Consider the following 72,089-nt stretch of genomic DNA (forward strand, 5'->3'; position numbering starts at 1 on the left):
TATACAACAAGTAGGCATCATAATTCACATTCCTATTGACAAATTTCAAGGGTTTGACATGGTTTCGCATGATACTACACATATATGAGTTTACTTCACATAGATATTATAACTAAATCATGAACTAGAGAACCCATTAACATAATAGTCATGAAAACAATCAAACTAAATTATAAAATTCATCAAAAACATTACCTTGAGTTTTTGAAAAGGTTTCTTGGACTCCAAGGGTGGAATAAACCCTTGGATGAACACTTTACATACCCGAGTTCTTGATTCTACGGAGATTGATGGTGGAATTCCCTTGAATTTGGATCCCCAATTGAAAACCCTAACTTGTTCTTGAGAGGATTTTGAAAGAAGTGGATATATTATGGTTGAAATAGGGCTTAATCCCGTGTTTTAAACTTATAGAGTGGTGGCAAATTGACCCTTTTACTTCATAAAGATATGGACATTTAATGACTAAAAACTGGGCATCGACATGACGCGTCGAAGGCATCGATGCAATACTTGATGTGTCGCACCATGATCGTTCCAAACCTAATTCGTTTTACTGGCAGGCCCTGCAACAATGTGAACCAACGCGATAGGCAACGCGGCGCACCAAGATCGCAATGGTCCACTATTTTGGGACACCAAACATGGTATAAATGAGTTTTAAAAAATCTAAAACTTTTATGGAAACACCTATCGACCTCTCTGATCATGATTTAACAAAAGTACGAACCATTAGAGGATATTAAGTTCATGAAATGATATTGCCAACTTCCAAAGGCAAAAACTAAACTATGTCTGGAAACTTAGCTAGAATTTTCTAAGTATGGGACCCCTTGACAACCTTATGTGACTAAATTAAGATTTAGAATTTTATGGGGACTTACAATATCTCCCCCTTAGGAATATTCATCCTCAAATTAGACTAACTAATATGGGAGAAATGATAATCCATGGTACATACTAAACATGAACAACTGAAACATGAGTACACCACAGACATGACTAATTTACTGGAATTCATACTGAGCATGCATACCTGATGCATGATTTTATGACTGAACTAATTCATGAATGCATGACTGAATACACAATGATATTTGATACCAAGTTTATAACGGAGTCTAGAATGTGATGCATGAACTGAATATCGTGATCTAAACTAAGAAACTTGAATACGTGGCTTATGAATGTGGTCGGACTTTAAGGATCAACTTATGAGTATCCCTTTCTCCAAACTGGATTCATTAAGAGAAAAGAGAGTGGTATTCTTAAGTCATGAAAGTTTCGAGAATTATAGTGTATCTCTCTTTTGGGAAACTATGTCCCTTGAAGAATGCTGGACTAACTTTTCTGGGATATTGAGAAAAGCTGTGGCGATGCATGAGGCACTATCTATCTGAAAATTTGAGATCTGAAACTAAGACATGATACATGAACTAGGGTGAACACAGAACTACCTGGTTAGTCTATCTTAGAATGATCACATTTATGAGACTCTGTATAGTGCGATTAGATGGAAAGATGGGAAACCACACCATCTGAACTTGTCTGCTTGGCTACTAAACTGAATTACTGGTTGCTTAACTAACTCATACTAGAAATTTCTACTCGACTGGTGTATTCTTGTGACACTCTTTCTATAGATTTCTAGTGACTGTAGAAAGAAAGAAAATGTTGGCCTAATCTGAGCAGAACATGAAGATATGAAATCACTCCATGGCTGGGATTCTTGTATTAAGAGACACGGCCTATAAAACGTCATCTAAGATAAAGTGACTAAGACTTATGCATTGTAACTGAGACTACTAAAAAGATTTATGTAGGTGTTGAGTACAAATACATAAATATAATAACTTATCAGATCAACTGAACAACTGATAGCTGACTACTGGGTTTGTAAGGATGAACTATACATAGCCTGAAAGGCTGGACTTAGACTATAGAGTATTATACATAAAAGGTAATGACTGACTGGGTAATGTAAGGTAACTGAGCATGAATAAGTGAAAAACTGTATTACCTTAAGAATGCAAGACTAAGAATCCAACATGATTCGAACACATTCTATAAACTGAGGTACTTAATATCAATAACTGAATAACTAGTGGCCATATGATATGGTCAGGTAATCCTAAAAGTGAACTAAGTTTATGATCTGATTGGACTAGGACTGGGATTAAGATTGTAGCTAAGATGGAAATTGAGACTGTAACCATAACTAAGACTGTAACTGGGACTGAATGCTGGTTCCTGATAACTGAGGGTTAGATTGGTACTGAAGTACTGAATTTTGATGGCTAAATAACTGATAACTAAAGGCCATTATTCTGTAGGACTATTTGAGTCCTTTACTTAATACTGATTACTAAATGATTTGTAACTGAGGGTGGAGGGACGAAACATCAACACCATAAATTCACCGAGTCAAAATTATAGATATACCTAACATAGTCTAAATTTTTAGCTGATCATTAGAAGTGTAGCATGAGTCATTTAGGTTGAACATACAGCAAAACATAATGTGAGTGCATGATTCATGAGTTGCATGACCTGTGTTTGGAATTTTTGTATTCATGGGGCATGATTCGTAACACTGAGTGAACTGGTATTTCTCATACTAGGAACTTGAAATACACAAAATTCTTTGGAAAGTGTGAATATAACTTGGGTTTACGAAATTATAATATGATGCATGCGTAAGTATCATGATGGTTGAAGTATAAAACTTCGCATTGGGATACGAATGGGTTAGGAATTATCCTTTACTGAATTTTCTACACATACTGGTATTACTACTAGAATCTTGAAGGCCTGGCATTCTGAGGTACCCTAACCGAACAGTTTTTGTATACCTATCGGGCTATGATAGACTGACCCACTAGGTGGAGACTGAGAAAGGCCCTATTAACATCTAGTCTAACCTTAAAGTTGATTGGTATGTAAAGAGTTATAAAAGAAAAGAAGCTCTTAAATTTGAAGAAGTGCAAATATGTAAATAAGAGATCTGCAACATACCAGTGACTACATCAGGAGAACTTTCCTGATCTTATCGGTACTGAAGAGCATAGAGTCTGTTTGGGTGTTACCCACTGATAGCGCTAGAATTGGCACCCTACTGATTTGGGCAACTGGACTGAGCTGCAGGATGGTCGTTCAGACTTCATGGTGCGGGCTTAGAACAGTCTTGGACCTTGTGACCTGACTTGCCACATCTAAAACACATATTACTGTCAGCTCTACACACTCTTTTATGATACTTACCACATTCATCGTAAAGTAGATGAGTGTGAATAATGCTTGCACTATTTTGGGATTTTGAGCCTAGCACCCCATCCCTACGGTCATTTCTGAACTTTGGTACTGGTGCACTAGCTGAAGAGGGAACTGGGACTAAAAACTTCTAATTATGATAAGAACGGTTACCACCCTGCGACCCTAGTTGAGTAAAACTATAACTACCTATTTTGGCTCTCTTATTCTTTCTTTCCTTATTCTTAAGTTTTTGCTCTTCAATCTGTTGAGCATGGACCATAAGACTAGATATGTCCATCCCCTTAATCAATATCATAGTCTTGCACTCCTTAATTACTCTACCTGAAACCCTAGAAACAAACTTGTTCATTCTAGATCTACTATCTGCTACTACATGGGGAGAATACCTAGATAACTCGGTGAACTTGAGGGAGTATTCTTTCACACTTATGTTACCTTGTCTAAGATTGATGGACTCTTAACACTTAGGCCTCTTTCTGCTCTAGAGAAAAAAATCTATCTAAGAAGGATGTTGCAAACTCCTTCTATTCTATGGGCCATGGGCCCTATATCTATACCTCTGTCTAATTTTCACTGCTTAAACCACACATGGGCTACATCTTCTAGTTGATAGGCAGCTAACTCAGCACTCTCACAGGAAGTCACTCCCATGATATCTGTGAATTTTTTAACCTGGTCGAGGAACTCCTGTGGATCCTCTTTAGACTTAGAACTGGAAAATAGGTGAGGATTTATTTGGATAAAGTCCCAAATCCTAGCTACAGAAGAATTGGCGACTGGGTTCACCGGAACAACAGTTGGTCGTTCATTCTGAGCTGTGACTGAATTGGCTCAAGTAGTAAATGGAGTCCTGAATTCATCATGGGAAACATGTTCATCCGGGGGATCTTCCTGAATGGGCTGAGGTGTTGATTGATTACCGGTTCTCCTTTTAATAACCTTTTTGGGAGGCATATTATGTAAAAGAAAGAAAGAGCGGATTAGACTAGGAGTTAAATTTGAGCTCCTGCTTACTGGCACGCCATGAATACTAAAAGAAGGGAACTGCTCCTAAAACATCTCTTAGCCTCCTATCCATAAATGTGGTGCACAATACACCCATGTATAAGACTATACTAGATGTAGCTTTTCAGACTTTCTAGGACACTGTTGAAACTTAGGCTCTAATAATAAGTTTGTAATGCCCCGAATCTGGTACCTAGAATGTTATATGGTGCTCATGAGGCCAAAGGACGACAAGCTAACCCATGAATGATATCAGTAACTAGCACTGAATAATATACTATGAATATGCAGAATATAAGCTGTAAGGCCATAAAGTTCAAAACTTAACTAATACTGAATATAAAATAATATCTGTAATGGGGTATAAGAATACCCAAAACTAAAATAAACTGTCTAAAACATGTTGTAGTCTGAAAGCCTCTAAATTGTCTAAAATATATAGAGTTGATGGTACATGTCCCCAACTAACTTCGAACTACTGAAATAATAAAGTCATTAAATTATCATGGTATCCTCGAATGATGAGGACTCACTGCTAGTCTGGATGCTGAAGGTCTGATCTACTAAGGATGTTCAGGAGCTCGTGCTTCTAAACATATGGTATAAAACACAATAGTGCAAATACGTCTGTGCGATTGAATGTACTGGTATAAAATTGTGGTAAGCTGAATGCAAGGGTTTATATGCATGAACAATAATAACTGACTAATGACATGAATGTTAATGCGTTAGAAATACATGCATGAATACATAATCTTGAACTAGGGTCGTGACAGAACTAAATACGTATGTACTAACATCTGAGTTTACTAATACTGGGATACTGAATAATTGAGTTTATTGATGATATCAATTATAGAGTTTACAGGTAACCATTATCTTAGGTTATGGCTACTATATTACTGATAACTGATAACTCATAACTGAGTATACTGATACTGAAAAACTATCTAAGTTCTTTACTGGACTAGGTGACTGTATCTGACAGTCCTGAATCTGAAAAACTATTTGAGTTCTAGACTGAGCTGGATGACTGTATATGATAGTTCTAATTTTAAGGGAACCAGCTAAGTTCCATACTGAGCTCAGTAACTGTATCTGACAGTCCTGATATCTATAGAATTGAATTCAGTTTTATTACTGAGACTAAATCTGAAACTGAGACTGTGGGAAGTAATGGTCCAATCGATATGCCCCAAATTTGAACTGATAGGGTCAAAATTGTAACCCTAGATGGAAGGGTATCAGTACCGTGCCACGGGTAAAGACAAGCTATGAGTAAACCCTCTTTAATAGGGAGTTCTTCCATCAACCCCTTTTGTAAAGAAAACTCAAAGGAGATGTATAGAACTTAAGACTCATAGGGGTAATCTCAACCTACACTAGCTAGTAGTTCTGGAATGCAGGGATTGCTACTAAGGATCACACCCTCTATTGACAAACAGGTGAGCCCTCATCCCAGGGTTCACTCGATACTGAATACTACTCCCAACTGAATAGATACTGAGATTACTGACATCACTGAGATTACTGGACTGATACTCAATTTACTAAATTTTCCTAAGATACATGAATGACTAATACTACTAATCATGTCTTGACTGTGAGTATCGTGAAACTAACACTGGCTCTAGGCACACAACTAAATTGTCAGGTACAAGTACCCCAGGACTCAATAGCATAATAAGTAAATCATGGCACAAGCTTAAAATCTCATCAGTGGCTACATGTTTACCATTCATTTATTTAGAAATTTCAACAACCACTGGAGATGCATTGTGTATAAATGAATAGGGAGTACGTATTAGCATACGATAACATGGCATTATTTCATTCTCATAAACAATTTTTCAAACACATGCATGATACAACTTGCATATAACTAGCATGGTATGATTTGTTTCACTTATTAACTTGCATAAGCAATTTATTAACACTTGGTAAGCATAACATATGGACATAACCCTATACAACAAGTAGGCATCATAATTCACATTCCCATTGACCAATTTCAAGGGTTTGATATGGTTTCACATGATACTATACATATATCTCTTTACTTCACATAGATATTGCAATTAAATCATGAACTAGAGAACCCATTAACATAATAGTCATGAACACAATCAAACTAAATTATAAAATTCATCAAAAACATTATTTTGAATTTTTGAAAAGGTTTCTTGGACTCCAAGGGTGGAATAAACCCTTGGATGAACACTTGAAATACCCTAGTTCTTGATTCTACAGAGATTGACGGTGGAATTCTCTTGAATTTGGATCTCCAATAGAAATCCCTAACTTATTCTTTAGAAGATTTTGAAAGAAGTGGCTATATTACGGTTGAAATGGGGCTTAATTCCATGTTTTAGACTTTAAAGGGGTGGGAAATTGACCCTTTTACTCCTCAAAGATGTGGACATTCAATGATTGAAAATTGGCCATCAACGCGATTGGTGATGCAGCGTGTTGATGGTATCGATTCGATACCTGATGCATTGTGCCATGATCATGCCAAGACTCAATAATTTTACTGGCAGGCCCTGCAACAATATGAACCAATGTAATATGAAATACGGCGCACCAAGATAGCATTGGTCCACTATTTTGGGACACCAAACGTGGTCTAAACGAGTTCCAAAAATTCCAAAACTTGTCTGCGAACACCTATCGACCTCTTTGATTATGATTTAACAAAAGTATAGACCATTAGAGGATATTACGTCACAAAATTATATTACCAATTTTTGAAGGCATAAACTAAACTAAGTCTGGAAACTTAGGTAGAATTTCCTAAATATGGGACCCCTTGACAAGCTTATGGGACTGAATTGAGCTTTAGAATTTTATGGGTTCTTATTGGATGCTACGACCACACCTTCTAAACCATAACCTAGGGTATGATTTTTATGATTATCTCATACCATAGGCTTCATCTTGGACCTCCATACTAACCAACATATGACAACAAAGTACTAAGGCATATCCTATCAACCTTGGTCAGAATAATCTAGACCAAACTCAAGGAATTATATGATTTAACAACATACATCTCGTACCCTAAAATACGAGTAGTAAGATGCTTAATCATACATTTGACAAAAACTATTTAGACCATACTAATCAATATACGAATAGGAGTCCCTAAATCATACCCAATCATATGACTAGCACCCTCTAGTTGTATGATGTCTAGAATCACAAACTCAAGAATTTTCTAAGGGACAAAACTAGGGTGTTTTAATTCTCCCATACTTGGATCATTCATCTCCAAATGATGGGTAAAGGTAAGCACAAATGATGAGTGGTGAGTTTACCACTCATTTGCACTAAACATTCATGCACATTACCATGTTTTAAAAGAATAAATAAGCCATAATTATGATTGAATGCTCTAATATCTATATTTTTTAGGCACATTATTGTTGAGATAGAAAGATGCAGATCAGAGACAAAATGATCATAAGAAATCTAGAAAGTGCAATGGAAGACCTAGAGCAAACATGGCCTCAATTATCTCATTCGTGGTCTGAGGACCGCGATTATGGTTATTCAGTAAGTTAAACCTACTGTGGTTGCATGAGTTAATCATGGTCACGGTAGCTGCGGTCACGGCCAAGCCTATGCAATTAGGGTCTTGCGGAAAAATACAGCCCAAGGGCAAAATATAAATACACGTGGTTGAACCCAAATTTTACAAAAGGATGAATCAAACCCTAATCATATCATATTCCATCTTTCCAAATTTTTAAACATTGTTCTAGGGTTGTAGCCTTCATTCTTGGAGAAGACATTATTGTATAAATTTTTAGTAAAGAATATATTGGAGTCACTTCCAAGTAAAGAATCAATGAACTCCCATTGAAGATTTGTTGGATATCGTAGTTTGAATTAACATTCACTTAGATTTTTTAAAATTAAATCAATGGAGATTTTTGGTAAATCTTTACTTATTTATCTTATGAGTAGCTAGTTTTTCCTCTTGGGATTATGCTATAATAGGGTGTAAATATGCATGGAATGTGATTTTTTTGTGCATTTGCTAGTTTGTGATGTTGGAGTATACTTTTGCTTGAATAAATTGGTTGGGATTTATGGGTGAAAGCCCCGAATACCCAAATGGGTTTGATGGATGAAAATCCCAATCTCTTGAAAGATCAAACCTTCCTTTAAATAGGGGTTTGGGAGAACTTTAGGACCCCACATCATCCTCAAAAAGGGGATGTAGGAACCAAGGTAATAATAGATAATTTATGAGCATGGTAGACTAATTTCACTATATTAGACAGAAGGGTGATTGTGAAGTTGACTATACTTAGGGTACCATCCTAGAAATAGGGATGTCTAATTAAAGTATTAGGTGGTTTAATTGAAGCACTCATTAGGTAATCGAAAGGGTCAATGAGTGACACACTGATGTTTTGCTGACAAACTAGCCTAAAGGAATTTTAACCTTGCCTGCCACATTAGCAACACTTAGAATTTACATCAAGTCATCACATGCTCATGCATATGTCGCCCCTAGGAAAGTATGATCCCAATACCCATTCCTAATTGCCCAGATTCTAATTATTCATCAATCTGAATTAATACTATAAAATCCCCATATGTAATATTGGTGTGATATCTTTCAAACCCCTATTTTTTGTACTATTGGTTTGAATTTAGATAGTATCTATCATTTCAAACTAATTTAAGTCTCTACTCAAATTTTTCCTCATGGATTCGACCCCAAAACCAAAGTTGGGTAAATATATTGACGATGACCTTCTTGCACTTAAATTGACGTGTAAGTTAAGCGTTACAAAAAATGGCACCGTTGTTGGGGAACAATTTGGCGTCTTGAGTTAGTTTGGAATTTTAGCTTACTTTCTTGAATTCAAAATTGTAAATATTTATTCATATTTTTTTATTTCTTGTGTTAGGTAGATTTTTTTGTTTTTTTTACTTTTCTCTATGGCATCTTTCGACAAATATGAATTTGGTAGTTAAAATTCCTATCTTGATGATCCATGTACATATTGTGATGAACCCCACTTAAGAAGAGATTGTAAATATGCTCCCCAAAGAGGGATGAAATCACCATCTCGATCCTATTGGGAGTTTATTTGTTCTTTGTATGGTGGTTGAGATTGACATTGGAGTGATTGCCTAAATTCCCCCTCCCCTTATTATGCTATCGAGTTTCTAGTTCTTCTTATGAGTTTGATAGGTCTTATAATGAGACAAAGGAAGAGTAACATACCAGACCCAATAATTTTTAGGAAATGCTTCAAACTATTTTTATTGGGTAACTATAATGGGGAAGAATGTGAAAGACGTACATCAATCCAATGAGACATTCAAAAGAAAAATTGTTTAGATAGAGGAAATGGGCAAGGAATCAAAATTTGCAAATATAAATACCTTGCCCATTTTTCAAGAGGAGGTTAATCAAAAAGTGAAACCAAGCTATGATGATGAGTTTGGTAGTGAAGAATCCTCGATGATATCCAAATCAACCGAATCAAATGATGGTGAAGATGTCAAAATAAAGGAAATGCTACTAGAGTCAAAAGAATAACCAAAGCACATCTCTTTTGACGACTCTAGTTCATTTTAAGGTGAGGGTTCTAATGAGGAAACAATTCCAAATATTAGGGATAGACCTCACTCAGACCATTTTCAACATTATTTTTAGAGGATGTGATGAAGATCCATCCACCTAAGTAAATGATGGATTGTTAGGAGTAGGAATGACATCTCTCTATTTTGGGATTTGACATTCCAAAAGATAACATAGAAACCCCTCAATTAAAGGCCAAGGAACTCAACTACCAATGTACAACTAGTGGCCTATTAAAGTCTTCACCTTTGCCCAAGGAGCCAAACCAGAAATTCAATGTAAAATGGGTAAAAGGTTCAAGTCCACAAAATGGCAAGATAGAAGCTCCCTCTTCAATTCCTCATATCTTCAAAAATTCATCTTAGAAGATCTGAATCTTCTATCCCTCTACCGCTCATTTCATAGTAAAAAAAAATTGGGATTGATATTCAAATCTTCTAAGTGGAAGCATCAAAAAAAATAGAGGAGGCGTCATACCAAGTTGTTAAACTAAGCACTCGATGGAAGGCACCCCATCAAGCCACAAAAAGTGGCCTGTATTTTTTTATTCTATGAATGATAGAGTAGATTTTATTCTTTGCATTTGTTCATGCATGATTTATGAAAATGTAGTGCTATGAGGAATTTTGATTGAATTTGAAAAAGGGAACTGTGAAATTGGCATGTTTGGACTAAAAAAAAGAGTGTAGAAGACCTAATTTTTGGCCTTGGTTACCGCAACTATGACCCGTGCCTCAGTGATCATAGAGGCTGTGTGCCCGCAATTGTAAAACTATAATCATGATCATGATTAAATCAGTTTAACTGACCATCCAACTTCCATTTCACCAAACTCCCATTCTCAATTCCTATCAAATTCTCTCTAAATTTTGGTTGTGTGTTGCATAACCAAGTTTTCATTTCAATCCCCTTTGCATCATCTACTTGTTATGTTGTCCTAAACTCCCTTATTTTTGCTGTAATTGCATACTTAGAACTTGAAGTTTAGGAAAAGACCTAAAATAGTGTTTTTAAAATGAAATCTATGGTTGTTTTTTAGTGTTGTGGTGATAACTATTATAGTTGGTGTAAACACCAGTGGGGAAGTATTGTGTAACCTGATTTGGGCCTAAAATTATTGAAATTATCCCCAAGTAGTTTCATTTTAATTTCTTCAAGTTAGGGGTATAATCATGTATTCTAGATTTAAATTCCTTTATTATGATGTTTATGTGCCTAAGTTGGAACACAAATTTGGGGATAAAATCATGTACTTTGAATGGTGTGTAGAACTGTAGACCATTGTCTCAGGTACCACGATCGCAATTACCACCATGATTGCAATCATTGCTCTGCTAAAGCCACACCTGAGGGCAGTCATCTGCCCAAGCCAAGAATTTCTACTCACCTATTTCTTACAACAGAACCATTTATAACACAAGTATATGAGTTTATCTGATTAATCTAGTATGATTTTGGTATGATAATGCTAAATGGTGGTTTGGATTGTAATGCTTAAAAGTACTAAGACACAAAGATAGAAAACTATAACAACACTAGGTTCATGGCCACCAAATGCCAAAACATCTACTACAATGATTTTTCAAGGACAAAATTACTCTCGAAAAGGGGTATTTTCCCTGATAAAGTAGATGAGAAGATCAAAGAATTCCATGCCTAACTCACTGCTATCGGGTGGGTATGTTTTGGCCTAGACCCCTGCTATGCCAATGAGCATTTGGTACGTGAGTTCTACACAAACTTTAGCATAGGTTCTCTCATAAACCCTAGTGATTATGATTTAGGGTAAGCAAGTGAACTTCAGAGTAGAGCAGACTATAGATATATATGAGATCCCAGATACTGACATTGGGTAGTTCCAAGCAATATCATGTAAGCCAGGGACCTAGATGGAAAACATATTATGTCCAGGAAAAGAAGTTCTCTGTTCCACCATTAAGAGAGATATTTTAATGAATGACTACACAGCTAAGGATAGCCTTTGGCTAAATATTATCTGCAACAGAGTATCATCGTGCATTGACATGACTATTGGCACAAATTTGCGAGCACAGATGGTGGCTTACATTCTCTTTGGCATTATTTTAAATGTGAGAAAAATTGTACTCTTATAGTGGTGGAACTTTAAGAACTAGGGAGTTACACTTCTTCTTTTTCCTGCCCTTATCACTGAGATCTAAAAGAGGGTAGAGGTAGAGGAGTATGTTATAGATACCTGAGTACACCCAGGACCTTGCTTCTTCCCACTATAATTTAGGGGTGAGGGTTCCCCTGGTTAGAGCAAGAAAAGGAATATGGACTTAGGCATGTCAATCGAGGAGGACACAAACACTTGTAGACCTTCATCAACTAACCCCTTCAATGACCTTTTAGTTCAGATATTGGAGGTTAGGTATCTATTTTCCAGACTGCCTCAGGGATTAGGAGATCCCTCAATTGTTCGTCATTCAAATGTACCTTAGTCAGATTATGAGATACACTGGGAGAAGCAGAATAAGCAAGGAGACTTAGTTACCAACTTAGAGAGAGCTTATTCAGCCATGGATATGTCACATATGGACATAAAGCAGTCACACTAAAAGATGGTGAAAAGAGAGAAGAATTGAGATAAATTCTTTAGAAATTTATGGGAAGTGGTAAAGGGAATATTCAAGGTTCTCAAACCTAATAATCGACTACGTTTGCCTAGGGTAGAGAGTGATGATGAGGCCCCTATAGATTTGTCAGCTGATGATGTCAGTGGTAATGGTGTAGAGTTAGTAGGAGAGAGCAACTCCTAATGCAAATTAAGGGAGAACCTTTTTACTCTTGCTTTATTGCACGTGTAGTGAGGACACATCTTTTGTTTTAGTTGGGGGTGCCCCCAAATTTGTATTGTTTTGATATGTTACTGGATATTTTTATGTTGGATAATGTTTTATTTTGTGTTTTGGGGATGTCGTATTTGGGTACTCTGATGGAGCCTATGTTTTCATGGATTATCATGTAGTTTTAGTTTTAGTTTTTATTTTTACTTCAGTTTTAGTTTGATTATGATCATGCGTGATGAGTCTTGCCCTATGATAGATTGTGTGAAGACATTATTAAGGGTAAATCATTGTGTTTGGGGTTTTAAGTTATCGATGAAGGGTAATTATTAATACCCATGGAATATAAGTCAATAATGTAAGGAAAGTTTGAGTGCCAGTGGCATTATAAATTTAGGGTCCCATTGGGCACCATTGGTGAAGTATGAGTAGAGCCATATTGTTGGTTTGTCCATATTAAGCTGAAATTTGAGGCTAAAACTTTCGTTGTAGTCGTAAGTTATCAAATTGAGCAGGGTGTAAATGCAAAACTAACAACCCTTTCCATCCAAAATTTTTTCAAAAATCAAAGGCATGGAAGTGAGAAACCTTGTAACAAAAATATTTCTATTTTGTGACTCCAAAAATGTTTGACTGGTTAATAGTGATAGATACGCTAATTCTATGTCGAACGGGAGGGGAAATTAGGCATTCTTGGCAAATTTTGCATGTCATGTGTGGTTAACTTGTTTCATTCATCTCTTGTATACTTGTGTTATCTATAACTTGACTTATTAGTCTTAAAAACCTAATTTTGATTGTATTTGGTTAGACAAATGATCTAAGTCCATCTTTGTTACATTGGAAAACCACTTTACCCTAAAAATCCTACCCATGCATAAACGGAATCCCTAGTTACTCACTTTGAGACTTTAGACCTTTCTTTGGAAAATACATTACAAGCCGTGAACCATTCTTTATATTGTTCTTTTTAACCATAACCTCCTTGAACTTAAAAATGCAACATGAGGCTAAAACCCTAAGTTTGGGGTGGTGACGATTGATGGAAGTGTTTGGGACATGAAGATTTTAGTCTAATACTATAATACCCCAAGTCTGTACCCCAGATGCTACACGGTGCTCATAGTCCTGAAAGACCACAGGCTAACCCATGATAGTACCTGTTGTGAGCAATGAAAAATAGTAAAACTATATCAACAATATAACTGAGATAAATATGGAAAACTGCCATAAGGTTTAGATCTAAAAATAAACTGAATACGGTATAACAATACCAAAACTAAAATATCTATTTGAAAATACTTTTGTCTGAAAAGCCTCTAAACTATCTAAACTTTGGAGCTAATGGGACAAGTCCACAACTAACTTCGACTACTTAAAATGAACTAAAAGTCTGAAAAACAATTATGTCCTCGAAATATAGGGACTCACTACTCTGTCTGTTGAGAATCTGAATTTACTAAGGGTGCTCGGGAGCCCATGCGTCTAAACCTATGATATAAGACATCATAGTGCAAACAAATAGGCATATGTTAGTACTTTAAATGTACTGGTACACTGAGTGAGGTAGGTTGAAATGCATGGGCTCATATGCATGAACAATAGTAACTGAATAACAAGAGTATGACTGAATAAGAGTATATACATGAATACAAAAACTATAACTGAGATCGTGATAGCACTGAATACTGAATCTAAATATTGATTAACTGATATTTGAGTTTACTAATATGTATTACAGATTATTGAATGACTGTTTTTGATACTCCTAAATCTGTGGAACTGTATTGAGTTTCGTACTGAGCTGAGTGACTGTATCTGGCAGTCCTGAATCTGTAGAATTAAACTAAGTTCTATAAGAAGACTGAATCTGACACTAAGACTGAAACTGTGGGTGGTAATCATCTAACCAACCTTCCCCTTCTCTATCTAATTTGGGGTCCGACCTATAAGCCTAGTTGGAAGGATGTCAATACCGTGCACGAGTAAGGACAAGCTGAGTCGCCCTCATCTGGCAGGTGCTCTAAAAGATAATGGTGGGACCCTCAACTGGCAGGTTAAATCACCTCATCAACCCTCAACTGGAAGTTTGATGTCTCAACCTACGTTGGATACGTATTTTTGGAACTCAAGGACTGCTTCTAAGGATTATACCCTCTACTGGCAGGTGCGTCCCCATCCTTGGGTTCCCTCGGTGCTTAATCCTACTCCTAACTGAGTAAACACTGAACTGATTCCTAGACTGTACTAACCTAGACTAAACTATTACTAATTGTACTATATGACTAAACTGAACTTAGTTCACTGATTTTCGTGGACTGACGGAATACTACTAAATTCTGTTAATAGACTGAGAATCGCTAAGTTCTGAACTAAATACTGTGACTGTCTTATGAATATTACTGAAATTTTCCTAAGTTGTGCAACTTACATAAGCTCTTGGTAACAACTAAGTTTTTCGGTATTGAATACCCTCAGGAATCGATATCTAGAAATGTAAATCATAGCATAAGCTTGTAAAGCATAATCATATGCACTTGTTCAGAACTTATTCAAGGAAATATTTTATCAAACACTTGCATGATACAACTTGCACATAAGATAACCTGACATGTTCTCTTTCCCTTATTAGTTCACATGAGTAATTCATCAAGAATTTGGTGAGCATACATATGTACATAACACTAAACAACAAGTAGACATCATAATTAAAATCCCCATTCATAATTTCAAGGGTTTTACGTGGATCCACATGATATTACATATATATCAATTAACCTAACATGAAATGTATCATAAAACATGGATTAGAATCCCAATTAATCATTATAAACATGAATATAATTAAACCCAACATGGAATTCATGAAATCCATAAACTTGAAGTTTAAAAATAGCTTCTTCGACTCCAAGGGTGGAAGGGACCCTTAGATGAACACTTCACATACCTTGATTACTACTTTCTAGGAGATTGAAGTGAGTTCTTAAGACTTGAATTCTTGAACTTGATGAGGCTAGGGCTATCTATAAGGAGTTTTTGAGTAAAGAATGAGATTTTTACGTTATAGGCTGATAAAATTTGTTATAAGGCTGAATAAGGGTGGGTAAAATGACCCATTTTCGTCCACAACCCGTATTAAAATAATGTTGAATAGGGTTTTACTCACATCGCGATCCCTTCTTTTGTCAAGTAGCCATAGCGATGTGACCCTTACACGGGTTAAGGAGCCATCGCGGCATGACCTATACTTGGGTTGACTGACCCTCGCGCCGCGGAGCTATCGTGACCCCTCACTCTTTTGGTCATCCAAAATCGCCCTTACGCTAGTCCAAAAAATTTGTAACTCTCCTGAGATGACCCTCAAGTCACCCTAATCATGAATCAATTTGAAGATCAATAAATGAAGGACAGAAAGGTCATGAAATAAGATTCCGAATTTACAAAGGCTAAAATGACTCTGAATGAGAATACATAGCTAAAATTTTCTAAATACGGGACCCCTTAACAAGCTTAAAGGATCGAATTAAGATAAAAAATTTACAGGGTCTTTCAATATCTCCCCTTTGGGAACGTTTGCCCTCAAATGAGATTGACTATGATGAGCAAACTAACAAACTGAACTTACCTACTAGACACGCATAACAACAACATGATTTTATAACTGACACTACTGATATACTAAATTATCATACTAAATGTGCATATTTGAGGCATAACTTCGTTACTGATATTACTAATAAGCTGAGTTTGTGTACTAAACATGCATATCTGATGCATGAGTACATGACTGAACTGATCCATGAATACATGACTGAATATGCAATAGTGATGGATACCAAGTTCAGAACTATAACTGGACCTGGAACTACACCAATCTAAGGAAGACTATTATCTTAAATTGAAAATACTGATGAACCTGAGATTATTTACTAAACATGCATGAACGGGCATATGAGAACATAACTGATCCTGAAATATGATATATGAACAGATTGATCCCCTTAATACATGGCTTACGGCTAAGATTGGAACTTGAGAGTCCACCTCTGAGTAACCCCTACTCCAAACTAGATTAATTACATGAAGAGAAGATGAAAGGTTTAGGTCATAAAAGCTCGAAGAATTACAGTGCATCTCCCCCTTGGGACATTATGTCTCCTAAAGAATGCTAACTTGGCTGAGATACTGTAGAAAAATTGAGATGATGCACAGGGAACCTACGAACTAAATCGTGACTGCCTATCGGGAATCTAAAACTGGGCATGACACCTGAATTGAGCTAAACTTGGAACCGCATGGTTGCTCAGTCTTGGAATAGTTGCACTCATGATACTTGGGATAGGACGACTGGACGGAAAGATAGGATACCATACAAACTTATCCGCTTGATTGCGAAACTAAATTACTGACCCTGCTGACTAGCTCATACTAAAAACTTATGCTTGACTAGAGCATTTCTATTACACTCTCTCTATAGAGTTTTAGTGACTTTAGGGAGAAATAAAATCTTGACATGGGCTGAATAAAACATCTGAATAAGAAATTGCACCCTGGCTAAAATTCTGTAATATGGGGCGAGGCCTATGGAAAACCATCTAAGATAGAGTGACTAAGCCTCCTGCACCAAAACCACTAACACATAACCCTAGCCACATCTTCTAACTATTTCCCTCAATTATAGTTTCTACACCTGCACAATATTTTGCATGAGGATACTAAAAATATCTACATTGTCATATAATACGAAATCTAAAATATACTAGTTATTGCTAGTTGACTACTGGGCATGTGTGACTAAAGTGTACTAGGTCTGAATAATTCGACTAAAATTGTAGAGTAGTATACATATGAGTTAAGGACTGACTGAGTAACATGAGATAACGGAGCATGAATTTATAAAAACTACATTATTTGATAATGTAAGACCAAGCATGTAACACGATTCTAAAATAGTCTGTAAACTAAGGAATGAAATACTAATAACTGAATAGTTGATAACTATACGCTAAGGTCAAGAAAACCTAAAACTAAATTAAGTTACTGATTTGATAAATAAAGTGAGACTGCGACTGAGACTATAACTAGGATGGTGACTGAGACTATAATTGAGACTGTACTGGAACTGAATACTGAGTTCTAATAATTTAGTAACTTATAGCTATGATTTAAACTGATATTAAAGTACAAAATTCTGATAGCTGAGTCACTGATAACTTATAGTTATGGTTTTGTAGAACTACCTGAGTTCTTTAATGAATTCTGGGACTGAATACTAAGACTGTAACTGTGGGAGTGTTCACTGACAGATTAAGACATGAGGTCTTGAAGAATGAATGAATACTTTATAAGACTCAGCACTTAACTGAGGCCTGGGAAATAGAATATCAATAGTGTTAATTTACCAAAAGTTCTATACTGAGGATGTACATAGTATAAACTGAATTTTGCCGATCATTAGAGGTATAGCGTGAGTACCTGGAACTGGACATGCTGTAAGGCATGGGTACATGAGTCATAAACTGCATGACTAGAGTTTTTGAAGAACATGATTTCAGGGAACATCATTCGTACTACTGAGTGAACTAGTACTTCTCATACTAGAAGTTGAAAGTGTAAATGGTTTTTCTATAAAGTACATGAATATTAACCATGATGGGGGAGATGACATGTTAGGCATGAGTAGATATCATGATGACTGAAAAACTTTGCACTGAGATAAGAATAGGTTGGGAATTATCCTCCCTCACTGCTTTTCTACACATTCTAGCAGTACTACTGGAATCTGAGAGCCTAACTGGGTTACTTATTCTTCTATCTCCACCTTATCTTTAAACCATTATTCTACGTTTGCGATATAACAATTCTCACAAACACTAAGCTTATTCTAAAGGACTACTCCTACTAATGGAAGTTCCATTGCTAATACTTCCTTTTGATACACAATTTAATAACCTTCTATTGCCCCAACAAGCATTATATAGCAATCTCAACACTGACTAAGTTAGAATTTTAAACTCTTCTTTCTACTAGTTCAATATAGAGATTCAAACATAAATTAAATGAAACTGAGGTACTGCCCCTTCATTCAATGATTGGTTCTTTCGGAAACTAAAATAGGACAATTATATTTCTACAGTCGACTGAGGCATAGCTGGAATGAAGACAATCCATGCTAAGGATGACATCAAAATTGTTCATCTAAAATTAGACTAAGTCTGCTGGAGTGACTTTTTGAGATACCATAATCAAACAGTTCCTGTATACCCACCTAGCTATAATAGATTTACCCACTAGGTAGAGACTGGGAAAGGCTCTGCTAGAATTTCAAGACTGACTCTCAAGTCAACATCTTTGTAAGGAGTAACAAAGGACAAAGAAGCTCTTACATCTAGTAAAGCATAAACACGTAAATGAGAAACTTGTAGCATACCAGTGACCACATTAGGAGAACTTTCCTAATCCCGTCGAGACTAAAGTGCATAGAGTCTATTTGGGTGTTTCCCACTGGTGGCACTGGAAGTGGTACCCTGCTAATTCAGGCAACCAAACAGAGTTGGAGGACAGTTGGACTGACCTATTGGTGCAAATTCTTTCCTCTCTGAGCCATTACTCTATATATCCGCATCTTGTGGCCTGGCTTACCACATCTAAAACATACATCACTGAAAACTCTACACACTTTCTTGTGATTCTTACCATATACCCTGCAAAGTTGATGAGTACGAACACTCTTCTCTCAACCTTATGGATTAGAGCCTGGTGCTACACCTCGACTGTCATTCTTAGGCTTAGGCATTTGTACTGTGACTAATAGAAAATTAGGGCTGAGAATCTCTGATTGAACTGGGAGCAGTTACCACCCCCTGATCTTAGCTTAGAATAATTTGTTCTAGCCCTCTTATTCTTTGTATGACCCCCCACTCTGCTGAGTGTAAGACAAAAGTATAGATAGAAAATAGTCTCCAAATTGTTTAAGCAACTATTAAATAAGCTAAGGTGGTGAAAGAAGCTCTAAATTCACCATGAGAGACATGCTCATTTGGGGGATCTGCCTGAATGGTCGGAGAAGCAGACGGATTTTTTATCCTTCCTCCATTAGCTTTTTTGGGAGGCATGTTCTAGAAGCATAAGAAAGAGATGAATAATACTGAGAGTTTAACTAGGAATTATGCTCACTCGCACGATATGAATATTTAAAGAAGGGAAACTTTTCCTGAAACATCTCATAGCCTCCTGCCCAGAAGTGTGGCACTCTACACACTTATTCATAAGACTCTACTAGATGTGGCTTTCAGAATTTCTAGGACTCTATTGAACCTTAGAATTTGATACCAAGTTTGTAACACCCCGTGTCTGTACCCAGAATGCTACACGGTGCCTATAGTCCAGAAGGACCACAAGCTAACCCATGACTGGTACTTTCTATGAGCACTGAAGAATATTAATACTATATCAACAATATAACTGAGATAAATGCAAAAAAACTGCCAGAAGGTTTAGATCTGAAAATAAACTTAATACGGTATAACAATACCAAAACTGAAATATTTGTCTGAAAATACTCTAGTCTGAAAAGACTCTAAACTATCTGAACTGAGGCATTGATGAAAAAAGTCTGCAATTATCTCTGACTACTAAAAATGAATTAAAATGATAATAAACAATCATGTCCTCAAACTATGAGGACTCACCACTACTCTATCTGCTTAGAATTTGAACTTGCTAAGGGTGTTCGAGAGCTCGTGTGTCTAAACCTATGATAGAAGACATTATAGCACAAAAGAAAGGTATGTGTCAGTACTTTGAATGTAATGGTACGCTCAATGAGGTAGGGTAAAATTCATGGGTTCATCATATGCATGAATAATACTAACTGAATAACATGAGTATGACTGAATAAGAGTATATGCATAAATACAAAAACTGTAACTAAGATTATGATAGCACTGAATACTAAGTCTTAATACTGATTAACTGATATTCAAGTTTACTAATACTGTATTACTGATAACTGAATGACTGTATCTAACAGTCCTAAATCTATGAAATTGTATTGAGTTATGTACTAAGCTGAAGGACTATATCTGATAGTCCTGAATCTATATAACGGAATTGAGTTCTGGGACTGAATCTAACACAGAGATAGAAACTATGGGAGGTAATTATTATCTAACCAACATACCCCATCTCTAAATGATTTGAGGAACAATATGTAACCCCAGTTTGAAGGGTGTTAATACCGTGCCATGGGTAAGGAGAAGCTGAGTCACCCTTATCTGGCAGGCGCTTTGAAAGAAAATATTAGGACCCTCAACTGGTAGGTTAAATTACCTCATCAACCCTCTACTGGCATGTTTATGTCTCAACCTATGTTGGCTACATAGTTCTAGAACTCAAGGACTTTTTCTAAGGATCATACCCTCTACTAGCAGGTGAGTCCCCATCCCGGGGTTCACTCGGTGCTGAATCCTACTCCCAACTGAATAGAAACTAAACTGATTCCTAGACTGTACTAAGCTTGACTTAATAATTACTGATTGTACTATTTTACTAAACTGAATTGAATTCAAAAAGTTTTGTGAACTGACGAAATACTATTGAATCCTGTTAACTGACTGAGTACCACTGAGTTCTGAACTGAATACTCTAACTGAATTATAAATATTAGTGATATTTTCCTAAGTTTTATAACAGACTGAAGCTCTATGTAAACAACTATGTTTTGGGGTATTGAATACCCCCAGTACTTGATAGCATGAAAGGTAAATCATAACATAAGCTTGAAAAGAATAATCATGTGCACATGTTCACAACTCATTCATGGAAACATTTTATCAAACTCTTACATGATACAACTTGCATATAAGCTAACAAGACGTGATGTCTTTCCCTTATTAGTTCACATGAGTAATTCATTAAGCACTTGGTGAGCATTTATATGCGCATAACAGTAAACAACAAATAGACATCATAATTCAAATCCCTATTGACAATTTCAAGGGTTTTATGTAGATCCACATGATATTACATATATATCAATTAACCTCACATGAAACATATCATAAAACATGGATTAGAATTCCAATTAATCATTATAAACATGAATATAATCAAACCCAACATGGATTCATGAAATCCATAAACTTGAAGTTTAAAAATAGTTTCTTGAACTCCAAGGGTTGAAGGGACCCTTGGATAAACACTTTACATACCTTGATTAATACTTTTGATGAGATTGAAGTGAGTTTTTGAGACTTGAATTCTTGAACATGATGAGGCTAGGGCGTGCTCTTGATGGAATTTTTGAGTAAAGAAAGAGATTTTTTCCCTATAGGATGATAAATTTTGTGTTACGACTGAATGAGGGTAGGGAAAATAACCCATTTTCCCCTACAACCCATATTAAAATATTGTTGAACAGTATTGCCCTCCTATCGCGACCCCTTCTTGGGTCAAGTATCCATCGCGATGTCACCCCTGGTCGGATAAAGCAGCCATCACAGTGCAATCCTTACTTGGGTTGACTGACCTTCGCGACGATGGGGCTATCGCAACCCTCACTATTTTGGACATCCAAAGTCGCCCTTAGTTGGTCCAAAAAATTTGAAACTCGCCTGAGATGACCCATAAGTGACCCTGATCATGAATAAATTTCAAGATCTACAAATTAAGGTCAGAAAGCTCATGAAATAAGATTGCCAACTTACGATAGCTAAAATGACTCTAAATGAATTACTTAGCTACAATTTTCTAAATTTGGGACCCCTTAACAAGCTTAAATGATTAAACTATGCTAAAAATTGTGTGGGGTCTTATAATATCTCCCTCTTGGAAACATTCATCCTCGAATAAGACTAACGATGATGAGAACTGACAAACAAAACTTATATACTGGACATGCATAATGGCAACATGATTTTACAATTGACACTACTGATATACTAAATTATCATACTGAATGTGCTTATCTGAGGCATAACTTTGTAATGGATATTACTAATAAGTTGAGTTTGTATACTGAACATGCATATCTGATGCATGAGTACATAAATGAACTAATCTGTGAATGCATGACTGAAATGCAACGGTGATGGATACCAAGTTCATAACTATAACTAGACATAGAACTACGCCAATCTAAGAAAGATTGTTACCTTAAATTGAGAATAATGATGAACCTAACATCATTTACTAAACATGCATGAATGGGCATATGAGAACATAACTGAGCCACTTAATACATGACTTACAGCTAAGATTGGAGCTTGAGATTTCACCTGTGAGTACCCCCTACTCCAAACTGCATTTGTTACATGAAGATAAGATAAAATGTTTAGGTCATAAAATATTAAGAAATTACAGTGCATCTTTCCCTTGGGAAATTATGTCCTCTGAAGAATACTGACTTGGCTGAGATATTAAGGAAAATCTGAGATGAGGCACAGGGAACCTATGAACTGAATCGTGATTGCCTATCAGGAATCTACAATTGAGATATGACACCTGAATTGAGTTAAACTTGAAACCGCATAGTTACTCGATCTTAGAATAGTTGCAGTCAAGATGCTTTGGATAGGATGACTGGATAGAAAGATGGGATAACATACGAACTTATCCGCCTGACTGCTAAACTAAATTACTGACCCTACTGACTAGCTTATATTGAAAACTTATGCTCGACCAAATCATTTCTATTTCACTCCCTCAATAGAGTTTTAGTGACTTTAGGGAGCAATAAAATATTGACATGGGTTGAATGAAACATATAAATAAGAAATTGCACCCTGAGTAAAATTTAGTAATATGGGGTGAGGCCTATGGAACACCATGTAAGATAGAGTAACCAAGCCTCCTGTACTGAAACTATTGACTCATAAACTTAGCCACATCTTCCAACTATTTCCCTTAATTATAGTTTCTACTCTAGCACAATATTTTTCTTGAGGCTACTGAAAATATCTATATGGGCGCTGAGTATGAATGCTAAAACATACTAGTTACTGCTAGTTGAATACTGGTATGTAAGACTGAACTATACTAGGTCTGAATAACTATATTGAAACTGTAGAGTATTATACATATGAGGTATGGACTAGCTGAGTAATATAAGATAACTGAGCATAAATTTATGAAAACTGCATTATTTGAGAATGCAAGACCAAGTGTATCACATAATTCTGAAATAATTTGTAAATTAAGGAATGATATACTGATAACCGATAACTGAATAATTGATAATTGTACGCTATGGTCAAGCAAACCTAAAATTAAATTGAGTTACTAATCTGATAACTGGACTGAGACTGCAATTGAGACTGTAACTAGGATGGTGACTGAGACTATAATTGAGACTATACTAAAATAGAATACTGAGTTTTGATAACTAAGTAACTGATAGCTATGATTTAGACTGATACTGAAGTACTAAATTCTGATGGCTAAGTCACTAATAACTGATAGTCATGGTTCTATAGAACTATCTGAGTTCTTTACTGAATTTTGGGATTGAATACTGATTACTAAGTATTGAATATGAAATTGAAATTGTGGGAGTGTTCCCGGATGGGTTAAGACATGAGGGACCAAACCATGAATAAATACTATATCAAAATCGGTACTTAATTGAGGCTTGAGAGATAGAATATAATGCATAGGTACATGAGTCATGAGCTGCATGACCTGAGTTTTTGAAGTTCATGATTTCCCGAAACATCATTCGTACTACTAAGTGAACTAGCACTCCTCATACAGAAGCTGAAAGTATACATGGTTTTTCTATAAAGTGCATGAATATGAGCCGTGATGGGGGAGCTAACATGTTTGGCATGAATAGATATCGTGATGACTGAACAACTTTGCACTTAAATAAGAATAGGTTGGGAATCATCCTCCCTTAAAACTTTCTACACATTCTGGCACTACTACTAGAATCTTAGAGGCTAACTGGGTTACTTATTCTGCCATTTCCCCCTTAGATTTAAGCCGTTATTCTAAGTCTGAGATATAAAAATGCTCACAAACACTAACCTTATTTGAAGGACTACTCCTGATAATAGAAGGTCCACTGTTAATACTTAATTTTGATACACCATTTCTTAACCTTCTATTGCCCCAACAAGCATCATATCACAACCTTAACACTTACTCAATTAGAATTCTAAACTCCTCTTCATACTAGTTTAATCTAAAGATTCCAACTTAAATCAACTAAAACTGAAATACTACCCCTACATTTAATGATTATTTTTTTTGGAAACTGAAACTAGACAATTCTATTTTTGCAGTCGACTGAGGAATAGCAGGAATGAAGATAATCTATGCCAAGGATGACATTAAAATTATTCATCTCAAATTCAACTAAGTCTGTTGGACTAACTTTCTGAGATACCCTAATCAGAAAGTTCCTGTATATTCATTAGGCTATGTTAGATTTGCCCACTGGGTTGAGACTGGGAAAGGCTCTGCTAGAATTTTGAGACTGACTTCAATGTCAATATCTATATAAGGAGTAACAAAGAACAAAGAAGCTCCTAGATCTAGCAAAGAATAAACACGTAAATGATAAACTTGTAATGTACCAGAGACCACATCAGGAGAATTTTCCATATCCTATTAGGACTGAAGTGCATCGACTCTTTTTGGGTGTTTCCTACTGGTGGCACTGGAATCGGTACCTTGCTGATTCGGGCAATCAGACTGAGCTGGAGAATGGTTGGACTGACCCTGTTGGTACAAATTCTTTCCACTCTGAGCTATTTCTCTATATTCCCTTATCCTGTGGACTAGCATACCACATCTAAAACATACATCACTGTCATCTCTACACAGTCTTTTATGGTACTTACCGTATTCTCCACAAAGCAGATGTGTACGAATACTTTTCCCACAACCCTGTGGCTTAGAGCTTCGTGCTCCACCTCTATTGTCATTCTTAGACTTAGGCACTAGCACCGTGACTGAAAGCAAAATTGGGGCTGAGAATCTTTGATAGAACTTGGAGCAGTTACTATCCCCTGATCTTAGCTTAGAATTAATTATTCTATCCCTCTTATTCTTTCTATGATCCCCTCCTTCACTCTATTGAGAGCAAGTCAAAGCGTAGATAGGATAATAGTTTGAAAATTGCTTTGAGAAACTACTAAAGAAGCTATGGTAGTGAAAGCAAAATTAAATTTATCATGAGATACATGTTTATTTAGGGGATCTGCCTGAACAGGTGGAGGAGCTGGCGGATTTTTGTTCCTTCCTCCATTAGCGTTTATGGGAGGCATATTCTAGATACATAAGGAAAATATGAATTAGACTGAGAGTTTAACTTGTTATTACGCTCACTCACATGATATGAATACTTAAAGAAGGGAAACTTTTCCTAAAACATCTCATAGCCTTCTGCCCATAAGTGTGGCACGCTATACACCTATGCACAAGACTCTACTACATGTGGCTTTCTGTCTTCCTAGGACTCTATTGAACCTTTGGCTCTGAACTTAGTTTGTAATGCCTCGATTCTGTACTTCGGACGCTACATGGTGCCCATAGTCCTGAATGACCACAAGCTAACCCATGACTAGTACCTATTGTGACCACTAAAGAATAGTAATATTGTAGCTACAATATAACTGAGATAAATGTAGAAAACTGCCATAATGTTTAGATATAAAAATAAATTTGATACAATATAAAAATACCAAAACTAAAATATATGTCTGAAAATACTCTAGAGTGAAAAGCTTCTAAACTGTCTGAACTGTAGAGTTGATGGGACAAGTCCCTAACTAACTCTAACTACTGAAAATGAAATAAAATGCTAAAACACAATTACGTCCTCGAACTATGAGGATTTTCCACTACTCTTTTTGCTGAGAATGTGAATTTGCTAAGGGTGCTCGGGAGCCCATGCATCCGAACCTATGATGTAAGACATCATAGCAAAAACGAAAGGCATGTGTTAGTACTTTAAATATACTGGTACGCTCAGTGAGGTAGGCTGAAATGCATGGGTTCATATGCATAAACATACTAACTGAATAACATGAGTATGACTGAATAAGAGTACATACATGAATACAAAAATTGTAACTGGGATTATGATAGCACTGAATACTGAGTCTAAATACTGATTAACTACTATTCGAGTTTACAAATACTATATTACTAATAACGTAATGACTATATCTAATAGTCCTAAATATATGGAACTATACTGAGTTTCATACTAAGCTGAGTTAATGTATCTGATAGTCCTAAATTGTAGAATTTAATTGAGTTATATACTGAGACTGAATTTGACACTAAGACTGAAACTATGGGAGGTAATCATCTAACCAACATACCCCTTCTCTAAATTATTTAGGGTCCAACCTGTAACCCCAGTTAGAAGGGTGTAATACCATGCCACGGGTATGGATAAGCTAAGTTACCCTCATCAGGCAGGTGCTCTGAAAGAGAATGGTGGGATCCTAAAATGGTAGGTTAAATCACCTCATCAACCCTCAACTGATAGGTTGATATCTCAGCCTATACTGGCTATGTAGTTCTGGAACTTAAGGACTTGTTCTAAGAATCATACCCTCTACTAGTAGGTGGGTCCCCATCCATGGGTTCACTCGGTGTTGAATCCTACTCCTAACTGAATAGACACTGAACTAATTCCTAGATTGTACTAAGCTTGACTGACCTATTACTGATTGTTCTATTTGACTGAAATGAGCAGAGTTCACCGAGTTTTATGGACTGACGGAATACTACTAAATTCTGTTGACAGACTGAGTACCACTGAGTTTTGAACTGAATACTTTGACTGACTTATGAGTACTACTAAGATTTTCCTAAGTTCTGTAATTGAATTAAGAACTAGGTAAACAACTAAGTTTTTGGGTATTGAATAACCCCAGGACTCGATAGAATAAAAGGTAAATCATAACATAATCTTGAAAAACATAATCATGTGCACTTGTTTACAGCTCATTCATGGAAACATTTTATCAAACACTTGTATGATCAACTTGCACATAAGCTAACATGACATGATCTCTTTCCCTTATTAGTTCACATGAGTAATTCATCAAGCACTTGGTGAGCATACACACGCACATAACAGTGAACAACAAGTAGACATCATAATTCAAATCCCCATTGACAATTTCAAGAGTTTTACATAGATCCAAATGTTATTACATGTATATCAATTAACATCACATAAAATGTATGTTTTAGAATCCTAATTAATCATTATAAAGATAAATATAATCAAACCCAACATGGAATTCATGAACTCCATAAACTTGAACGTTAAAAATAGTTTCTTCGACTCCAAGGGTGGAAGGGACCCTTGGATAAACACTTCACGTACCTTCATTACTACTCTTGAGGAGATTGATGTGAGTTCTTGAGACTTGAATTCTTGAACTTGATGAGTCTAGGGCTTTCTCTTGAGAGAGTTTTTGATTAAAGAAAGAGGTTTTTTCCCTATAGGCTGATAAATTTTGTGTTAAGGCTGAATAAGGGTGGGGAAAATGATCCATTTACCCCCATAACCCATATTAAAATAATGTTGAATAGGGTTTTCCTTGCGTTGTGACCCCCACTTTGGTCAAGTAGCCATCACTATGCAACCCCTTCTCGGGTCAAGCATCCATCGTGGTGCGACCCTTACTTGGGTTGACTGACCCTCACGACGCAGGGCTATGACAACCCCTCATTGTTTTGGGCATCCAAACTCGCCCTTACACTGGTCTAAAAATCCAAAACTCGCCTGAGATGACCCAGAAGTGACCCTAATCCTGAATAAATTTGAAGATCGATAAACTAAGGTCAGGACGGTTATGAAATAAGATTGCCAACTTACAAAGGCTGAAATAACTCTGAATAAGAATACTTAGCTAAAATTTCTATATCTGGGACTCCTTAACAAGATTAAAGGACTGAATTAAGATAAAAATTATGTAGGGTCATACAAATACGTAAGTGCCCAAGAATTGAAAGCAAATGAAAAAAAATGGTTCAAACAAAGGAATGGATTGCATGAAAATTGCAACAAAAATAAATAGAAGAAAATATGTGAACAAAGAAAGTAAAAAGTTGGCATATAAAAATAAAAAGGATCAAAGAGAAATGACCCGTAGTCAAAAAAGAGTAGTAAATAGTGTGATGTAGATGTTCAAGGAAGGGTGTAGCCATGTTGTTCCCAAATGATATCCTACCCTAACCTGAACCTAAATTACAAGCTGAAAATTCTAAGAGATCTTCAACCATTTACTTTTTTTGCAGAGGCGATTAAAAATAGGGGCAAGCCTATGGTATGACACTTGTTGACATGGAAAGTTCTTTTGTGAGGGAGAGAGCTTTGGAGTTAAATTCCTTGATGCATATTTGGTAGCTTGGTGTGTGTAATTTTCTTTCTTGTGAGAAGGCATGTGGATATGTTATGGTAGGTGATTTTATCATCTCCTGAGAAATGAGGCAAATAGGTTATAACTTAGTTTTGACCAAAAGTGAGTTACTTCTGGAGTATTGACTGTTGTTGCTTGGTTTCTCTAAAAAGTCTTGTGTATCCTTAGATACTGCATTTTATGATGAGGGGTGTAGTAAGAATCGCTTAGTCCATGTGCAGTGAGCTACTTGTGGTAGTGATTAATCTTGATGTCATTGTGATATTTGAGGCATTAAAATTAGGCCAAAAAGTGTAATGTCTCATGATAAGGGGTAGTGTTTCTTGAGGAAAAGTAAAGCTATAAGTTGGGGTGTTGATGAGTGGTGATTTTACAACTCATTTTCACTCAACCTTCATGGACATTACCATGTTTTGAAACAATAAATGAGACATAATTGTGATTGAATGCACTAATATTTGCATTTTTTAGGCACATTGTTGCTGAGATGGAAAGATGCGGGTTGGATATAAAAAGTATCAAAAGGAAGCAAGAAAGTGCAACTGAAGACCTACAGCAGACATGGCCTCATTTACCATAATCGCGGTCTAGGGACTTCGATCGTGGTCATTCAATAAGGTCAACCTACCACAGTCAGGTGATCTAATCTCGATCGCGGTAGCCACGCTCGTGGCCAAGCCTATGCGATTGTTATCTTAGAGAAAAATGCAGCCCAAGGGAAAAAAGGTAAATGCACGTGGCTGATCCAAAATTTGACAAAAGAAAGACACAAACCCTTATAATATCATATTACATCTTTCCAAGTTTTTAGACATTATTCTAGGGTTGTAGCCTCCATTATTACAGAAGAAAAGAGTGTATAAATTTAGCTTGAAGAATATTTCTGAGTCACTTCCAAGTGAAGAATAAATGATCTTCAATTGAATATTTGATGCATCTCATAGTCTAAAGTAACATTCACTTAGATTTTATCAAATCAAATCAATCGAGACTTTGGGTAAAATCTTTACTTATATATCTTATGAGTAGATAATTTTCCCTTTAGGATTATGCTAGAATAGTGTGTAAATATGTGTGGGATGATTGATTGTACTGTTATCTTAGATTTACTAGTTTGTGATGTTGGATTCAATTGTTACTTTAGTAAATTGGTTTGGATTTGTGGGTGAAAGCCCCAAATATCCAAATAGGTTTTGATGGATAAAAATCTCAAGCTCTTAGAAGCTCAAACCATCCTTGAAAGAGGAGTTTGGTTGAAATTTAGGAAACCACATCATCATCGAAAAAGGGATGTAGGAACCAAGGGAATAATAGATAATTTATGAGCATGGTTGACTAAATTTAACTATCTTAGACATAAGGGTGATTGTGAAGTTGACTATACTTAGGGTACCATCCTAGAAATAGAAGTGTCTAATTGAGGTATTAGGTGGTTTTGATTAAATGACTTATTAGGTACTCAAAATGGTCAATGAGTGACACCCTTGAGGTTTTGTTGACAAACTAATCTCAAGGATTTCTAACCTAGCCTACAACATCACCAATACTTAGAATTTGCATCAAGTTATAACAAGATCATGAATATGTTGCCGCTAGGAAAGCATGATCCCAAGATCCGTGCCTAATTGCCTAGACTCTAATTATTCGTATCCCCAAATTAATACTAGAAAATCCCCATAAGTAATATTAGGTGTGATATCTTTCAAACCCCACATTGTTAGTTTTTTTGGACTATTGATTTGAATTTAGCCAGTATCTATCCTTTCAAACTAATTTAATAGCCACTCACATTATTTCACGTGGATTCAACCCCGCCTTCAAAGTTGGGTAAATATATTAACGACGACATCCTTGCACTTAAATTGACGTGTAAGTTGAGCATTGCCAAAAATGACATGAGTTAACACATCAAACTAACCTTTAACCAAGTTAGAAAACAAAGACATAAAACAAGGATATTAAGAACAACAAATACCTCAAGCACAAATTTCCAGAACAGGGAACAAATGTCGATACTTTGACTTCATGTCCTCTTCCACTTCCCAAGTAGCTTCTTCAACCTTATGGTTCCTCCAAAGAACCTTTACTGAAGCCACATCCTTCGCCTTCAACCTACGAAGTTGACAATCCCAGATCTTAATCGAGACTACCTCATAAGATAAGGAACCAAAGATACCAAACCCTTCCGAAGAAACAACTGATGAAGGATCACCCACACATTTCTTCAACATAGATACATGAAAAATTTAATGAATAGAGCTCAAACTAGGAGCACATTCCAATTCATAAGAAAGATTGCCAACCCTCTTCAATATCATGCACTTTTGATAAAAGTTGCAGCAGTTCAGCTGTCATTTATTATGTGTTTAGTTGTAGTTTCTTGAATTTATGCATTCTATGTTGCATTCGGAGTGAGAAACAATGTGGTGATGAGTCTAACAAATTGTTTCAGCTGTATGCTCTATTCCCTATCTAATCTTGGCAAGTCTAGTGTCATTTGAGGATGAATGTTTCCAAGGGGGGATGATGTAATACCCCGGGAAATTTTTTGTTGAAATTTTATGCGTAAACGTGTTGGGTTCTATCTTCTAGAATGAACTATAAATTTTTCATCCGGAATGTCTTAGATTATGACCCTCCATTGCGTAGAGTATCGAATAAGCTTTTCAATGATATGTGGATTATCCAAAACGGACAACCGAACGATGAGTTATGAACATTCCGATCGAATTGTGAATAGTAGTGAACACTAAAACATACAGGAAAAAGTACTGAGGCCTGGTGTATTTTTGCGCCAACTTTAAACGATCATAACTCCTTGTACATAATGATATAGGTGATCTACTATATATCAATGGAAAGCTCTGCGAATCCACTTTCTGATGAAGGTTTTATCCAATTTGTCTATCAAAGCAAAAAGTTATGGTTGATCTACTTCAGCCTACCAAAAGTGATTTTTTAGGTCAAATTCAAATGATCATAACTCCTTGTACACAATGATCTGAGTGAGATATTATATATCAACGGAAATATATGAGAGTCCTCTTTCTAATGAAATTTGCTTCATCAAATTTGGATATTAGAGTAAAACATTATGATTGATTTACTTCAGACTATCAAAATAGTCCATCAAAGGACAGATTCGAGAATTATTTGATTTTTAGGGGCGTTTGGGCCATTCCCCCTCACCCAAAATATGTCCAAACCCTATATTAAAGCCTATTAGAAGCATTATATATTATATTTCATCAAATTCCCTCAAAAATAAAACCCTAAGCTCCTACATCCAACTTCAAGAACCTCCAAAGTTCACCATTAATTCTGCAAATTTATTCAAGATTCCAAGTTCCTAGTTCAAGAACTCCAAGAACCATCATTCAAAGGCACAATTAACATCTAAAAAATGAGTATCGATCTAAAGTTCATCATTCAAGGGATGTGGGGTTTTTCAACAAGAACTCTCTTTTGTTCTTGTGCCCAAAAATAATTTTCTTTACAAAGGCATGATTTTTATTTGATTTTTATGAATTTGAAGCATGAACCCATATATTATGATGATTATTATGAAATCTTGATGTTATGATTTTGAAAAATAAATTTACATGTGTGGTGATATAAAGCATGAATCTTGAACGATATTTATCATGATTTTAATAATTAGGTTGTGAATCCCTATTGGAAATTGTATTTTTTTTGAGAAAGTGTGTTATAAGCACGTTGATGTTGAATATTTGAGATATTTTGAATGATTTGACCTTTTGGCCTTAATGGAGTTATTTTGAACTCGAATGTGACAGAAATCCACAATGTGGTTGATTTTGATAGATGGGAAGCATGATGGCTCCCAATGTATGTTTATATATTACTGTTATTGTTTTGTTGTGGATTGTTATTGAAATGATCTAAGCTAAGTCCGAGAGAAATCTTTAGCACCGAGTGGGAGGTATAAAGAGACCTTACTTCCGTAGAACTATGTACCCCCGCAGGAGTGAGCCTGAGGCTAATTTATATAGTAATCACTAGTTTGTGTGGATTTGATATCGATAGTCCTACTCCAATCGCAAGGATAGGATGGATCTCCCCAATGTGGGTTGTACGTTGGACTCCATGTAGCTTACATGGTTTATGTCGGTTATAGGATCTAGCAGTGTGTGTATGTTTTTTTGTATCTATGGTGAATGGTGAAGTGATTTGAAAGTGAAATTGTGAAAATTATTCTTTTAAAAGATTTAAATGATATTTATATTATGAGAATTGATATTCTTAATGAGCAGAAAGCGATTGACAAATTATATGATGACTCACATGTTTTATTATACTTATTTCATCCTCTCATGATTATGATGATTTTCTTTGGGCTATGTGAGTCTTTCATACATCTTGCATATTTCTTATAAATATTTATGATAATGATGTTTATACAACTGCATACACCCCTATATACTCAGTTCCTTTCTATGGTACTGACCCACATTTTCAGATGTTGGCTATATTTTCTCAAAATATAGGTTCAGGTGCTCAATTCCAGGTTTAATACTAATTTTTCGAGCATGCTGTTCTATATTCTCTGTTGTGGTGAGTCCTCATGTTCCAAGGACGTGATGTCTGATATTGGTTTCACGAAATTGTTTACATTTGATAACTGAGTATGAGTCAGTTGGGGCATGTCTCAATGGCTTGCTGGTTTTATTGATTTTCTTAGAGGCTTGTCAGAACAGTATAGATGTTAGGAGTTGACTAATAAGTCGTATTTTGTTATCTTATTGAAATTTTTTATTCTTGGATGATGATTACTATATTGATATTTGAGGGTTATTTATGAAAACCCCATTGATTTGTGTTGAACTGAATGAAATTGGGTCAAAGGGTTAGCTTGGGTTTACTCATAGCCTCAAGCACTGTGTGATGCTCCGGGACCCATTTTTGGGGCGTTACAAACTTGGTATCAGAGCCTAAGGTATTAACGTGTCCTAGGAAGTCTGACAAGCCACGTTAAGTAGAGTCTTGATCATTGGTATGTAGTGCGCCACATCTATGAGCAAGAGGCTATAAGACGTTTTAGGAAAAAGTGTGATTCTTTCTTTCAGAAGTCTATCGTGCTTAAAGTATTCATCGATGATATGCTGCTGTACTCCCGTAGTGAAAATGAATATTCTGATCGTCTCTAAACTATTTTGCAAATCCTTAGAGATCACAAGTTGTTTGCCAAGTTCAGTAAGTGTGAGTTTTGGCTAAGGTCAGTTACTTTTCTGGGTAATATCATTTTTTTTGAGGGTATTAGAGTTGATCCCCAAAAGACTGAAGCTATTAGAAATTGGCCTAGACCTATTTCTTCAATTGATATCTGAAGTTTATTGGGTTTAGCTGGGTATTATCGCTATTTTGCTAAGGGTTTCTTCTCTATAGCGTCTCCTATGACTCGGTTGACACAAAAGAAAGTGTAGTTCTTATGGTACGAATCTTGTGAGAAGATTTTTTAGGAGTTGAAGACTTGACTCACTTCAGCCCCTGCTTTGACTTTACCTGATGGTGTTAATGATTTTGTGGTGTACTGTAATGCTTTGAGAGTTGGGTTTGGTTGCGTATTGATGCAAAAGGGTAAGGTGATTTCTTATGCTTCTAGGCAGTTGAAACCCCATGAGAAAAATTACCCTGCCCATGACCTTAAGTTGGCTGCTGTTGTGTTTGCTTTGAAAATCTGGAGACACTATTTGTATGGTGTGCATGTTGATGTTTTCATTGATCATAAGATTCTGTAGTATGTGTTTACCCAAAGAGAATTGAATCTTAGGTAGAGACGATGGTTAGAATTATTAAAGGAGTATGATATGAGCGTGTTGTACCATCCGGGCAAGGCCAATGTTGTGGAAGATACCCTAAGTAGAGTGTCCATAGGTAGTGTTTCGCATGTGGTAGAAGGTAAGGAAGATTTGCCTCGTGATGTACATCGTTTGGCAAGATTGAGGGTTAGGTTGTTTGACTCTGCTGAAGGTAATATAGCTGTTCAGAGTAGTTTTGAATCCTCCTTGGTTTCAAAAGTGACGGAAAGGCAATACTTAGTTGCTAGTTTGGTCGGACTGAAGGAGTCAGTCAAGGACAAAAAAGTAGAGGTTTTCACCCAAGGGGGAGATGGTGTGTTCAGATTGTAGGGTAGATTGTGTGTCCCAAATATTGATGATCTGAGATAGAGGATTATGATTGAAGCGCAGGGGGCACGATATTCTATTCATCCTGGTGCCACCAAGATGTACCGAGACTTGTGGGAAATCTATTGGTGGAGTGGCATGAAGAAAGATATAGCAGCGTTTGTAGCTAAGTGTGCAACATGCCAAAAGGTTAAGGTTGAACGCCAAAGATCGGGTGGTATGATACAACAGTTTAGTATTCCTACCTGTAAATGGGAAGAGATAAATATGGACTTCGTGATTGGTTTACCTCCTCCCCGACGCCATCATGATTCGATTTGGGTTGTGGTTGATAGGTTGACTAAGTCTGCTCATTTCTTGCCTGTTCATACTTAATATACTGCTGAAGATTATGCTAGATTGTATATCTGAGAGCTAGTCAGACTGCATGGAGTTCCCTTGTCTATCATTTTGGATAGGGGTACTCAGTTCACTTCTCAATTTTGGAAAGCTTTTCAGAAGGGTCTTGGTACCCAGGTGCTTTTAAGTTATGCTTTTTATCCGCAGATCGATGGTAAGCCTAAGCGGACCATCCAGACCTTAGAGGATATGTCGAGAGCTTATGCACTTGACTTTAAGAGAAGTTGGGATGATCACTTACCGTTGATAGTGTTTGCTTACAATAATAGTTTCCACTCTAGTAATGGCATGGCTCTGTTTAAAGCCTTATATGGGAGGAAGTCTAGATCAGCCTTAGGTTGGTTTGAGGTGGGCGAAGTGGCTTTGAGTGGTCCTGATTCGGTATTTGAGGCTATGGAAAAAGTTAAGTTAATTAGAGAAAGGTTGAAAACTGCGCAGAGTCGTCAAAAGTCATATGCGGATGTTAGAAGGAGAGACCTTGAGTTTGAAGTTTGTGACCTAGTGTATCTTAAAATTTCACCCATTAGGGGGGTGAAGAGATTCGAAAAGACGGGGAAGCTTGGTCCCCATTATGTTGGTCCTTACAAAATTCTTAGCCGTGTTAGTAGGGTAGCTTATAAGGTCAAGTTGCCTTCCAAGTTGTCCTCTGTCCATCCAATATTCCATGTCTCCATGCTTAGAAAGAATATTAGTGATGCTGTGGTAGTGAATTCGTCTGTGAGTGCTGACATTCAAGAAAATCTTTCTTCTGATGAGATTCCTATTGAGATTCTTGCTTTCAGTTTCCGAAACTAAGGAACAAAGAAGTTCCCTTGGTCAAGGTGTTTTGGCAAAACCAATCTGTTGAGGGTGCAACTTGGGAAGCTGAGGCGGATATACGATCCAAGTACCCGTACCTATTTTCCACGAACTCTGATCAAGCCGAAAGTGTCGTTCTTTCCTAAATCATGCACTTTTGATAAAAGTTGCAGCAGTTCAGCTGTCATTTATTATGTGCTCAGCTGTAGTTTCTTGAATTTATGCATTCTATGCAGCATTTGGAGTGAGAAACGATGTGGTGATGAGTCTAACAAATGGTTTCAGCTGTATGCTCTATTCCTCATCTAATCTTGGCATGTCTAGCACCATTCAAGGATGAATGTTTCCAAGGAGGGATCATGTTAACCCAAGGAAATTTTTTGTTGAAATTTTGTGCATAAACTTGTTGGGTTCTATCTTCTAGAATGAACTATAAATTTTTCGTGCAGAATGTCTTAGATTATGACCCACCATTGCATAGAGTATCGAATAAACTTTTCAACGATATATGGATTATCCAAAACGGACAACTGAGCGACGAGTTATGAACTTTCCGATCGAACTGTGAATAGTAGTGAACACTAAAATGTACAGGAGAAAGTACTGAGGCCTGGTGTATTTTTGCTCCAACTTTAAACGATCATAACTCCTTGTACATAATGACATAGGTGATCTACTATATATCAATGGAAAGCTTTGTGAATCCACTTTCTAATGAATTGGTTTTATCCAATTTGTCGATCGAAGCAAAAAGTTATGGTCGATCTACTTCATCCTACCAAAAGTGATTTTTTGGATCAAATTCAAATGATCAAAACTCCTAGTACACAATGATCTGAGTGAGATACTATTTATCAACGGAAAGATATGAGAGTCCTCTTTCTAATGAAATTGGTTTCATCCAATTTGGATATCGGAGTAAAACATTATGATGGATTTACTTTAGACTATCAAAACAGTCCATCAAAGGACAGATTCGAGAATTATTTGATTTTTAGGGGCGTTTTGGTCATTCCCCCTCACCAAAAATCTGTCCAAACCCTATATTAAAGCATATTAGAAGCATTATATGATATATTTCATCTAATTCCCTCAAAAATAAAACTCTAAGCTCCTACATCCAACTTCAAGAACCTCCAAAGTTCACCATTAATTCTGCAAATTTATTCAAGATTCCAAGTTACTAGTTCAAGAACTCCAAGAATCATCATTCATAGACACAATTAACATCTGAAAAATGAGTATCGATCTAAAGTTCATCATTCAAGGGATGTGGGGTTTTTCAACAAGAACTCTCTTTTGTTCCTGTGCCCAAAAGTAATTTTCTTTACAAAGGCATGATTTTTATTTGATTTTTATGAATTTGAAGCATGAACCCATATCTTATGATGATTATTATGAAATCTTGATGTTATGATTTTGAAAAATAAATTTACATGTGTGGTGATATAAAGCATGAATCTTGAACGATATTTATCATGATTTTGATAATTGGGTTGTGAATCCCCATTGGAAATTGTATTTTTTTGAGAAAGTCTGTTATAAGCATGTTGATGTTGAATATTTGAGATATTTTGAATGATTTGACCTTTTGGCCTTAATGGAGTTATTTTGAACTCGAATGTGACAGAAATCCACAATGTGGTTGATTTTGATAGATGGGAAGCATGATGGCTCCCAATGTATATTTATATATTACTGTTATTGTTTTGTTGTGGATTGTTATTGAAATGATCTAAGCTAAGTCTGAGAGAAATCTTTAGCACTGAGTGGGAGGTATAAAGAGACCTTAATTTCGTAGAACTACGTGCCCTCGTAGGAGTGAACCTGAGGCTGATTTATATAGTAATCACTAGTTTGTGTGGATTTGATATCGATAGTCCTACTCCAATCGCAAGGATAGGACGGCTCTCCCCAATGTGGGTTGTATGTTTGACTCCATGTAGCTTACATGGTTTATGTCGGTTATAGGATCTACCAGTATGTGTATGTTCTCTTATATCTATGGTGAACGGTGAAGTGATTTGAATATGAAATTGTGAAAATTAGTCTTTGAAAAGATTTAAATGATATTTACATTATGAGAATTGATATTCTTGATGAACTAAAAGTGATTGACAAATTATATGATGACTCACATGTTTTATTATACTTATTTCATCCTCACATGATTATGATGATTTTCTTTGGGCTATGTAAGTCTTTCATACATCTTGCATATTTCTTATAAATATTTATGATAATGATGTTTATACAACTTCATACACCCCCATATACTCGATTCCTTTCCATAGTACTGACCCACATCTTTGGATGTGGGCTATATTTTCTCAGAATGTAGGTTCAGGTGCTCAGTTCTAGGTTTGATAGTGATTCTTCGAGCATGCTGTTCTATATTCTCTGTTGTGGTGAGTCCTCATGTTCCAAGGACGTGATATCTGATGTTGGTTTCACGAAATTGTTTACATTTGATAACTGAGTATGAGTCAGTTGGGGCATGTCTCAATGGCTTGCTGGTTTTATTGATTTTCTTAGAGGCTTGTCAGACTAGTAGTATAGATGTTGGGAGTTGACTAATAAGTTGCATTTTGTTATCTTTCTGAAATTTTTATTCTTGGATGATGATTACTCTATTGATATTTGAGGGTTATTTATGGAAACCCCGTTGATTTGTGTTGAACTGGATGAAATTGGCTCAAAGGGTTAGCTTGGGGTTACTCATAGGCTCAAGCACTGTGTGATGTTCCGGGACCTGTTTTTGGGGCGTTAAACTTGGTATCAGAGCCTAAGGTTTTAAGGTATCCTAGGGAGTCTGACAAGCCACGTTAAGTAGAGTCTTAATTATTGGTATGTAGTGCGCCACATCTATGAGCAAGAGGCTATAAGACGTTTTAGGATAAAGTGTGATTCTTTCTTTCAGAAGTCTATCGTGCTTAAAGTATTCATTGATGATATGCTGCTATACTCCCGTAGTGAAAATGAACATTCTGATCATCTCTAAACTGTTTTGCAAACCCTTAGAGATCACAAGTTGTTTGCCAAGTTCAGTAAGTGTGAGTTTTAGCTAAGGTCAGTTGCTTTTCTGGGTCATATCATTTCTTCCGAGGGTATTAGAGTTGATCCCAAAAGACCAAAGCTGTTAGAAATTGGCCTAGACCTATTTATCCAACTGATATCTGAAGTTTATTGGGTTTAGCTGGCTATTACCACCATTTTGTTGAGGGTTTCTTCTCTATAGCGTCTCCTATTACTCGGTTGACCCAAAAGAAAGTGAAGTTCTTGTTGTATGAATCTTGTGAGTAGAGTTTTCAGGAGTTGAAGACTCGACTCACTTCAGCCCCTATTTTGACATTGCCTAATGGTGTTGATGGTTTTGTGGTGTACTGTGATCCATTGAGAGTTAGGTTTGGTTGCATATTGATGCCAAAGGGTAAGGTGATTTCTTATGCTTCTAGAGAGTTGAAACCCCATGAGAAAAATTACCCCGCCCATGACCTTGAGTTGGATGCTAATGTGTTTGCTTTGAAAATATGGAGACACTATTTATATGGTGTCCATGTTGATATTTTCACTGATCATAAGAGTCTGCAGTATGTGTTTACCCAGAGAGAATTGAATCTTAGGTAGAGGCGATGGTTAGAATTATTAAAGGAGTATGATATAAGTGTGTTGTACCATCCGAGCATGGCCAATATTGTGGCAGATGCCCTAAGTAGAGTGTCCATAGGTAGTGTTTCGCATGTGGTAGAAGGTAAGAAAGATTTGGCTCGTGATGTACATCGTTTGGCAAGATTGAGGGTTAGGTTGTTTGACTCTGCTGAAGGTAATATAGGGGGTTAGAGTAGTTATGAATCCTCCTTGGTTTCAGAAGTGATGGAAAGGCAATACTTAGTTGCTAGTTTGGTCAGACTGAAGGAGTCAGTCAAGGACCAAAAAGTAGCGGTTTTCGCCCATGGGGGAGATGGTGTGTTCAGATGGTAGGGTAGATTGTGTGTCCCAAATGTTGATGATTTGAGATAGAGGATTATGATTGAAGCGCACAGGGCGCGATGTTCTATTCATCCTGGTTCCACCAAGATGTACCGAGACTTGCAGGAAATCTATTGGTGGAGTGGCATGAAGAAAGATATAGCAGCGTTTGTAGCTAAGTGTGCAACATGCCAATAGGTTAAGGTTGAACACTACAGATCTAGTGGTATGATGCAACAGTTTAGTATTCCTACCTGGAAATGGGAAGAGATAAATATGGACTTCGTGATTGGTTTACCTCCTCCCCGACGCCATCATGATTCGATTTGGGTTGTGGTTGATAGATTGACTAAGTTTGCTCATTTCTGGCCTATTCATACTTAATATACTGCTGAGGATTATGCTAGATTGTATATCCGAGAGCTAGTCAGACTACATGGAGTTCCCTTGTCTATCATTTTGGATAGGGGTACTCAGTTTACTACGCAATTTTGGAAAGCTTTTCAGAAGGTTCTTGGTACCCAAGTGCTTTTAAGTTCTTATTTTCATCCGCAGACCGATGGTAAGGATAAACGGACCATCCAGACCTTAGAGGATATGTCGAGAGCTTATTCACTTGACTTTAAGTGAAGTTGGGATGATTACTTACCGTTGATAGAGTTTGCTTACAATAATAGTTTCCACTCTAGTATTGGCATGGCTCTGTTTGAAGCCTTATATAGGAGTAAGTGTAGATCACCCTTAGGTTGGTTTGAGGTGGGCAAAGTGGCTGTGAGTGGTCCTGATTCGGTATTTGAGGCTATGAAAAAAGTTAAGTTAATTAGAGAAAGGTTGAAAACTGCGCAGAGTCGTCAGAAGTCATATGCGGATGTTAGAAGGAGAGACCTTGAGTTTGAAGTTTGTGACCTAGTGTATCTTAAAATTTCACCCATTAGGGGGGTGAAGGGATTTGGAAAGACGGGGAAGCTTAGTCCCCGTTATGTTGGTCCTTACAAAATTCTTAGCCCTGTTGGTAAGGTAGCTTATGAGGTCGAGTTGCCTTCCAAGTTGTCCTCTGTCCATCCAATATTCCATGTCTCCATGCTTAGAAAGCATATTAGCGATGCTGTGGTAGTGGATTCCTTTGTGAGTGCTTACATTCAAGAAAATCTTTCTTTTGATGAGATTCCTATTGAGATTCTTGATTTCAGTGTCCGACGACTAAGGAACAAAAAAGTTCCCTTGATCAAGGTTTTATGGCGAAACCAATCTGTTGAGGGTACAACTTGGGAAGTTGAGGCGGATATGCGATCCAAGTACCCGTACCTATTTTCCACGAACTCTGATCAAGCTGAAAGTGTTGTTCTTTCCTAAATCATGCACTTTTGATAAAAGTTGCAGCAGTTCAGCAGTCATTTATTATGTGTTCAGCAGTAGTTTCTTGAATTTATGCATTCTATGTTGCATTCGGAGTGAGAAACGATGTGGTGATGAGTCTAACAAATGGTATCTACTGTATTCTCTATTCCCTATCTAATCTTGGCATGTCTAGCGTCATTCAAGGATGAATGTTTCCAAGGGGGGATAATGTAATACCTTGGGAAATTTTTTGTTGAAATTTTGTGCGTAAACGTGTAGGGTTCTATCTTCTAGAATGAACTATAAATTTTTCATGAGAAATGTCTTAGATTATGACCCACCATTGCATAGAGTATTGAATAAGCTTTCCAACGATATGTGGATCATCCAAAACGGACACCTGAGCGACAAGTTAAGAACATTCCGATCGAACCGTGAATAGTAGTGAACAGTAAAACATGCAGGAAAAAGTACTGAGGCCTGGAGTATTTTTGCTCCAACTTTAAACAATCATAACTCCTTGTACATAATGATATGGGTGATCTACTATATATCAACGGAAAGCTCTGCAAGTCCTCTTTCCGATGAAATTGGTTTCATCTAATTTGTCTTTCGGAGCAAATAATTATTGTCGATCTACTTCAGCCTTTCAAAAGTGAATTTTTGGGACAATTTCAAATGATCATAACTCCTCGTACACAATGATCTGGGTGAGATACTATATATCAACGGAAAGACATGAGAATCCTCTTTCTATTGAAGTGGTTTAATCCAATTTGGATATCGAAGTAAAACGTTATGGTTGATCTACTTTAGACTATTAAAACAGTCCGCCAAAGGACAGATTCGAGAATTATTTAATTTTTAGGGGCGTTTTGGTCATTTCCCCTTATCCAAAATCCATCCAAACCCTATATTAAAGCCTATTAGAAGCATTATATATTATATTTCATCAAATTCCCTCAAAAAGAAAACCCTAAGCTCCTACATCCAACTTCAAGAACCTCCAAAGTTCACCATTAATTCTGCAAATTTATTCAAGATTCCAAGTTCCTAGTTCAAGAACTCCAAGAACCATCATTCAAAGGCACGATTAACATCTCAAAAATGAGTATCGATCTAAAGTTCATCATTTAAGGTATGTGGGGTTTTTCAACAAGAACTCTCTTTTGCTCTTGTGCCCAAAAGTAATTTTCTTTAAAAAGGCATGATTTTTATTTGATTTTTATTAATTTGAAGCATGAACCCATATTCTTATTATGATTATTATGAAATCTTGATGTTTATGATTTTGAAAGATGAATTTACATGTTTGGTCATATAAAGCATGAATCTTGAATGATATTTATCATGATTTTGATATTTGGGTTGTGAATCCCCATTGGAAATTGTATTTTTTTAAGAAAGTGTGTGTTATAAGCACGTTGATATTGAATATTTGAGATATTTTGAATGATTTGAACTTTTAATCTTAATGGAGTTGTTTTGAACTCGAGTGTGAAAGAAATTCACAACATGGCTGATTTTGATAGATGGGAAGCATGATGGCTCCCGATGTATATTTATATATTACTGTAATTGTTTTATTGTGGATTATCTTTGAAATGATCTGAGCTATGTCTGGGAGAAATCTTTAGCATCGAGTGGGAGGTATAAGGCGACCTTACTTCCTTAGAACTACGTGCCCCCGTAGGAGTGAGCCTGAGGCTGATTTATATAGTGATCATTAGTTTGTATGGATTTGATATTGATAGTCCTACTCCAATGGCAAAGATAGGACGGCTCTCCCCAACGTGGGTTGTACGTTGGAATCCATGTAGCTCAGATGGTTTATGTTGGTTATAGGATCTCCCCATATGTGTATGTTTTCTTGTGTCTATGGTGAAAGGTGAAGTGATTTAAAAGTGTAATTGTGAAAGTTATTCTTTCGAAAGATTTAAATGATATTTACATTATGAGAATTGATATTCTTGATGAACTGAAAGTGATTGACAAATTATATGATGACTTACATGTGTTATTATACTTATTTCAGCCTCTCATAATTATGATGATTTTCAGATTTGGAGCTCATTTGCTTGGGGATCAAACTTGGTCAACACTTGAATATTTATATTGTTCATCCATGATCTTCATATCTTAGTGAAGAAGAATATTCAAAGGTATTGTTTGATCCTAAAGAGGGAAGAAAGGGAGTGGAAAAGTTGTTTGCCTAAGAGTATATTCAAAGAATATTCCATTCTTCCAAAAGGAGGAGGGGACCAGGGGACAAACAAAGTACAAGTGCAATTATTAAGGTGGGAGACCATTTCATTCCATTTTCATTTGAGACTTGAAAGAACCCTAAATTGCCTAGTTACTCCACAAAATATGAAACTCTCTTCATCCCAAAGTGGTGTTTGGCCGAAATTAGGTTTTGGGAAATTTAAAAATTTTGAAAAGTGACAACTAACCACGTAGTGCCACAACATCACTTGTGCTCAACCAATATTCAACTCTAAAATTAGATTTCCTAGTTTCTAATTTTTGATTCTAGTTTCTTTTAAGTTAATTCTATCACTAATTAACAAACTAGTAAGTACCTACTGGGTTGGTAATTAGTTTAGAGTTCATCTATTTCGTGTCTTCAGTTTTTTGTGTGCTTTTCTCATCTTTAAGTCGTAGTATTTTGTTAGTTCAAGTTTGTGCATCACTTTATTTGAGTCATTTCAAACAAAGATCAATTTCAATTCAAAGATTCTCACCTCTCAAGTAACTTGCCAAGTATTGCCTATTCTCCAACACTTGTGAAGCCAAGCATGAGGTCAGGTTGAGTGTGAGTGAAGTGAGGCCTTTGAACTAACTTGTTTGCTAGTTTTTTAGGTTGTTTGTTTTTTTTTCTTTTTTTATATACAATTGACCATGGAAGCCGAGGATTCTTTATCCCAATAATTGGAAAATGATATAATGGGAGCCGTGAAGGCTCACTTCGAGGCCTTTGCCCAAAAAAGAGAGGATAATAATGATGCCTTGAGGAGAGACTTGAAGGGTGGGTTTGAAATTATAAAAGGTGATTTAGGATCCATGAGGTGTGACATAATTAGAATTAAAGCGGGGATTGATAGACTATGTCTACCAAAACCTCCACAAAATTCAAACCACCAATTCCAAACCCATCATCAACCAAATCCAATGCCTCATCTCCACAAGTTAGAATCCAAGGAGAATAAGGTCAAGCCTCAAAATGGAGAGAAAATGGATGGTGAGGTACAAGAAGAGTGTGAAGAAAAGAGGGTAAGAGAAAGGGTAACCATGGGTAGTGAAGTTGGAAGGGAAAAGAAATTCTTGATTATGGATCTTGTCCACAAATAATCCTTATTACTCAATAAACCAAATACTAGCATTTTTCCTAGTATTTTATCTTCTCATGTGCAGGTTCAAGGCCCTACAATCACCAAGGAGAAGCCCAAGGAAATTTCCTTCATGCCCTTAGCCGAAAGTCCCAATTTTAGGATAAGTGTTGAAGAAGTGAACCTAAAGGGAAAAATTGAGATATTCCCTTGTAATATGGAGCATGAGGGATTCCATGATGTAAAACCAAGTGAATAAAACACTTCTCATAATCTACAAGGTAATAAAGCTATTTTCTACACTCCTAAAAACTTGAATTGTTGTGATGTGGCTAGTAGTAGCAAAAATGGTGTAGTTTCGGATTGTACTAGTAAAGAAGTGTATGAATAAAACTTTTTGATACTCTTGGTGTTGATAGTTTGCATAAGCACCAAACTCTTATTGTGAGTACGCAAGCACTAGTTGATCCTTTGGATGACAAAATCAAATCTTTTCTTAAGAATGATTTGTGTCCATCTAGTGCTAGCACTTATACCTTGAATAAGGTTCCATTATCTTGTGAAAAGAGTATTCACACACTAAATGACCCTCTTGTATATGATATCACCTTGGGTGATGTCTTCATACTTGATTCCTTCCTATACTACCTCTTTTCCTACAATCATAACCATTTTAATTTTGAATTGGTATTATATAGAGGTAATAAGTTTGGTGGCTTTTTTCCTTGCTTGAATGATGATGATTCTGAGTTTGGTAGCCTAGTGAAAGAAGTAGGTCACCTCAGAATTACGCTTTGTCTTCTACTCCCATTTGATCCTAAAATATTTTTGAGTTGTGGAAGGTATAGTTTTGGTTCATTCTCATTATCTTTTAATATTGGTTCTATTCACTTCCTTGGTATCCTTTATGCTATGATCTTCATGTCGAATACCAAGGATATATGGGTATATTTCAAGTGTGAACAACCTTGGAGTGATGAAATATGTGTTGTTAAGGGAACCTTTCTTAGCCGTAGATGTCTAATTTTGAATGTTTGCCTTCCCTTGAAAATAAGTGACATACGTGTTTTTTCAGATTGTATTCTCCACTCATTGATGTTTGCTTTAATTATGTCCTTTGAGATGTTAGTGTTTGGATTTTCTTACTCCTCACAAAGGATGATTGGTTGTATTTTAAGAGTGTATCCCATTGGCATGTTTACCTCACTTATGGTAATAATGCTAACCCTCCTATTATAGGATTGTGTGTTTGTTTTCCCTCTCATTGGTTTTGCAAGGTGTGAATTTGAGGACAAATTCCTTTCAAGATGGAGAGGATGATACAAGCATGAAGAGCACAATAAGATATAAGGCATGGTCAAAAGCTAGAGCTTTGGAATTGGCAAGTGTTTGGAGCCTTTTAAAGTCTTGTCAAGTTGAAGGAGGAGAAGGGAATCCATACACTCAAGAAGTGCCTCACTTGAAGGGCAAAAAAGACTTTTTACCTTATATTTCAAAACCCAAGAGTCACCCAAAGTAGGTCTAATATGGTCTTTTAATTGCCTCTTTTTACACTCTAAAAGAGCATCCTTCATTAAAGGTGTTTTTGTCATTGTTTGTAATAACTATAAATAGGCACATTAGCTCTTGTTTTCCTAAGTTTTGAGAGAATGAATTGAGTGACTTTTTGATTGTAATCTTAGTGTTAGTTTGTAGTCTTTGTCTTCTGCTTAAGAGAGGGAATCCGAAACTTGAATCCTAATACATTTGGAACTGGCTTTTCATTTGTATTAGATTATTTGGCAAGAAAGGTGTGATTGAGGAAGTTTGAGTCCTTTGGGTCACCTAAGAGGAAGGTTTGATCCTATATTGGTGAGGTGTGTTTGAAGGTTTGATACACCTTCTAGTGGTATTCATTGGTGGAAGTAAGAATGTTTTTATCTAACTTTAATTTCATGTAATTCTTCTTCTTCATCTCCTTCTATTATGTTGTTTTCTCTTTGTGTTCTTGCTGGTTTTTGTTATCATATTACCAATTTTATGTATAGCCTTCCTTTAGGCTATCAATTATTGATTCATTGTTTATGTGTTTAGTAATGATGCCTATCTACTTGTTATTTGATTTATGTAGTGTACATTCTATTAAATTGAGCTGGCCTATGACACCTACCAGTACATAATGGTCTGTACTGATACTACCTTGTACTCTTCTTTTGTTGAGTACAAAAAGTGTTCTAGGGTCAAACATGACCTTACCTCTCGAGTTTGATAGCAGATCTTAATCCAAGGGTGAGCACTTCATCTCTATGCTGCCATGGGTTATCTTTTTTGTTCTTGTCCATCTTTTGGGTAGTGAAACAATCTTTAGTTACTTTATTTTTGGATATCAGTTTAATATGATCTTTGTTAGTAGTCCTTGTACGATGACTTTTGGGTTTTGGAAATTTTAGTAAGTAGTTTCTCTGAATTTTTGCATTAATAACAATTAGTCTTGGATATTTGTTATTATGTTGAATTTTATAATAATATCATCTAATATTGACTAAGTGTCTGGGTAATGGTTCGTTTTAGATGGTTCTCCAATAGGAAGATTAGTGTAGGTTCCACTCATGGCCATTTTGTTCATGACAAAGTTTGTATCAAAGCCCTAGGTTCATCGATCTCGTCGTACAAAACCATTTCTAGTAGGTTTTTGCGTAATGGTACGGAGACGTCTGTAATTTTCTTTGAGAGGCTATAGGACACTAGGAAAATTCAATTTCTTCTTACTTACATACAATTACTTGAACTCAATTGGCATCTAGCGATTCTAATTGGTATCTGCTAATAAGAGCAATGTTAAATAAAGTTTCGTAGATTGATGTGTAGGTCCGCACACCTAATCTTCATAAGGCTCTAAGACATGTAGAAGTCATTTTTCTTTCTTTCTCTCTATTGTACCATCCTAATCTTGGACTAGTATATTGAATCCAATTGGTATCTAGATGATTTCAATTGGTATCTTATTAACTTTGAATAAACAACTAGAAGATTTTAATTAGTATCTGTTAATAAGGTCTAAAAGTTATTGTTAATAGGTAAGGACTTGTGAAAGTTGTGAACTTATTAGTTGCTTGTATTGGATATCTGGCTAAATTTGTGTTGCTAGATTTTTTTCATTGTTGTGAATTGTTTTTGTTAAGTGATTAAAATTAACAAAGTGGTTTTTGTTAATAATTATGATGGGATTATTTGATTTCTTGTTATTGTGAAACTAGAAATTCTATGATGCTTACTTATTTTTGGTACTATTATACAGATGAGATTGATGGTATGAGAGTTGAGAGAATGATATGAGAACACGATGTCAAGAAAAAATGGTGAAAAAGTGACATGAATAAAAGATTGAGGTGATATGTGATTTTCGTAATGAGAGGTTCTTCTTAATGATGTTGTGGATGGATCCTTATATAGTTCGATTATTTGATATTATTTGGGGATCCTTGTGTGGTCCAACCATTGAGTTCCTTATGTGAATGAATTCTTAATGTTTGGAAAAATAATGAGTTTTAAATAAAAGTGACAACAACTAGCAGGAGTTGTTAATACCTACAAAATTTGATCAATGACCTATATTTAATTTATTTTGTTTGACCGTGCTTATGTGCTAGTGGTGTGGGCACACTATTGAGGTGATTAAGATTTAAGTAAAGCCCATAGTAAAATTATTGTTAGATAGAAATAAGAATGACTCAGTATATCTTAAATTGGTATTAGTGGTATAAGAGAGATTTGGATTTACCATGAAGTGTTTGTCATTGAAAAATATTGAGTTACTGATTCTCAAGACATAAGTTGTAGCAGTGGATTTGTGCATTAGAATAAAATCTGAGAAGATAAATTATTATTGACTTGACCTTGTGGCTGAATTATACATTTGCATGACCCACAAAGTTGTCTGATATATGGCACTTTTTGAGGATAGTAATTTTCATGATAGTGGCAATACAAAATCAAATGGCTTAGTTAAATTCATAAAATAATTAAGGATGATCCTGAATGGGAGAATAAATGACTTACTAAATGGCATGATTGGTCTTTTCTTGAGTGATACTTGGTGGATATTTCTTGTTGAGTGGTTAAAGTATGATGATTAGATGGATATTAATAATGTTGTGGTGGATAATGTGTTGTAGGCTCTAATTCTGTGGGACCCATAAAGTGGCATGTTTATAGCTCTTTTAAATCCTATTGCTTTTCCTGCCTAGTTTATATTAGTTGTATGTGATTATGATGAAAACCTATGGGATGTGGTTTTAGTATTTGAAGCATGATTTGTATATTTAGCTTTATTGGGCTAGTGTGATAGTCTTGAAACCATAAATTAGATAGAATTGACTTAAGTACCCTTGTTTCTAGTCGAAGTTACTATCTGAGGCTTCAACATCGCTTACTTGACAATTAGAAAATACACTAGATATCTTACCTAGTTAGGGCATAGTATACCTACTTATGGAAATTAAGGATTATGAGTGGGACCACCTAACCCACTTAGGCCTAAACTTGTGTTAAGTCTTGTGGACTTGGTTGCAAATGTTAGACAAGGATGAGGCTCGTAAATCTTAGAATAAGGTTACTTCATAACTTGTTAACTTCTATTGATATTTCTGAATTGTGGCTTTTGACTTATAACTAGGATACTTTTTGTGCAAGTGATATTGGACATTTAGATATGATATTCCTCCGAGATATGTTATGTGACCTATTGAGATGCTATATCCTCTTAAACTTGATGATTGGCCTAGAGAGGTGATATTCCTAATAGTCATAACGTATGACCTATCTATATAATATATCCTATAGACGATTACATGCCGATTAATATTGTACCTTCTATATGTGAGAGAATTAGAGATATCCTAAGGTATATAAATATGATTATCGATATGAATTTCAGATATATATATGGGTCTAAGGCTGTGATTATGATATTGTGACTATTCTGAATAAATTAATTGCCCAAGGGTCATGTTATTATAATGATTAAATATCTGAGGAGTGTTTATCAGTGTAAAGGATTCAATTACAATTTATGAATACATATATGTTTGTTTACACATCTCTCGGGTATGGAACGAAGGAAGATACGGTATGTTGGTTATAACTTTATTGATTGGATACTGGTGATGGCATGTATAGATTTAGTATATTCATTAGTATTATATGAGTAATTTATGTGATTGTAGCTAAAATATGATCTTACAATTGTTCTGCCTAATTAACGGTTAAGATATGTGGTAACTAGTTGTCTATTAGGGGACTATTGCACTTGATGGCTAGGAATCTAATATATTAGTTAATGGATCTTGCTTAGTTAAAGCATTGTAGCTAGTGATGGGTAATGCGTGACTTATGGTGAGGTTGGACTAGCGTAAGTGAAGATTAGTTGGTATTAATGACTAAGTTCATGATGTGGATTAGTCGATAAATGAGTAGTTATGTGTTAATGAGGCTAGATAATGAGAGATGCTGGTAATAAAAGGTGACTAGTTATAACTTCGAATAGATGCTAAATGGCTAATTAATGAATAGTGAAGCAAGGATTAGTTGGTAAATGCTAATTAGATAATGAATGGTATCAGATAATAAAAGACGGTTAGGTGATAACTAGTAATGTGTTGTCAAGTAATGATTAAAAAATGTAGGATGATTAGTTGATAATAATGAATGGTGGATAAATGGCGGTTTTGATCTAGTGATAAACCTTGACTAGATGTTAAATGTTGGCTATTTAATAAATAATGGTTAGTTGTTATTTCGTGAATAAGCATTATGTAAAGGATAATGTTTAGGCTAATAACTAAAGGTTATGTGATGACTAGCCAACTAGAGTTTCTATTATAATGTGTTGGTTAGCTAATAACGAGTAGTTGGTAAGTGTTGACTAGATAGATATTCTATCGTTATATGACTATTTTTATGAGTATTTTAGTGTATGTCATTCGGTAATAACTATTATAAAGATTGTTGATATCCGGCAAGGCTGAAGGATACTACTGATGATGTGTTGATATCCGGCAAGGCCGGAGGTTGATTACAATGATGATTAACCTAATAAGGACAGTTATGATGAGTTTTGATATTGATTTTGTACTTTGTATTCATTCATACATGAGCATTGCCTATCACCAGTATGCACCTATATTTATCAGCCGGTATAGGATGGTTGCACATATACGAGCGAATAATATGCCTCATATTATTGTATACTGATTGAACCTTTCGAGTCTAGGGCGGTTTAGGTAGCATAGGATCGTCTAAGTATTTGGTTGTCCGTAAGTTGAGGTCTAAGGAGATTGTATCTGTGAAGTTCCAGTAGAGGAATCTTCCTATTGAGGAGGCCACTTGAGAGACCAAAGTGGACATGCATAGCAAGTATCCACATCTTTTTGATGATTTAGGTAATTCCTTATTTTTCCTTCTTGTTTGGTGTTTGCTCTTTTGGGGGCAAACGGTTGTTTAATTGGTATTTGATGTAACAATCCTTCCGGTTGTTGGTGAATTTTTTTTTCATCTACTCAATTTTAGAGCTCTCCGTAGAAAGTATATGTGGATTATAATTCATGGGATGAGTAGTATAAATTCTTGAGGTGTTTGAAAGTTATTAAGTCATTAGTTGCTTATTACATTTTAATAAAGTTAAACTCAATCATGGTCAATATTTGTTCGAGATGACCTCGGGTTAGTGTCGTAGTATTTTTAAAAGGTTTGGGATGTACTTTTTAGTTTATGTACATATTAATGTATTTTAATATCTTTCCAAATAATTTTTGAGAATTTATTAAAAGTTTTGAGTATTTTAATTAATTAATTTAATTAGTGATTTAGCGGTGCAAAACTATAATTTATTTACTTATGTGGTCTTTACAAAAACCAAATTAGTTAGGGTTTATCATTTATAATAACAATGGAGTCAAAAAGTTGAAAAAAGGGAGGCACGTCGGTTTGCAGTGATCATTTCACGTCAAATTTCAAGAATTTCCTGTAAGTTTCCATATGGTTTCCTAAGAGTAATTATTTTCTATGGAATTGTATGTAATTAAGGGAATAATTGGTAACTTTGTGGGTAGTAACATATGTACAGGAAATTAGAAGTTGGTTACATTATTTTGAACCAAAACTTTCTTAATACTGACAAGTTGAAAATCCTTAATAAGGACAAAAGCATTATTGATACAATTTCAATAGAATAGCTAATGTTATGCATGCGTTAAAACGTGTTATTGTTAGTGTCCCTCGAAGGGTTATCATGTCAATTTAGGATAATAATAAGGTAATAATTTGTTAGTGATTGAGATGTAATGAATAAATTGATGTCATTAGATCATATTCTTATGAAGATTATATATTTGAGCAGGTTTCAAACGTTTTGAATTAGAGAGGAAGGGCAAGAACTTTATGGACTAGTGATATTCGGGTTCTTTGGTTGAGGTAGGTTACCGTTTATTTGGAGTTTAGACTTGACTTAATTGTATGTACGCTCCTAAATTGGATACTTATGTATTGATATTCGAACATGCTTGAAATTGTTGATGTTTGGATTGTTGATTTGTGTATAAATATTTATTGAAAATTGACTTGATGGAATTGTCTTATGACTTTAATTGTACTTGCAAACCTGGTACATTGTGTGGCATGCTGTGAGGTTATGTAAATTGTTATTGACAATACTTGGTTATGTTTATGTTGGATTGGGTACCACACCAGTACGTTTATATTTATGTTAGATCGGGTACCACGTCGATACGTTTATATTTATATTGGATCGTGTACCACGCCGATACGTTTATATTTATGTTGGATCGGGTACCACTCCGATACGTTTATATTCATGTTGGATCGGGTACCATGCCGGTACGTTTATATTTATGTTGGATCGGGTACCACGCCGGTATATTTATATTTATGTTGGATCAGGTACCACGCCGGTACGTTTATATTTATGTTGGATCAAGTACCACGCTGGTTCAAAACATGAACATAGATTTTTCCCTGCAGGTCATGACTATTTGGGTTAAAATAAGTCCCATAATATATAAGTACATATTTGTGTTATTTCTGTGGATGTTTACAGTATGGTTGATACTCTTAATGGTTATGTGACTTATTTGTGTGCACTATTTGACCTGTTGTTGATGTGTTGTTGATTCATTGAATATTTATTGTGTGACCACGCTTGTTTACTTGTTATTTGATTTATGTTGTGTACATGCTATTAAATTGAGTTGGCCTATGATACCTACCATTGCATAGTGGTCTGTACTGAAACTACCCTGTACTCTTCTTTTGTTGAGTGCAGAAATTGTTCTAGGATTAGACCTGACCTTACCTCTAGAGTTTCATAGCAGATCTTGATCCAAGGATGAGCACTCCAACTCCAGGTTGCCATGGGTCATCTTATTTGTTCTTGTCCATCTTTCGGGTAATGAAGCATTCTTTATTTACTTTATTGTTGGATATCACTTTAGATATGATCTTTGTTTATAGTTCTTGTACGATGACTTTTCGGTCTTGGAAATTTTAGTAAGTAGTTTGTTTGAATTTTTGCATTAATAATAATTAGTCCTGGATATTTGTTAAGATGTTGAATATTATAATAATATCATTTAATATTGACTAAATGTTTTTGATGGTTTGGTTTAGATGGTTATCCCACTGGAAGATTAAAGTGGGTGCCACTCATGGCCATTTGGGTCATGATAAAGTTGGTATCAGAGCCTTAGGTTCATCGATCTCGTCGTAAAAAACCATTTCTAGTAGGTTTTTGCGTAATGGTATGGAGACGTCTGTACTTTTCTTCGAGAGGCTATAGGACACTAGGAAAATTCAATTTCTTCTTACTTACATACAATTACTTGAACTCAATTGGTATCTGGCGATTCCAAGTGGTATCTGTTAATAAGAGAAATGTTAAGTAAAGTTCAGTAGATTGGTGTGTAGGGCCCCACACACAATCTTTGTAAGGCTATGAGGCATGTAGAAGTCATTTTCTTTTCTTTCTCTCAAAAGTCCCATACTAATCTTAGACTACTAGATTGAATCGAATTGGTATCTAGACAATTTCAATTGGTATCTTAGTAACTTTGAATAAAAATCTAGCAGATTTTAATTGGTATCTGTTAATAAGGTTTAAAAGTTATTGTAAACAGGTAAGGACTTGTGAAAGTTGTGAACTTATTGCTTGATTTTATTTGATATTTGGCTAAACTTGTATTGCTAGATTTTTGTCATTGTTGTGAATTATTTTTGTTAAGTGATAAAAATTGACTTAGTGGTTTTTGTTGATAAATATGATGGGATTATTTGATTTCTTGTTATTTTGAAACTATAAATTCTATGGTGCTTACTTTTTTTTGGTACTATTATACTGATGAGATTGATGGTATGAGAATTGAAAGGATGATATGGGAACATGATGTCAAGAAAAGATGGTGAAAAAGTGACATGAATAAAAGACTGAGGTCATATGTGTTTTCCATGACCTTACCTCTAGAGTTTGATAGCAAATCTCGATCCAAGGGTGAGCACTCCATCTCCAAGCTGCCATGGGTCATCTTATTTATTCTATTCCATCTTTTGGGTAATGAAACATTCTTTATTTAGTTTATTTTTGGATATCACTTTAGATATGATCTTTGTTAGTAGTTCTTGTACGATGACTTTCGGGTCTTTGAAATTTTTGTAAGTGGTTTGTTTGAATTGTCGCATTAATAATAATTAGTCGTGGATATTTGTTATTATGTTGAATTTTATAATAATATCATCTAATATTGACTAATTGTTTGGGTAATGGTTCGATTTAGATGGTTCTCCCACAGGAAGATTAGTGTGGGTACCACTCATGGCCATTTGGGTCGTGACATATACTTATTGACCTGAGCACTGATTTTTTTCTTTTTGACTTTGGTGGTTCCTTCGTAAGTTATTTACAATTTTTCCCACACTTCCTTTGTGGTCTCAAAGGTTGATATCTTGTCATATTCTTTACTGCAAACTGCATAAAGAAGTAAACTTATAGCTTTTGCATTAGTTTTAATTACCTCTTGTTGTTCCTTGGTGACTTCAAAGTTTTCAAGGTCTTCCACGCCAATACTCCTTTATTCCTTGTCCTTCCGTTTTTCTTTGAGTCCTGGAATGGGCTTTGGCCGCTTCTTAATGATAACCCACACCTGAAAATCATTTGATTGAATAAAGATTCTAAATCTATTCTTCCAATAGGAGTAATATTGTCTATTGAAATATGGTGGCCTTGTGGAGGATTGACCATCTTAAGGAAGAGCTCCTGGAATTTGATAGTTTTCCATTAGTTCTTTGCTCACGTGTAGTTAAGCAACTATTTTAGTAAGACCTGCTCTGATACCAATTGAAATTCAGGAGGGGTGTGATTGAAAAATTCCTTTGAGTCGACTGATAAGACATCATAGTCGACTCACCTGCAGATCAATGTACTTAAAACAATAGATTAGATTGAAATGAATAAGCAAATAAATTAGTAATTGAAATAAAGAAACAAAGATTTATCCTGGTTTGGAACACTAATGTGGTGCGTATATCCAGTCCCTTTGGATTTCAAAGTTTCCTTAAATCTTTTCAAAGGGCGTTAGAGTATAAGAGTAATGAACTAGTTCTGAAGCTTATTTTGATTTTTAGATCTTGTGGAACAACCTCAATTGGAATGACTAAGTTGACTCAATCTTACTCTTGTGTAACTATTGTAAATTAACAAGTACAAAGCTTCATAGAGACTAATATTAAGACACACTAAGAATTTTCTTTGAAGTTGCATAAATTCTTCGTCCTTTAGTCTTTTATTTTACACCCTTCAGTTGCTTCAACTTCTTTTCTTCATAAAGAAACCCAAGGGATTTCTTCTCAATCAGGATTATAATTGATTCCTTGATTGAGTGCTTGCACCATGTGGTATGTCCATACGTGGTGTATCCTTGTTTTCACAGCTATACATGTGCATATTAGATATGTCTATGTAAAGGGTGTGATCTTCTTTCTTTTTTGCTTTATCGTGAGGGATGTTGTAGTGACTAATTTGTTAATTGATTCATCAGTCATCTACCTTATATTTGGGTATCTAATAAGATCTATGATTGATTCTATTTCCATGTTTAGCACTGGCTGCTTTGTGAGTGGATGCTTATTTCCTTTGTGAGATATTCTTAAAGATCCTAGGTTGATTCCTTAGTGATCCTTTTTGATGCAACTATATCTTCAGTGTATCCTGCATGATATTTGTTTTAGTCTTTCGCTATTAAAACATACTATGAGAATTTAGGGCTAATAGTAAAGGTTGGAGAAAGAAAACTCATAATAATGCAGTTACCCTGCATTTCTATAAAAAATCATCGAAATCGCAATAGATCGATATTAAGCATTGGTGAAAGAAAACCATGTAGATAAGCCCAAATGATTATATACATGAATTGAACATTCTGGCCACAATGACTAGAAGATATGGCACAACCACTCTTACTTTAAAATTTATAGAGCCTTATAAGGGATACAGACTTAGTTAAGGTCAGGACAATCCCCCGCCTTACACTTAACTTCTATACAACACAAAAACTTATTTAAGGTACTCGAAAAGCCATGAATCAACCGAGAACTCACTAATAGCTGCTAAATGTCCTATGCTCCTACTGAATGGTATAGCAGTTGAAGAATATATGGTTACAATATGAAATGCTGGTATCCCGTATGGGATGTCAAGTACAAAAAATATATGGAATATATAAGGAATAAAGTTACTATATGTAAAAGAAAAGCTCAAATAAAATATGAACCAGTGTATAAGTAAAGGTAATAGACCACCTTTACTTGTATCTATGGAACCAAATACAATGCATTATTTTCTTTATTTTACCAAAATCACTTCAATACCTTTGTAACCCATGTTATAAAAATGACCAAATGATCAGTGGTAAATACATATTTGGGATCAACCAATGCTAGGATTACACCACAGAGCTGGCAACTCATATATAAGCAATTGGGATCTACCCATGCTAGGCTTCCGACCCTTAGATACCACCCACATCAAAAGAGATCGGGATTTTCCCATGCTATGCTTTTAACCCTAAGTTATTGTCACGACCCAAGGCTACCCTCTTGTTTCCACAATAGTGCTTACGGTCTCGAAAGACCACAAGCTAACCCATGAACTGGTACCTACTGTGAGTACTGAATAATTTACTGATAATGAAGGCATATGCGGAAAAACAATTGATAATGCCATAAGGTTTTACAAACTTAAAATAATAATGAATCATAGTTCTGAACATCTAGAAACATACTAAAAACACTGAAAAAAATAAATGATAAACTGACTATCTGTCTGAATATCTGAAATCCTCCAAACTGACTAACTATGGAGTTGGTGGGACAAATCCCCAAATAACTTCGACTGACTAAATAACTGAACTACTAATATAACTGAATATAAGATATGCCCATCCTCGAAGGATGAGGAATCACCACTATTTCTACTGTTAATAAGATGATCTACCAAAGTATGGTTAGGAAATTGAGCGTCCAAACCTATGATATTAACATCATAGCACAAGAAATGAGTATGCAGTCAATACTTTCAATAAACTGGTATATGAGATGAGGTTAGGATAAAATACATGGGTTGTATGAATGAGGTAATGACAGACTAAATAGTATGACATAGTTGAGTAAAATGAATGAAAACTATAAAATCTGAGAATACATAGCCAAGCATAAAACATGTTCTGATATGATCTATAAACTAAAATACTGATAACTGAGTAATGGATAACTATATGCTATGGTCAAGCAAACCTAAAACAGGACTCTGTACTGAATACTGAATTAAGATTGTGGGAGATATCTATAACCGATATTCCCCAATATATTATCAGGGTCTAACCTATAACCCCAGTTCCAAGGGTGTCAGTACCGTGCCACAGGTACTAACCTTAGCTGTGTGGATCCACCAATCTAACATCTTGAAGAACGAGGGTGTCATGCTAAACTGATAGGGGACCCCTCAATGTCTACGGTGGCACCATAGGTCTGGAACATAAGGACTACTACTAACATCTCATGCCTACTGATGGGGGAGACAATTGCCTTATGCCTACTAACGGGGGAGACGCTATCCCTATGTCCACTCGGTGCTAAGTTTTACTCCCAACTAAAATACACTGATTACTGAACTGACCTAAGTTTAACTGAGCCACGACTGAACATATCAAGTAACTGAATAATGATATTCATGGTTTATCTAAAATCATTCTACAATTACTGAAACTATCTAAACAACTAAATTTTTGATATTCATAACCCCCAACACTGAATGGAAATAACAATAAGGACATATTAAGGCTTAGATATAATAAAAGGGATCGTTGTTCAAAATTTCTTAGCCATTTCATCAAAGACATGAGGGTCATCAATTAAAGCATAAGAATAGTTTAAAACATGTAATAATCACATGGCTACAATAGTAAAATAACAATTCAGGGGTTTAATATGAAAACATCATCATTCCAATATGTAAGGTTTAATTCCATAAAAAACAATTGTAAACATGATGTATAATAAAAATTCATAAATATTCATGGGAATAATTCACCATAAAACATATAAAAACTCATAATTTTATATAAAAGAATGATCCTTGAACTCCATGGGTGGAAAGGGACCATGGATGAACATCATACATACCTTTAATACTTAAATCTTAAAAGGGAACAACTTTCTTAAAAGTTCTTGGATGGTGAAGCTTGAATTCTTGAGTTTTCTTGAAGGGGAGAGGATTAAATTAGAAGAACTAGGGGAAAGCTTAGGGTTTATTTGAGAGTAAAATTGGGGAAAGTGGGAAAATAGTGCCTTCACTAAAGGTAAATCTCGTGTTATTATGGATTGGGGTAAGGGGAAAAGACAAGACTGTCCCTCTAGAATTTGAATTCACAACTGGAATACTGATTGACCTATCACCATAACACAATGAACTCACCATTACCATACTCACTGCGATACAATGCAATCACAGTGAGGTGCTGGAAACAAAATCCCAACGTGCCTCAATCCTGGTCCAAAAAACCTAAAACTTCCTTAAGTCATTCTTCTTACACCCCTGAACATGAATTAACTCAAAAACTTACATCTTGAAGTCGGGAAGGTCACTTTAAAAACAATTGAGGTTAAGAACCTAAAAATAAAACTAAGTCCCCAATGCTTATCTAAATTTTTAGGTTCTATGCCTCTTATGCATGCACTATGAGCTGAACAGAGCTAAGGCTAATACGGCGTAGTACAATATCCCTACCTTGGAAACATTCGTCCTTGAATGAGACTAATTAAGAAGAGAACACTAAGGTACTGAAATCATATACTAAACAAGCATAAGTGAAAACATGGTTACATAATTAAGTCTGAGACATGATACTTATTGAACTGATTCGTGAATACATGAAATGCCACAAAGATGATTATACTGATGGAACTGAGAATGGAAAAGAGATAATCCAAGGAAAACTGATACCTTCATTTGAGTTTGTATTTGCGGAGAAAATTTAAGAGTACTTATGTAACACCCCGTACGATGCATGTACTTATTCTATTTATATGGAACTTGTTATAGCCTTATGGTATAGGTAATAGATGATATTTATTATGTGTGTATTGATAGTGTAGATAGAGTTCTATCTAGTGATGTGATGCAATCAAGTTAACATCAATACAACTCTTTAACTTAGAATCGTAAGCCGGTATTTGAATCTAAAGTTTAAAGTGACCAAGAGTGTACAAGTTTTAAGTTAGATTAAAAAGATCAGGATCTGAAAATGGAATAAAGTATTGAGGTACTTGCTTGACTTAATTATGCTATTAGGTGAGTCACCTACTTAAGCTATTTGGACAAAGTTAACGGACCCATGGCTATGGATCAGATTTGGGCCTATACTAATGTACTCATTTGTCCCCAAATTGAATAAAAGAGGAAGAAAAATGGAAAAATGGCCCTGCACACAAATCTACTAAGGTCACAATGTAATTGAGCCTAACTAAGAAATTAAGAAAGTAGGTACATCACCTACTTTAACCCTTTTGAGAAGCTTAATCTCTTTAAGTAGGTGCATTACCTACTTGGACCAATTTGACCAAATTTGGGGTCCAAAATGCAGCTAAGTGGATGGCCAAAAATAGGGATTTTATAAGGCCAAGTTCCAGGTTATTCCCTCTCATTCTTAAGTCATAAAAAAGGTTATACCTCACAAAATCTCTCTACTTTCTTTAAAACAACTAGGAGCAGCCCTATATTTCCTTTTAGGGTTCTTGGAGAAACCCCAACCTTTGCAGGTCATGGTAAGTGAAAACACTTAACGTTCAGCATAATTATCCTATAGAAGATTAGGAAAACATGCTATTCATGCTTAATTTTAAGTCCATGGAAGAATATAAAGTAAGATAACTATTCACTTTTTCTTTGTTATTAAGAGATCTCTTTTCTACTTTAGTTTAAAGTGTGAGTTCTTGAGGAGTTCAAATTAAAAGAATAAGTTTTAGAATTCAGGTAAGGTGACTGCTACATTTTTTATCCTTATATATGAATTTGAGAAAGAATTATGGATGTGTTACTATTGAGAACTCAAGAGATGATGAGTTCAATAATTGTTTGCTATAATAAAAGGGATTTGAGGCTGTTTTATGGATTTTTTTGTATGTATATGTTATGGGATACCAAGTTGATATTGGAGAAAGGTGTGACTAGTTCAAACTTAAATATATAAGAAAGGAGCAGTACACCACTGAATTGATTATTGCATATGCTTACTGCCTATTCTGTTTTGTGTATTGTTTGGAGGGTGTAATGAAGCCAAGGTGGATTTGGTGAATCTTATAAGAACTTGTATTGTATGTACATTCAATTGGAGGAGAATAGGGTTAAAATAACTCCCTTAATTGATAGATTAAGGGCTTACTGTCCGATTTTTATTTTGGTGAAGTTAAGTAGCCCAAATATGTTGGTTGGTTCCTAATATTAGATTACCATATGTTCTATTATATATAAGTAATTTAAAAGGAAAGAAGTCAAGTTGGGTTAGTTTTGGAGTTATATAACTAGGTATGTAAGGTTAAGGTTACTCTATGTCGTATTCTTTTGCATAAAATCTAGCACTTTTGGGACAACGTAAGCTTCTAAAGCTTTCCCATAGTAAATAGTACCTAATAGCAGCAAATTATCTCCCATCTAGCTAACGGCCTAACTTTCACTCCCTAATGTTTTAAAATGCCTCACCACAATCTTATTATCAAGTCTTCATTTTTAAATTCACTAGCAAATCTCTAGAAATCTCCTTAAGCCAAATAAGACCCATATGTTATATTCTACTCCTGAAAATTTCATTCGTGTACAATATGATCCTTACCTATTTATCATTGCTTTAAGTTTTTATTCATATGTCTTCTATTGGTATATTATTGTTCCAAGGAACCATAACATTATGACCACCAAAGTAACAATCTCAAAGGCTAAATAAACTAAATAACACAATCTATAAAACGAGTTGCAGCTCAGGGGAATAAGCCTAACATAGGACAATCTTGATACCTTTATATGTGGGTGGAAGTTCAGGGGCTAAAGCCTAGCATGGGCCATTCCTACTGTTTATATGTGGGTGGTAGCTCTAGGGTGTAATCCTAGAATGGGCAGATCTTGATTTATCTATTTACCACTGATCAGCGGGTCATTTGCACTATATGGCTTCCAAAGATTATAAAGTAAGAAAGGTAAAATAAAGAAAATATTGTAATGCATCTAGTCCCACAAGTATATGTAAAGGTGGTCTACTAGTGCTACTTATACACTTTTATCTGATTTCTATTGAGCTCTTGTATTATGTGTTGTTACCTTCAGCCTTACATATTCAATACATATTTTTGTACTGACGTCCATCACGGAGGACCTATATATCATGCTGCACATATAGGTTCTTCAACTAATACACCTTGCTAGTAGGAGCACTAGCTATTCAGTGACTATTGGTGAGCTAGAGGTTGATTCGGGGCTTTTCAGGTTTATGCCATATATTTTGGTATTATGCAGTAGTCTAGAGTAGTGCGGGGGTTTTTCCCTACCCTAACTAAGTCTATGTATCTTTTAGAGGTTTTGTAGACTAATTAAAGTTAAACATGGTAGTGTTTTTTCTTTTAGATGTTGTGTCCCTAACGACCATGTCTTGTATAAATAATTTTATGCTTGCTTATGTAGTTATTCTTATCGATGCATTATATTATATTTGTTAGAACCTTTGGTTGTCATAGTTACATGCATGAGAAGTACAAGGTTATGGATTGGTTCTCTCGGTCCTTCACTGCTATGAATCCCTGTCCTCCCCAATAGGATTTGATGCATAACAAAAGTGGTATTAGAGCAGGTCATCCTAAGGTGTCTGTAAATCCGTATCTATGTGGAGTCTTTTTATGGGCATGTTGTGCACCATATCAATAAACAAGAAGCTATAAAGGAATTTAGGGGTTGTCTTTTTTCTTCATATCTTAGATCGTGCAATAGAGCCTATGTTGTATGTGAAGTCATATTTAACGATTAAATCTATATTTTTACTCTTATGATAGTAAGGATGCCAATTATAAGGAGTAAGAATATAGGTAAGCGAGTAGACGTGGCTTCCGGAAAAGGGACTAGCAAGTTGCCACTTAGACAAGCTAACTCAAGCTGAGTTTGTATCACAAACTTCTTCTACTCCTCCTTCTCCAAAAGAGCTAAAGAGGAGAAGAACCGCATCCTCAGAACCACCTATTAATTCTATTGAGCAAGATCTGGGGAATGCAGTGCAATTATTAGCTCGTATAGTTGCTGGACAAGCTCAAGAACAAGACATTCCAACCACATGTTCTAGTGGTGCAGATAGGAAAGGTAGCCTATGGATGCAGGAGTTTCTTAAATTGGATCCTCCCACATTCACCGGATCAGATCTTAATGAAGACCCATAGGAATTTATTGATCGAATCCAATGGGATCTAGATGTCATGAATGAATCGGGTAAGGAAACAGTTGAGGTACAAACAAATTGATTTAAAGGGGAGGCTATATTTTGGTATAAAGACTGGAAATGATCTAACGCATCAATGCACCTTCAGATACTTGGAAAGATTTCAAAGAGGCAATTCTTGATTATTACCTTCAATTTAAGATTCGAGAAGCCCGTGCAGATTAGTTCCTAAATCTTCGCTAGGAAATATAAGCATGAGAGAGTACAACCTCCGATTTAACTCTTTGGGTAGGTATGGTCCTAATGTAGTATCTACTATAGATGAAAAGGTTTATCGATATATGGATATATTGGATCTATATCTGGTTAGAGATTGTACTATTGCTACTTTGAATAAAGACATGGACATAACAAGGAAACAAGCTTTTGCACAAAAGATGGAGATTAGAGGCAAAGAAGGATAACACAAGAATTAGACAAAGGGTATTCTAAGAGGGCAAGATATATGGGGAAGTTTATGGAATACAAAGGAGAATTTAGGCCTCAATTTTCTAATAGACCACCTAGGCCATTATTTTCTTATCCTGCAGCTAGTGCTCCATCACGGTTTCAAGGGTACAAGGGAAATCAGTTTAGGGAAAAAAGTAAGAATCAGAGTTCACGAGCAATGGGGTATCAAGAGCAAAGGAGTATGAGCCAATTAAGTCCTCCTCAATAGCCATGTAAACAATATGGAAAGCTTTATTTGGGTGCATGTCGGTTTGGGACAAATGCTTACTTTTAGCATAGCATGCCAAGGAATATGATAGAGAATGCCCTCAAAGGGGCATGGGCGGTATGGCACGACCTACTAGATCAGCCATTGCATCATCATCTTCGATGCCTTTTTTAGGTAGGGGTGTATAACCTATAGGTTGTGGTAGAGGTGCTAAAGGAGTAGGTAGCTCTAGTGGTGTTCAAAATCGTACATATGCTCTAGTGAATCGAAAAAATTTAAAGGTAACTGCAGATATGGTTATAGGTACATTGTCCATCTTTTCACATAATGTATATACATTAATTGATCCGGGTTCTACATTATTGTATGTCACTCCATTGGTTGCTGAAAAGTTTAAAAGAACACTGAAATTGCTAGTTAAGCCATTTGAAGTGTCTACACTGGTTGGTGAATCTATTATAGCTAGGAGTGTGTATCAAAATTGTATACTAACTATTTGTGGTTGTGATACAATGGCTGACCTGGTTCAGTTAGAAAGGGTAGATTTGATGCTATAATAGGTATGGATTGATTGGCTTCTTGTTAAGGCCTAGTATAACCCGTTGGGACAAACCAGTGTTATTAAGAGATACTAGAGAAAGGATCTATAAGGCCTAATATAACCCCTTGGGGCACACCAGTGTTATTTGTGCATAAGAAGGATGGCTTATTAAGAATGTATATTGACTATCGACAACTAAGTAAGGTAACTATTAAGAACAAATATCCGCTTCTTAGAATTGATGATTTATTTGATCAGTTACAAGGCGCCAAGTGTTTCTCAAAGATTGATTTAAGGTCAGGTTACCACCAAGTGAGGGACAAAGAGAATGACATATCCAAGACAGCTTTTTGAACACGGTATGGTAATTACAGGTTTCTAGTCATGTCCTTTGGGTTAACTAATGCACCCGCAGCTTTTATGGATTTGATGAATAGGGTGTTCAAGCCATTCTTAGTTGTGTTTATGATAGTTTTTATAGATGATATTCTAGTTTATTCTAGATCAAAGGAAGACCATGTCACTCACTTACGACAGGTGTTACAGATTCTTCGTGATCGTAAGCTCTATGGAATGTTCCCTAAATATGAGTTTCGGGCAAAATTTATGGTATTCTTGGGTCATATTGTATCTGATATAAGAATAAAAGTTGATAATCAAAAGATAAAAGCTGTGAAGAACTTCCCAAGACCTGTAATTCTACGGAGGTTCGTAGTTTCCTTGGGTTGGCAGGTTAGTATAGGAGGTTTTTTGAAGGGTTTTCTTCGATTTCTGCACCTTTAACAAAGCTAACACACAAAACGTCCAAGTTTAAATAGGATGATGCATGTGGAAGGAGTTTCCAAGATCTGAAGAATAAGTTGACTTCTACACCCGTATTGGTACTTCTAGAAGGCACAGAAGGGTATGCAATGTACTGTGATACTTCATGATTTAAAGGGTGTAATGAAGCCAAGGTTGTTTTGGTGAATCTTAGAAGAACATATATGGTATGTGTGTGTAATTGGAGGAGAAAAGGGTTAAAATAATACTCTTGATTGATAGATTAAGGGCTTATTACCTGGTTACTGATTTGGTGAAGTTAAATAGCCCAAATATGTTAGTTGGTTTCTAATATTAGTTTACCATATGTTTTATTGTAGATAAATAATCTAAAAGGCGGGAATTCAAGTTGGGTTAGTTTTGGAGTTATATAGCTAGGTATGCAAGGCTACTCTATGTTGTATTCTTTTGCATAAAATCTAGCACTTTTGGTACCAAGTATGCTTCTAAAATTTTCCTATAGTAAATAATACGTAATAGCAGCACATGATCTCCCATCTAGATAAAGACCTTGCTCCCACTACCAAATGTATTAAAATACCTCACCATATGCTTATTATCAAGACTGTAGTTTTACATTCACTAGTAAGTCTCTAGAGTTTTCCTTAAGTCAAATAAGTCCCATATGTTATATTCTGCTGCTAAACATTTCATTCGTGTACAATCTGATCCATACCTCTTTGTCATTTCATTAATTATTTATTCACATGTCTTTTATTAGTAGATTATTGTTCCAAGACACCATAATATTATGACCACCAAAGTAACAATCTCAAAGGCTAAATAAACTAAGTAACACAGTCTATAAAACTAGTGTTAGCTCATGGGAATAAGCCTAGCATAGGCCGATCTCGATAGACTGATTCCGCCAAAGAACTTTGACGAAGGGAACTTCTTTGTTCCTTAGTTTATGAATCTGACGATCATGGTTTTCAACTAGAATTTATTTGTTATAAAGGATCTAGTGAATACCTGTATTTTCTAAAGGGAAAACTACAGCTGGGCCGCTAATACACTTCTTTAACAAAGAGACATGGAACACTGGATGTACTGATGCCAAATCTGTGGGCAACTCAAGCTCATAAGCTACCTTACCAAAGAGGCTTAAGATCCTATAAGGGCTAGCATATCGGGGATTGAGCTTTCCCTTTTTGCCAAACCTCTTCACTCCCTTCATTGGAGAGATTCTCAAATAAACTAAGTCTCCTACATTAAACTCAAGATCTTTCTTTCTTACATCTGGATAGGATTTCTAACCACTTTGGGTTGTCTTAAGCCTCTCCATGATTAACTAAACTTTCCGCATCGCATCAACTACTGAATCTAGACCTATCAAGGTAATTTCACCTACCTCAAACCAACCAATAGGAGCTCTAAATCTCCTTCCATATAAAGCCTCTAATGAAGCCATCTAAATGCTGGAATAATAACTGTTATTGTTGGCAAACTCAAGCAAAGGTAAGTGATCATCCCAACTACCCTTAAAGTTGATAATAGATGCTCTCAACCTGTTCTCTAGGGTTTGAATGGTCCTTTCTGTATGACCATCTATATGAGGGTGAAAGGCTATTTTGAGACAAAATTGGGTACCAAGACCCTTCTAAATAGCTTTCCAAAAGTGAGAGGTTAACTGAGTATCTCTATATAAAATAATAGACAACAGAACTCCATGAAAATCTAACCAACTCTCTAATATAGAGCTTGGAATAGTCCTCGGCTGTATAGGAAGTATGAACTGGCAAGAAATGGGCTTATTTAGTCATCCCATCTATAATAACCCATATCAAATCATTCTGACAGCGCGAATGGGGCAACCCTGCCACAAAATCCATATTCATATCTTCCCACTTCAAAGTGGGAATGTTAACCTCTTGCAATATACCACTAGGTCTCTGGTGCTCAACCTTAACCTACTGACAATTAGGAAACTTAGCTATGAACTCTGCAATATCCCTTTTCATACAACTTCACCATTAGATTTTTCGCAAATCACGGTACATCTTTGTGGCTTTGGATGAATAGAAAAACGTGCACCATGCATTTCTACAAGGATTCATTGTCTTAAACCATCTACACCCAGCGCACACAATCTTCCCTAACATCGCAACACACCATCTCCCTCTTAGGAGAAAACCTCTACCTTTTGATCTCTAACTTATTCCTTCAACTTAACTAGACTGGAATCCCTATCTCGCTTCTCCCTTATTTCGACAACTAGGGAAGATTATGACCTATTCTGAACCTATACACTACGCTCAACTGAATCCACCAAATGCATACCTAATCTAGCAAGCTGATGAACCTTCCTAACTAGCTACTTCTTATCATCCTCTATATGAGCAACACTAACCATAAACAATCTACTAAGGGCATCTGCCTCTACATTGTCCTTGCACAAATGACTCAAAACACTCATATCATAATCTTCCAACAATTCTAACTACGTTCTATGTAGAACATTTAAATATTTACACGAAAACACAACTGCAGCCTTTTGTAATCAGTGAACACATTAACTTGAACCCCATATAACTAATGCCTCCAAATTTTCAAGGAAAACACAATATCTACAAACTTAAGCTCATGGGTTGGGTAATTCTTTTCACGGGGTTTAAGCTATCTAAAGGCGTAGGATACGACCTTACCTCTCTTTATTAAAACACAACCCAAATCAACTATGAAGTATCATAGTAAACAATAAACCCATCTAAACCATTTGGCAACATCAAAATTGAGGCTAAGGTGAGTCGAGTCTTCAACTCTTGAAAACACTTCACATAAGAATCTGACCACCGAAACTTGACTTTCTTTTGAGTCAATCTGGACATGGGGGATGTAATAGATAAAAACCCTTCAAAACCCTGCCGGTAATAGCCAGCAAAAACCAAGCAACTCCTGATATCTAATGAAGCAAAAGGTCTGGGCCAGTTTCTCTCTGCTTCAGTTTTTTTAGGGCTAACTCAAATGCTATCACTAGAAATAATATGGCCAAGGAAAGCTACTGATCTTAGCCAAAATTTTCTGTTACTGAATTTGGTGAAAAACTAATGGGCTCTAAGAGTATGCAATATAATTCTGAGGTGGTCTGCATAATTATTTTAATTATAGGAATAGACAAGAATATCATCAATGAAGACTATGATGAACATGTCTAAGTGCTGCTTGAATAGATGGTTCATTAATTCCATGAAGGCTACTGGGGAATTTGTTAGACCAAAGGATATAACTAAAAACTCGAACTGACCATACCGGGTTTCGTAAGCTATTTTTGGAATGTCAAATTTTGACTCTGAGCTTATGATAGCCGAATTTGAGGTCTATCTTAGAGAAATAAGTGGCACCCTGAAGTTGGTCGAACAAGTCATCAATTCTGAGGATTAGGTACTTATTCTTGACAGTGACTTTGTTCAATGGACGATAATCGATGCATATTCTAAGAGAACTTTCTTTCTTTCCCATGAAAAAGACTGGAGCTCCCCTCGGGGAAATACTGGGCCTGATGAAACCATTATCTAAGAGATCCTTAAACTGCTCTCTCAAATCCTTAAGATCAGCTGAAACCATTCTTTAGGGAGGAATAGAGATAGTCTGGGTATCTGGAAGAAGTTCTACTCACAAGTTATTTTCCCTGTCCGGAGAAACTTTGGGAAAATCTTTAGGGAAAACATCTGGAAATTCCCTCACTACTGAAACTGACTCAAGAATTGGAGTCCCTAAACTTAGGTCTTTGAATAAAAAAAGATGGTAAACACACCCCTTGGATGTCATTTTTCTCGCTCTAAGGTACGAAATAAGCTGACCCCTAAATGCTAAAGTCCTACCCCTCCATTCAAGGACTGGTTCATACAAAAACTGAAAATAAAAAACTAGTTTTCTTCAATCAACTGAAGCATAGCATTAGTGGAGCCAATCCATGCAAAGAATGACATTAAAATTAGTTATCTCTAACTTTATAAGGTCTACTGAAGTGAGATAATATAATTGGGCAGTTCCTGTACACCTATCTGGCTGTGTTAGATTAACCCACTGGGGTAGACACTGAGAAAGGCTCTACGAAAGTTTCAAAATTGACACCAAAATTGAAAGCTATATAGTGGTTACAAAAGAATGTAAAGGCCCGGGATCTAACAAAGCATAAACATGAAGATGAAAGACCTATAATGTACTCATAACAACATTAGGAGAACTTTACTAATCTGGATGGGACTGGAGTGAATACAGTCTGTTCTAGCGCTAATAACTGGTGGCACTTGAAGTAGAGCCCTGCTGAGTTGGGCGATCTGCTGGTGCTGCTGAAGAGTTAGTCTAACCCTGCTGGCGATTATTCCTACCTTTCCATATACCTGTCGGACATTACCTTAACCTGTGTCTTGGTTTTCCATATCCAAAACACACATCGCTACCAGCCCTATATACACTGTGATAATTCCTACCACAATTATGGCAAAGGTATTAGTCTGACCGCTATTCATACTACACTGAGTCTTTGAGCCTGGTGCCCTATCCTGATTATCATTTCAAAACTTTGGCACTGGAGAACTAATTGAAGACAATGGTGGGGCTAAATATTTCTGACAGAATTAAGGATGGTTACCACCTCCAACCTCGGCTAAACTAAATTAAAGCTACTTATCATAATTGTCTTATTCTCTCTTCTCTTCTCATTAACCTTATCTTCCTCAATATGCTTAGCATGGACCATAAGTCTAGACAAGTCCATCTCCTTAATCAACTTCATAGTTCTTCACTCCTTGACTACACTAGTAGCTACACTAGAGACAAACTTACTCATCCTAGACCTGTTATCAGCCACCTTTGAAGGAGCATACCTGGCCAATTGGGTAAACTTAAGAGAATACTCCCTCACACTCATGTTACCATATTTCAAATTTATGAATTCATGCACCTTAGATTCCCTCAACCATAAATGGAAGAACCTATCTAAAGAGGTTGTGGTGAACTTCTCCCACTCTACAAGCCCTGTGCATGTGCCTCTATCCCCCTTCTACTGCTTATACAAGGTGTGAGCTATATCCTGTAACTGTTAAGTAGTTAACTATGCACTCTCACTAGATGTGACACCCATAATGTTAGTCACATTCTGAACCATATCAAGAAACTCCAGAAGATCATCATTAGACTTGGATCCCATAAATAAGGAAGGGTTCATTCGGGTGAAGTCCCAAATCCTAGCTACGGCCGTAATAACTACTAGATTAGCTGGGATAGCAGCCTGCTGATTATTTTGAGCTGATACTAATTGACCTAAAGTAGTGAATATAGCTCATAACTTGACATGAGAAACATACTCATTAAATGGATTTTCCTGAACAGGCTGAGATTTGGGCTGATTCCCATTTGTTCTTCTGTTATTCTTTCTGGGAGGCATATTGTGTAAGCAGAAAGACGATTAAATTAGAAAAAGATTTTCAATGGAGATCATGCTCATTCACATGACATAAATACTGAAAGAAGGAAAACTTTTCATAAAACGTCTTGTAGCCTTCTTTCAGACTCTACCCAACGCGGCTTTCAAACTCCCATGGACACTTTAAAACCTGGCTCTAATACCAAGTTTTGTTATGACCCAAGGCTACCCCATATTCAAAACAACAATGCTTACAGTCCTAAAAGACCACAAGAAAACCCATGAACAGGTATCTGGTGTGACTATTGAATAATATACTAATAATGTAGACATATGCAAAAAATTAGCTGATAATGCCAAGAGGTTTTAGAAATTGAAAACAATAATGAATTATAGTTTTGAACGTCTGGAAATATACTATAAATACGGATAAAAACAATTGATAAACTGACTATCTATCTAAATGTCTAAAAGCCTTTAAAACATACTAACTGCAGAGTTAATGAGACAAACCCCCAACTAACTCTGACTGACTAAATAACTGAACTGCTGACATAACTAAATATAAGATAAGCCTATCCTCAAAGGATGAGGAGTCACCACTGCTGATACTGCTGATAAGCTGATCTGCCTAAGCACGGTTAGGAAATCAAGCATCCGAACCTATGATATTAAACAACATAGTGCAAGAAATAAGTATGCAGTTAGTACTTTGAATGTACTAGTATCTGAGATGAGGTTAAGATGAAATGCATGGGTTATATTCATGAGATAATGAATTGCATGAGATAGCTGAGTATAATTGCATGAAAACTATAGAATCTAAGAATGCATGACCAAGCATAAAACATGTTCTGATCTAGTCTATAAACGAAAATCTTGAAACACTGATAACTGCGTAACTGATAACTGTATGCTGTGGTCAAGCAAACCTAAAATTGATCTCTGTACTGAATACTGAAATGAGACTATAGGAGCTAGCTATAACCGATATTCCTTAATGTACTATCAGGTTCCAACGTATAACCACAATTAGAAGGATGTTAATACCATACCACGGGTACTAACCTTGGTTGTGTGGATCCACTAATCTAATATCCCAAAGGATGAGGGTGTCATTCCTAACTGATGAGGGACCCCTCAAAATTTATGGTTGTGTCCTAGTCCTGGAACCTATGGACTTCTACTAACGTCTTATGCCTACTCATAAGGGAGTCAAGTGCCTCATGCCTACTAACAAGGGAGATGATATCCCTACATTCACTTGGTGCTAAGTTTTACTCCTAACTGAAAGACACTGATTACTAAACTGACCTAAGTTTAATTGATCTACAACTGAACATAACAACTAACTGAATGACGATGTTTTTGGTTTATCTGAAATCATTCTGTATTTACTGAAAACTATGTAAACAACTAAATTTTGGGTATTCATAACCCCCAGCACTGAATGAAAATAACAATAAGGCATATGAAGCCTTAAATACCATCAAATAGATCATTGTTTAAAATTTGACTCTTAGACATTTCATCAAACACATGAGGGTCATTAATTAAAACATGGGAATA

The sequence above is a fragment of the Capsicum annuum genome, chromosome 1, assembly GCF_002878395.1.
Source record: "Capsicum annuum cultivar UCD-10X-F1 chromosome 1, UCD10Xv1.1, whole genome shotgun sequence".
NCBI lineage: Eukaryota > Viridiplantae > Streptophyta > Magnoliopsida > Solanales > Solanaceae > Capsicum > Capsicum annuum.